The sequence below is a fragment of the Emys orbicularis genome, chromosome 12, assembly GCF_028017835.1.
Source record: "Emys orbicularis isolate rEmyOrb1 chromosome 12, rEmyOrb1.hap1, whole genome shotgun sequence".
NCBI classification, from domain to species: domain Eukaryota; kingdom Metazoa; phylum Chordata; order Testudines; family Emydidae; genus Emys; species Emys orbicularis.
This window is the reverse complement of record NC_088694.1, coordinates 24,557-96,645: the sequence shown is the minus strand read 5'-3', so window position 1 is coordinate 96,645 and position 72,089 is coordinate 24,557. Positions and strand designations below refer to the sequence as shown.

At 43.5% G+C, this 72,089-nt stretch overlaps 2 protein-coding genes across 2 annotated transcripts; both read right to left on the bottom strand.

The window, feature by feature from the left end:
• Window positions 1-12,471: 12,471 nt before the first annotated feature.
• Window positions 12,472-35,093, bottom strand: LOC135886894 (protein-glutamine gamma-glutamyltransferase E-like). The gene is made up of 13 exons (XM_065414671.1): window positions 35,087-35,093; window positions 33,906-34,079; window positions 33,425-33,664; window positions 24,916-25,034; window positions 22,541-22,669; window positions 22,188-22,368; window positions 21,510-21,645; window positions 19,067-19,170; window positions 18,734-18,976; window positions 16,150-16,467; window positions 15,159-15,322; window positions 13,944-14,068; window positions 12,472-12,625 (listed from the first exon to the last, which is right to left on the bottom strand). The coding sequence occupies exons 1-13, from the start codon at window positions 35,091-35,093 to the stop codon at window positions 12,472-12,474; spliced, it is 2,094 nt and encodes a 697-aa protein (XP_065270743.1).
• A 13,080-nt stretch (window positions 35,094-48,173) lies between these two features.
• On the bottom strand, window positions 48,174-62,715 carry LOC135886530 (protein-glutamine gamma-glutamyltransferase E-like). The gene is made up of 13 exons (XM_065414267.1): window positions 62,641-62,715; window positions 59,387-59,560; window positions 58,795-59,037; window positions 58,004-58,122; window positions 57,231-57,359; window positions 55,813-55,990; window positions 55,466-55,601; window positions 53,261-53,364; window positions 52,854-53,099; window positions 51,504-51,809; window positions 50,321-50,478; window positions 49,912-50,045; window positions 48,174-48,321 (listed from the first exon to the last, which is right to left on the bottom strand). The coding sequence occupies exons 1-13, from the start codon at window positions 62,645-62,647 to the stop codon at window positions 48,174-48,176; spliced, it is 2,082 nt and encodes a 693-aa protein (XP_065270339.1). The 5' UTR covers window positions 62,648-62,715.
• Window positions 62,716-72,089: the final 9,374 nt, after the last annotated feature.

Here is a 72,089-nt window from a genome sequence, read left to right as displayed (position 1 = left end):
GGGGACACGTGCCCCCCTTTGTATCCCTCCAACACGGTGCCTGTAAAATTACTGCACTTCCTATCTCTCTTCCACGTATGGCCTCTGCAGAGCAACATTCTATAGATCGGGGTGGCCAAATTTACTGACCCTCCAAGCCGCATATGACAATTTCCAGAAGTTCAAGAGTGGGGATGCGCCTGTTGGGGCTCAGGGATTCAGACCCATGGGAGGCACCTGCAGGAACGAGAGGCTTCAGCCATGCTCCTGCTGAAGCCCCGAGTCCTGGCAGGTGTGCCTGGGGCTGAAGCCCCAAGATCCCTCTTCCCACTGGGCAGAAGCCAGAGGCGATGCATGGTGGGGAATGTGGGGTCACACACACACACACACACACGATTTTTGCCAGGGTTTTTTGGTCCCACTCAGGCACATGGTGCCGCCTGGCCCCCTTCCTGCATGGCAGCTGCGGGAGCTGGCAAGCTGGGAGCTGCAGCCACGGGGAGAGGCAGCAGCAAACAGGAGCAGCAGGGAGAGCTGCTACCTCTCCCCATAGAGCTGAAGAAGCAGCCCCTCCCTGCAGCTCCTAGCTGTTTGCTGCTGCCCTGGGAGCTGCAGGGAGGGGCTGCTGAGGGTAAGAAGGGGTCGGACATGACTCAATCTGTGGGGTGGGGCCCGAACCGTTAAATTGTGCTCCCCCATTCTCAGCAGGCACCACTCATCCCTGGCAGAAGTCCCTACCCTTACCACCCCGCTGCAGGGCAGAAGCCATGAGCTCTCCTCCCCCCAGTCTGGTAGGCAACCACCTTTGAAACCATATTTGGGCACTGCATTATGATATGTTTGATGGTTTGGATGTTCTCATTGCAGTCTCATAAAAGTCTCTCTGATTTTCCACTTGACTGCACGTCCTATAAAGTGTGGCCAGTAGAAAGATTAATTCACCTGCATGAGCTGGAGGAACTGCAGTCTCCTCTGAACAGGGGAAACCAGTTCAATCTGTCTCTCACAAAACTCAACCCACACAACTCCCCAGCAAAGATATTACTGTACATTACGATAGTTACATCAGCAGATTATTGCAATTGGCTGATCCGAGCCCTAGAGGATGGAATGCTGTTACCTAATAATTATTCAAAGCTGGTTTTAAATTAACTCTTTGATGAGTGTCGCAAACACCATGCTTAACCCTGATGTGCTGACTAGATATTGTAAATTGGCATTGGACATTTTGAAAATTCATCATAATTCTGCTCCATCTGAAGCAGAGAATCTAAATCAATGATCACCCAATAAAGTCTTATTCTTTTGGGCCTGTGACTGACCGTGGCAAGAGAACTGGGATAGAGAGTTTACCTTCTAGATACTTGTAATGGTTAGTGACATCCAACTGGGAATTGCTGCCCACAGACTTGGTGCTGATAGTTTTTCAGACCTCCTGGGGTCAGAGTATATTCTTTCCTTTTTTGTTGTTATGGTAAATCCAAGTAATTTAGTAAGCATTCACCTCTGCTAACACAAAGGAGCTGTTGTATTCCAGGTCCATGTCACCTTCTTTGCTGGCTCTGACAGAGGCAAGAGTGCACCAAAATATACCTAGATTACAAGAGAAATTAAGTGACTGCCTAGGGCACCAGGAACCTAGTGAGATGGACCTGATTTAGGAGAAGGAATGTTAGGTGTTACCTTTGCTTCTCTTCTGGGGAGTTGCATCCAGAACCTGTCATCCACTGTAAGATGAGCACAGGTCTTTTCTGATGAATCAGCTTCTATTCTAGACACGGAAATTTGTGTAGGGGAGGGAGAAGAGGGAGCCTGACTAATCATATTTATGTTGTGCTGGAAGATTATTTGTTATGTACATGGTGCAATACCCTGTGTGATCCTTGCGAAGTGACTGATCCCTTCTCTGTGGAGCTTGGAGCCCAAGGGCACAAGTGGGTGTGATACTGTATAGTTCTCAGAGTGGCAGATGCTCCTAGCCAGAATGCTTCATGAAACAGGTCCATATGGGAGGATCCCCTCTGTGTGGGAAATACATGTGAGTGTACAGGAAGGCAGTTGATTCTCCTGAACTACATTTATGCCTGTGCATGCATTCCTCTGATATTGGCAGCAGGAGAGACCACAGCATAGAAACTCCAGAGATTGAATTTACAATGATTACCCGTAATTTAGTGCCAATGAAATCTAGACATCCCATAAAATAGCTAGATCCACATTGTTCTTCAAACCTCAGATCAGTGAAATGCAGCTTTGCATTTGAGATACTATATGACTGTAGTACATTTTGCACTGCCTGCATCTACACTGACATCAGGAGAGGAGAAGAAGACAAGACTGTCCCTAGCATATATGATTTTTAAAAAAAAAGGCGAGACACACCCACCCACTATCAATGCAACACGAAGGGAGAACAGTAGCTGGGGCCAAGAGAAGATGCAATGAAATCCTCCTGTACCCACAACTGATATCTGAAAAGCATCATTCACTCTGCAGATCAAAGAAAGAAAGAGCAGCCAGTATTCAGACAGATAGGATCCTTATGACCTATATAGGAGAAGTGCACTTTCTAAGTAAACTGTAACAGTTTCCCAACAGAGTTTTCTTATGGACTTATTTATTAAGCAAAAATTAAGATTAGGAGTCTGATTTAAATTATGTAAATTTTCAGTTTTAGTTAATTGTGGAACTATTGCAGCTACTTTTATTTTACTCCTGCCTTCATAAAAAGCTACAGAGTTATAACAGATAATTAAAAAGACTAAAGTACATGCTTTAATATAATTGGGACCGGGCCACCCAAGATGAAAACTACACCATGGAAGAGTCCTACAACCAAGTATTTGAGGCCAATCCCTTTATCAATGGAATCCTCAACCAAAATGTGAGGAAGGAGAAGAGTACACCCTCTAACTTTTGACAATAATTCAAGGTCAGCCAGCCACCAAGACGACCAGCACCATTCATATTCTGGTTTTGGATAAAACACCTGATCTTGCCTACATCATAGAAACCTTCCTCCCTCCAAGCCTACACCTCACTACACCCTTTAACAATAAAGTAACCATTAAACAAGTTCTGAATCAGTAGTCTTTCTTCCCAATTTAGTTTTAACAAAAAAAGCTAAAACATAAGTAGCTATGGGAGATAACAGTGCAACTACTAGGTATCGGTGGGGGAAAAGTGTGCTAGTAATGTCCTGGATATACTGGTCTGTTAAGTTTTATTGCTTTTAATATGCGAATGCAAACACTGTAATAGAGTATTAATGTCCCAATGTACAGTAGCTTGTTTTAACTTACCGTAATACTAGAAGTGGTACATGTGAAGCTCTCTTAAAAGCTGACACTACAGCAGTGATATTCGCAAGCCAGCAAGCATAGGGCTGGGGGTCGGGAAGGGGAGTGCATCTAGATATAAGTAACATCTCTCACACCAAACAGGAACTTTTCCACAGTTCATTGCAATTTGGAAGTGTGATTATTATACCTTGTCTTACAAACACCAAACACCATTACATATGCACAAGGTCAATAATTCCCCCCCCCCCCCGCCGCCATATACAGAGTTGTGCTTCTGCATATAGGGTGCTTCTCGGCGAGTTGAGGGGTGAAAACATTATCTACTATCTATCTGAGATGAATATTGAGCTCCCAGCTCTTCAGGAAGCAGTAAAGAGTCAGCAGCCAAGCCACATGTTGAATCCTATTGCAAACAGTATGGGTGATGCATGAGGCATTCTGAAGCAAGAGGAGATTCCTGGAAAACTTTAAATAAGACACAGAAAGAATAAAGTTTTCCTAGGTTTTGTTTCTGTTGGATTTATTGTATTATGTATAGTAAGTGTTTAATATAAAAATCAGGTAGTAGGGTTTACAATGTTATAACAAGAGATTATGCTATTACCATTATCCAGTCAATTTGCACACTACTATTTTGAATTAGTGATAATTCACAGAGAGAGAAAGAAGAAAGCTGAATTTAGAGAACAATTATTAACCAGATTCCTGGTTATTCACCAGCCACTTTGCTCCAGTCCATAGCACAAAGCACCATAAACCCAGTAGAATCTGGCCAAGAGACTATTCACCTCAAATTGGCATCTGCTACACTTCTCCCCCCCCATTCCCAGTCACCACTATTCAGGATATAGCTAAGTGAAAAGGTGGCATGGCTGAAGCATTTAGCAGGCAATTGAAAACTAGTATAGAGTCTGTACAGTCCCTGAGAACACTGCTTAATTCTGAGCACTGGGTCTGCAGCTAGTCAGCAGTGAGACTGAGGAGACATAACTGGCACCTTAAAGCACATTTACCCCTCCTTCCTTCACAAGCTGCACTAAGCACAGTTTTCACAGCCCCGGGCACAGCACTGGGGGGGTAAGTACGGGACGGGGGGCAATAACCCAAAAGCGCTCCTTTGCCTCCTGGTTTTATTGCTCCCTCAGCCCCCTCCGCTGAAGAGAGACCACGAGAAAGAAACATCCCCCCCCCACTTTTCCTTCCTTCTCCACCTCCTCCGCCAGCACCAGCTGGGCTTCAAGTTCAGAGCCACCTTCCCCGCCGCGCGGCCGCCTCGCTGTGCATGGGGCTGCCGGGGGCCAACAGGGCTGCTGCTCCTCAGCCCCCTCTGCCACACTGGGGGGGCTGCGCTGCCGCCCCTTCCCCTCCCGGCAGAGCCCACCCCAGCTTAGGGAGCTGGGCAGCTGCGGGCGGGCGGGAGCCTCCTCCTCCTCATCCCCAGGGAGCCCGGCAACCAGCCGACGCTGCTTGCAGCCCCGGAGCGAGCGAGCAGGGCTGGGGATGCGGGAGGGCGGTGCGGAGCTGAGAGCCAGCCTGCGGCCGCACACAAAACCCAGCTCCGGACTTCGAGTCTGGAGCCCAGTGCTGGCTGCGTGGAAAGGCGCCACTTTTGGAAAATGTGCTCAGAGGGGAGCGGCCGCTCCCCCTGCTCCCCCATAGCTACACTACCGCTCCTCGTTCTTTTTTCATAATATACCAGTAACTCACAAATATTCTTGAATGTATTTTCACAGCTCCTGTGAGACACGTAAACAGTATTGTTCCCCTATGGGGAGCCAAGGAACAATAGTGTAAGCTAATTTTGGATATCTATCTCATGACAGGTAGGCCTGATTTTTTTTCAGAGCACTTTTAATAGTGCTTTATATGCTCTAACACTTAGTTGTCACAACACCTCTAAGGGAGCAAAGAGTTGTTAGACTCATCTTACTGTGGGGGACATGGAGATAAAAAGGTGAAATGACTTCCTAAATGCCATGTAGTGTGGCAAAGAAGAGGGGAGCGGGGAAGGAACCCACATCTGCCCCCTTACTCCAGGTCCCAGCCCCTTCAGCTTCATGGGCTTCTTACCCTCTTTTCCCTTGGGTAAGGTTTCCCTCAGTCCTTTGTGCCAGGGAGTGCCTCTGCTTGGGCAGGGTTTCCCTTCCCCTGGTACTCTGGTTAACAAACTCTAATCAGCTCTCCTTCCCTCTCTCTGTCTGACTGAAGCAGGTTTTTTTGGGGCGGGCCATAATTGACTACAATTACCCTGTAGTAACCTTTCCCTAGTCCACAGGGAATAAGGCCTTGATCATCCTAGGGCTCATATACCTCCCATCTACCACTCTCCTGCTTAGCCAGCTACAACACCAGGGAGAGGAGGTTGGCAGACAGGATTTCCTGCGACTGTGGGGCCTATTTCCGCTCCTCCGTCCGTTCACGCATCCGGGCAGTTCCTCTGGACGGCGTCCGCTGGCTCCCTTGACGCCTTTGAGGAGCAGTGGGCGCTGTCCGGGGTTCTCTGCTCGGTGTCCCCATCAGGTTCCCTTTGTTTAGCCCTATGACCTCACTCCCGTTCCTGTTTTTTTCATTAGTTGTCCCCGGTATTTATTTGGTATCACGGACCTGTGGATCCTCCCCTTAGGCTGGGGGGAGGTCCTTTCACAGTGGGAGGGTTTCGCCCGCCCACTTCCTGGATACCAACAGGACCACTCTCCTGCTGATCTCTGGCTCTCCTGTATCATGTAACGTGGGGATAAGCTGTGAAAGGGCCTTGAAAGTGAAGATTAGTTTGATTGATATCAGAGAAAAGAGGGCACCAGAGGAGGGATGGTATGGTGAAAGTAATGGGCTAGGAAGATATTGTGGTTTGAGCATTGGCCTGCTAAAGCCAGGGTTGTGAGTTCAATCCTTGAGGGGGCCATTTAGGGATCTGGGGCAAAAAAAAAAACAACTGTTAGAGATAGTACTTGGTCCTACTAGTGAAGGCAGGGGACTGAACTCAATGACCTTTCAAGGTCCCTTCCAGTTCTATGAGATAGGTATATCTCCAGATATTATTTTATGTTATTTATTAGCATTCTGAATGGAGATGATCAGGGCAGGAGTGCATTTGTCAAGGCCAGTAAGAAGAATGTTGCAGTCATTGAGATACAGATTATGAGAGCCTGATGTCGATGGATAGGAAAAGCTGGATCTGAGCGATGTCGTATACAAAGAATCTGCAAGACTTAAACATAGGACCTAGAGAGAGGTTATAGCTGAAGATAGTATCCAGGTTAAGGGCCTCAGTGACAGGTGTAGTCATTTGCAGAGTTGTTGTAGCCATGTTGGTCCAAGAATATAAAAGAAACAAGGTGGGTGAGGTGATACCTTTTATTGGACTAACTTCCGTCAGTGGAAGGTACAAGCTTTGGAGCTAAACAGAGCTCTTCTTCAAGTCTGGGAACAGAAGCAGAGTGTCTGAGCTTAAATTGGGACAGATTTGAAATGAGCACTTCAAATTCTTTGTGCATAACAGTCTAATCCCCAATTGCCCGCTTCATTTCAAGTCACTGCCTCCTTCTGCTTAACACTCTGTCTCGACTTGTATTTAGCTTTATTTTAAACCTGATCCTGACCAACAAGGAGGAATTGGTTGTGAATGGGAAGGTGGAAGGTAATTTGGGGCAAGTGATCATGAAATGATTGACTTCATGATTCTAAGAAAAGAAAGCAGTGAGAGTAGCAGAATAAAGACCGTGGACTTCAAAAAAGCAGACTTTAACAAACTCAGAGAATTGGTAGGTAGGGAGTTATGGGGAGAAAATCCAAGTGATGAGTTCAAGAGAGATGGCAGTTTCTTAGGGAGACAATGTTAAATACACAACTACCAACTATTCCGATGTGAAGGAAAGATAAGAAGAATAGTAAGAGGCCAATATGGCTCCATCAGGAACCCTTTAATGATTTGGAAATCAAAAAGAAATCCTATAAAAAGTAGAAACATGGACAAATTGGTAAAGAGGAGTGAAAAGAATAGCACAAGTATTAGGGACAAAATCAGAAAGGCTAAGGCACAAAAGGAATAAGAAGAGCTTCTTTAAATACATCAGAAGCAAGATAAAGACAAAAGAAAGTATAGGTCTTCTGTTTATCAGGGAAAGAAAGCTAATAAGTGATGACATCAAGACAGCTGAGGTGTTCAATGCCTATTTTGCTTCAGTCTTCACTAAAAAGATTTATGGTGGTCAGATACTCAACACAATTAGTATTAACAACAAGGAAAAAGTAACACAAGCCAAAATAGGGAAATAACAAGTTAAAGAATAACAAGTTGGGAGAGAGGGTTAAGCAGAATGAGAATAAGTGGTCAGTTTTAACTGTGGAGAGAGGTAAATGGTGCCCCCACTCCCACAGATCTGTATGGGAACCAGTGTTCATCATGTTCATAAATGATCTGGAAAAAGGGTGAACAGTGAGGTGGCAAAATTTGCAGATGATACAAAATTACTCAAGATAGTTAAATCCAAAGCTGCTTACCAAGAGTTGCAAAGGGATCTCACAAAACTGGGTGACTGGGCAACAAAATGGCAGATGAAATTCAGTGTTGATAAATGCACAGTAATGCATATTGGGAAATATAATCCCAACTGTAGATGCAAAATGATGGGGTCTAAATTAGGTGTTACCACTCAAGAAAGAGATCTTGGAGTCATCATGCATAGCTCTCTGAAAACATCTGTTCAAGATACAGCGGCAGTCAAAAAGGTAAATGCTAGGAACCATTAGGAAAGGGATAGATAATACAGTAAATATCATAATCCTACTATATAAATCCCTGCTACACTCCAGACTCTATACAGTTCTGGCTGCCCCATCTCAAAAAAGGTATATTAGAATTGGGAAAGGTACAGAGAAGGGCAACAAAAATGATTAGGGGAGTGGAACAGTTTCCATGTGAGGAGAGATTAAAAAGATTGAGACTGTTCATTTTAGAAAAGAGATGACTAAGGTAGGATATGATCAAGGTCTATAAAACCATGAATGGTATGGAGAATGGGACTAAGGAAGTGTTATTTACCCCTTCACATAACACAAGAACCAGGGGTCACCGAATGAAATTAATATGCAGTAAGTTTAAAACAAACATAAGGAAGTACTTTATCCCACAATGCACAGTCAATCTCTTGTTGCCAGGAGATGTTGTGAAGGCCAAAACTATAACTGGATACTAAAAACAATTAGATAAATTCATGGAGGATAGGTCCATCAATGGCTGTTAGCCAAGATGGTAAGGGATGCAACCCCAGGCTCTGGTTGTCCCTAAACAGCTGACTGCCAGAAGCTGTGACTGGATGACAAGGGATGGATCACTTGATAATTGCCCCATTCTGTTCATTTCTTCTGAAATATCTGGCACCAGCCACAGTCGGAAGACAGGATACTGGGCTACGTGGACAACTGGTCTGACCCAGTGTGGCCGTTTTTATGTTCCAAACCCATAAATTAGTGCTCTAAACTACCTACTTAATGAATTGACAATACAATCTATTCAATCTCTTCAGGCAAATGTCATTTAAAGAAACCATATACGAAAGCTTATGCTCAAATAAATTTGTTAGTCTCTAAGGTGCCACAAGTACTCCTGTTCTTTTTGCGGATAGAGACTAACACGGCTGCTACTCTGAAACCTGTCATATAAGAGGAGTGATGCACTGAGTAATCAAATTAGGCATTTAACTCATCTGCCATGAGATTTCTTCCTTCTCTTCCGTATTTCTGAATAGCTCATTGTATGGATGTAAGACTGTCAAAGTGTATCCTGTCCTATCAACATTAATAATAAAGGGCTTAGAGTTCTCTTGCTACACTCAAGACAGCTAAAATTTAAACAAGGTGGGTGTGAAATGGTGTTTCTTCGTCCCTCATATACTCTGCCTGTGTCATATAATAGTCTAGTCTCCTGAGGGGTGCAATACTTTAGTCTAATTTTGATTATTGGGTTTAGTATGCATGTGCTTGGTGCTATTGGTAGCCTGTGATATGCAGGAGGTCAGACTAGCTGATCTGGTGGTCCTGTCTGGCCTTAAACTCTATGTCTGTGTGTGACCTGTGGTTCTTAATTAGGATTAGTTGTAAACATCCTTGTAAGCGTCCTACTTAAAACATGTTTTGTTACACAATCTGAAGCTTAATTACACTTACCTAAGACTGGCACATGCCCAAGGAAAGATAAAGTGCTTCCCCAAGCTTTTATTAACATTTAACACTGAGAGTGATTATCCATTGGAACAATTTACCAAGGGTCATGGTGGATTCTCCATAATGGGCAATTTTTAAACCAAGACTGGATGTTTTTCTGACGGATCTGCTCTAGTTCAAAAGGAATTATTTTGAGTAAGTTCTATGAGCCTGTGTTATACAGGAGGTCAGACAAGATGATCACAATTGTCCCTTCTGACTTTGGAATCTCTGAATACTCATGGACCAAGATTTCCTAGGTGGGATGTAATGGGGGAAACATGGTCCATAAGAAGGAAAAAGCAACTTCATGTTTGGCCAGTTTAACTTTGGGTTTTGGACACTAGAGGCAGGAGTTGTGGAAGGAAATGGCAAATATCATGCATCTGGTCTACAACTTGGTTTTATGGAAAAGAAGAGGGTAGGCCCTGTTAGCAGACTTGTAACCCATATTATTATGTTTTTATTTCTATAGTATCATAATTCTGTAGGTCACAGGCCAAATAAACATAGAAGACGTGTCCCTGCCCAACCAACTTACAAGGCCTTCTCCCCTGGAAACATTGCTGAAATGTGGAATTCTGATTTTATGTAAATTACATGACCGCCTGCCTTTAACAGGTAATTCTCGGGTAAATGCCACAATACCGTAGTCTGAGCTACATGCAGGCATTGTTGACAGTGTGCTCTGGTGTTGACTTGTGCCTGTGCACATACTGGACATCCAGGTTTCCCTTTAAAAAGTTCATAGGTTTGTTTAGTTTCTGTCTCCACTGTACTCGTTAATTGTTTGTTAATAGTTTGGGCGTTAATGATATGTAGACATTTAGTTCCAGTTTGCTTGGCCCTTTGCCCTGGAGAAAGCTTTTGAAAGCAGAGCTGTTTTTCCTGAGTGAGTAAGACCTGCCTACACTAATGACCCTTGTCTTTCTCTCCTCTGCTTTTTTCATCTTCCCGTTTCAAGAGTTAACTAGAAACAAAAGCTGGCAACTCATCCTGGAATGAGGCTGTTATGAGATTTCAGTACAATGTGATCAAATTCAAAGGGAATGAACTAGGGGAGCTTCCTATCCCCCTGTTCTAGGTATCGTGTATCTTTGTATTGGGTTTTTCTTGTCTTCAATATTAATTTCAGGGGTGCTTATAAATGAAAAAAAAATGTCTGTGTCCTTTTGCTGCTTTGATGTCTTATTTTTCACACACAGAAATGTAGCTCTTGTCTATGCTAACCCAGTTTTTTCCTGAAAACGCTGACCAACTGAAGAAACAGTGGGATTATATCACATCAGATAACAAGCAACTGAAACTTGATTAATCTACTCAAACTTGTTACAACTCTTTGGTTCAGCTTTTTGGCCCTGTTAAGGCTTCTTTGCAATGCCCCAGTGACAACACAGCTCTAAATGGATGGTTACTTGAACTGGTTGGGTTGGCATAGCAGTTCCTATTGCACCTTCTTTCACACCCTGATGTAGGGAGAGCAATCAGACAGCAGCTATGTCCATCTCATGATACCCCAGTTGCCAAATGGGCCCATAAGGAGCCACTGTCCCTTGTGCAATTTAGAGAACCCCTGAGGCTGCCCTTAAATTGTGCCTCAGGACTTGACTCTGTGTTTGGCAGTGCCAGGATCAGGGTGCTGTAAAGGTGGCTTTAAACTGAGGTTTGTGAACGCAAACACCCTCATTGAAGTGTGCAGTGGTGATTACATATGCAAGTCAGGTATGAGCAAAAGTATGCATTTGAAGTTTTGGCCTGGCTGTACAGTGTGCTGCTTATGTAACTGTGATCACCTTATTGGGGGAGAGGGGGAAATAACAATGGATTTTGCATGTAAATACAAGACTTTAATTTTTAAACTCCAAGACACTTCTTGGTCACAGCATGCTGCCCTAAACTTAGATAGTGTCAAATGCGTATGGGTCATACCCCCAACTCTGTTCTATGAGTGGGACAATACTGACATGCACAGGAATCCTCAGTTTGTGGTGGTGATGTCTTTGGTTTCTTTCCCCAAATGCTTCTGAGGCTGACTGGGAACATGTGATAGGTGTATTGCATGGATTATGGAAATGCTTAGTGTCCTGAATTTGCTTTTCCAGGTCCCCAGAATTGGTTTTCCAGCCTCAAGGTGATTGCAATGTTTGTCTTTCTCATTAGAGGTCGGACAGGAAGCTTGAAGAAAATACTAATTTACATTTTGTTTTGCTTGACAAAGTTTAGCATGGTACAGTAACTTATTATGCAGATATAGAGGTAGTAACATAGCACAAAAGTACAGAAATGAAGTGGGTACTGGCAAAAATATTCCATTACTGATTGATTTGTACAATCTGGAAAAAGCATCCTCAACACCTTGAATTTCCCATGCTATTTCTGTGGGATACATAATTCACAATATCACTGGCATTATAAGGAAAGTATACTTAATTGAAACCATTCTTTGAAAGTTTTATTAATTGCTAACAAACTGGGATTAGATCACAACCAGACCATAACTGTAATTAAACACCTATGAGAAAAACCAATGTTCTGACCAATCTAAACGCCAAGAGTCAATATATAAAGTCAATAAAACACTGAAGCAAATACAACCCCCATCCCCTTAGGAATATTGTAATAGTATCGTTGTTTAACTCTGTCACTCTCAATTCACTTGAGGCAGGAGAATATCCTACAGGCTGTACTTTATGTTGTTGCATTTGTTCTAGGAGAAGAGTTGCAGAGTAGAGAGGTGAAAAAGAAACAGAAATACAGATATTTGAGATTAGACAAGGAAATATTGTGGAAGCAAGAGAAGTCATCCTGTTGTTGTAATGCAGAGAGATGAGCTATTTTCCTGCATTGCACTTCACAAGGACATTCAGAATGAAAATGTACTAATTTACAGTCATCACTATCATTGTGCAGGGAAAAATGCTTTTTAATGCTAGTGTAGAAATAGGGGATTGGCTCCGTGATCAGAGCCATTACAACTATTGCAACTGAATCACTGACCAAGGGCCACATCGATGGTCTCAAAGCCCTTAACATAGGCAAACTTGTCACAAGAGAAGTCCACCTGCAGCTGCATCGCACCGCTTCTGTGGGGTGTGAATTCAAAGTAAATCTTTGATCGCTCCCTGGGTGCCAGTGCTGCCACACTAAAACAAAGAAAACATCAGTGAGTTCAGGCTCAGATAGGAAACTCTCCTATTATGTATCCCAGAGAGGCCCAAGGAACAAGCTAAATTGGAAAGGAAAAGCAAAGCCACCTATAACTGTCACACCAAAGAGACAATTTGAAGTATCTGAGGGCCAGCCCTGTTTCCTGGGAATTAGTTGGGACTCAAGGCACTTGTGTGAATCAGGAAGCAATAAGAAATGCTAGATTTATAAAGGGAAAGAGATGAGAGGGCGGACAGTGCTACTGCACATCTCCATATTTAGATGCAATACAGAGCTGTCAACTGTCCAATTTTGAGATTGTTGATTTGGGTCCTCAAAATGGGCAAAAACTCATATTGTCAAGAGCCCCTTCCTCCTCCCCCCCAGTTTCCAGGCACCTGTGTTCCTGACACCCCATCATCATCGCCTAGGGGCAGACGTGTGGAGGAGTTTGTTTTCTTTCCCCTGAACTGGGCTGGTAATTCAGAGGCAAGAGCTTCCAGGGACCCTCTGTGGAATTTCATTTTACAGACCCCTGTGGATTACTAAGGGGACTTTTATAGTTCCCACAGGAAGCATAAGCCAGAACAGCTCATGGTAAAACATGCTGTTAGTCCCAGTATGGAATATTGAACATTGTGGATTCCTCACTGAAAAGCTCAAAAAGTCAATGCCCAGCAAAACAATAATTAATGGGGCATTCTGCTCACATGCTTTGCAAAGGCACAATTTTCCCCCAGGGTCCCATTCACCAATATTTATTTATTTTAAGGGAAGTCAAAGCAACCCTGCTTGCTTATGCTGGGAGGAAGAAAGCTATGGCAGGCTTTTATCTATCTACTGTATCTTGGACTCATCACTGTACTATCTGAGTAGCTCCCACACATTTAAAAGCAGAAATACAAAACCCTGCTCTAGGTGCCGCACTGAAGACTCGCCCACCTGCTCCACCACACTTCCTCTTCAATTTTTTTAAACGAAAAGTCAAGAATAACAAATTAATTTCACCTGAAAATGGGAAATCTCCAAAAGTTTTACTTCTATTTCATGTCTTGCACTAAAGATTCCTGATGGACTGAAAACCGCAAAGTCACATGTTCAAGACCTGATGGCACACTGAGAAGAACACACCCAGCAGATCTGGGCATTGTTCTTCATATGTATTTCCTAAGACTTGCAGTTTCATCCTTAGTTTAAAATGCACGTTGAAGATGGAATGTAAGTGTTCTAAGTCTTGCTCACCAAGAAACCAAGGTCAGGACTCTGTCAGTCTTTTATCAAAAGTGATGGACAGATGACGCCCCTTTTACTTACTCTATCTTGACCTCTTGATTCATCAGTTTCACCAGCACCACACAGTCCTTCACTGGCTCCGGGAGAGGATTGGCATATGAGATCTCTACGGTAACAGGATTGTTCACCACAACCTGTGCAGGAATCTAAATGGGGGGACAAACATTTCTGATGATTCACAGTTCTTATGCTCTCTCCTCCCCCCTTTGCAGGACATTTACTTGTGAACAGCCAAAGGTGTTAACCTTTTCAGGAGGTGTCAGACACTCTCCCAGGAAAGGAGTGGCAGACATAATGCTGATGTGGGCAGAGCATATTTCTCCTTCAGGGGATGGATGGGCTATAGGTAGAACTATGGAATTTAGCTTCTGGTTGATGTGCATCTCCCCTTTCCTGCCTTTCCTTGGTGCTGAAGCTGGGCTGTATTAGCTGTGCAGTTGAGCGGAGGCAGGGAAATGTATATATTTTAAAAGATTCGAGTCTCAGATTTACTCAGACATGTCTTTTTAAATCGGTTTGTCCTTTAGTTTGCTGCCTGATTTTCTGAAGTACAATGAGCACTGAACACGCTCTTGATAGTGATTAAAGATGCAAAGCAGTATAAATCAGCCTTCATGTTAGTGTGAATTCAGGCCCCAAGTCTATTTCAGGACAGGGCAATGTCATTTGAGAGCAGCCAGAAAACTACAATAATTAAAGTAAGAATGGAAAATTTATAACTAATCCAAAACAAATGATCTGATGGCACTTGACTTGGAAGGTGACTTGGCAGGGAAAGTGCCTGGCTACATTTGTACTACAGAAGAGAAAACACAAGTGGTAAATAAACACGGAGAGTCAGGGCAAAGTTTCAAAAGTGGCCTCTGATTTTTTCATTCCCAGCTTGACATCATAAGGGTTCTCAAACTGGGCAACATGAACTCAGTAGCCACTTTTGGAAAACTTGGTCTGGATTTTCACACTTGATCCTAGAATTCCCAATAGAACATAAGAATGGCCATACTGGGTCAGACCAAAGGTCCATCTAGCCCAGTATCCTGTCTTCTGACCATGGCCAATGCCAGGTGCCCCAGGGGGAATGAACAGAACAGGTAATTATCAAGTGATCCATCCCCCGTCACCTGTTCCCAGCTTCTGGCAAACAGCCCATCTTCTGAGCTGAGCTCCAGTCACAGGACTCTGTGAGAACTCTTCCATTTGCTTTCCATTATGGTCAGCAGGGAGACAGCTCTTTACCTTGATGAAGATGGTTGGAGTCTCTAAAGTGATGGTCTTCTCCACCAACATCTTTGCCTCCTGTGTGTGCATGACTTCACACAAGGCAGTCACTAAGATCTTTTTATCATCAGTCAGGGACTTTTCATACTGGGCATAAGAGATCTTTAACTGAATCTGTTTCTCTGAAATGCAAACATATTTGGAAAGTATCAGACTCCAGTAATTTCACAGATGCCCCGGGTGACTTTGTTTTTAGTCTTCTCTGTAGTATGTGTTTACAGGCTGGCACAGACAGAGGATGTTTGGTTCCATATGAATCTCTTGCCTGCAAGCCCCTGCTCTGCATCACTCCTTGCTGGCTGCTGCAGATAGTTCTGCTATCTGGTACAAATTCTATTTTGCTTCCTCAATCTAACCCTACTCTCTTCAATAGAGAGTACACTGGTGAAACTGAAAGCAGAATTTGGCCCTCTACATTTAATTGTATACCTGTCCTTATATTACTGACATCTGGCTGGGTAAGACATTTGGTTTATCCCTCCATGCATCCTTTTCTAGATTTTACCTCTGCTGACTGGGTGAAACATTGGTCCAATTATCACAAGGTCCCTTGTAGAGTAGCCCAATCCCCTTCCTCATTGTCTCATTCCTTACAGTTTTTCTGCTATGTATGGAAAAAGAATAGCTTCTCCCTCTGCAGCCCTCTGGGGTGAAGAAGTTCTGTATATCTTGCACTTGTTTTATTAACCCTAACCTTGTTAAGGAGACATGGAGCTTTGCTGAAAATTTTACTGTATCCTAATTTGTTTTTACTGCATGTACACCCTCTTCCGTTAAATTCTCTTCAGTGATCCCGGTTGACTGAGAAAGAGAGAGAACATAGCCTAGTCTTACAACACTCTTACCCATTAGCCCACCACAGAGAGAAATTCTTTTATGGATATCATCTTTTTTTTTTTAACACTATAATCATCATGCTAGTAAAGGATGGACAAGCAGATTTTGTTACCTTCTTTAGAACCAAGATCAATAGATGTGGCTGCCTGCAAGATCTCTGCCACTGCTCTCCTTGTGTACAGGATGGTTGATGCACTCAGGTTCACCTTTACAGGTTTATATTCAGAGGACAGGTTGGTGAGAATTAAGATTAGGTTGATATCTTTGCCAAACACAGGGGGTTCAACTAGCTTGAATACCCCAGAGACCTCAGGTTTTCTAACTGTTTCTGATGATCCCTCATTAGGAGCTTCTGAGAGTCTTTCTGTGAGGTTTGATCCGCGTGCCTTAGCACAGGCCTTTTTATACACCTCTCTTTCCTCGTGAGAGCCTGGGTGAAAGGGAAACATCAGTAAATTTCATAGCCATGTCTCCATTACACAGTCCCTAGGTTAAGGTTATAAAGAGAGTCCAGTATATCAGCTCTGCACTACCCACCAACCTGAGGTACCTGCAGATCCACTTGTATAGTAGCTCCCTGGATCTGGGATTTGCACATCTACGTATTTGTGATACAGTGAAATAACAGTCACTAAAATGAAGCACATTGTCTTCCTGCTAATTGCTGGTTCATAGGGCTCCTATTGTCTCCTGTCTTTCACCACAGTATGCAATAGGATTTTTCTCTGTAACTCTGCAGGCCCTTCTGATAACTAACTTCTACACTATTTATAGTAGCATTAAAAACATCCTGAGCAAATTTCCAGAAGTGGCCACTGATTTTAGGTGCTCAACTCAGGACGCTTTCATCTGAGCATCTCCAGCTCCCATTAACTTCAGTTCATGCTTTAAGTGCTCAGCACTTGTGAAAAATCAGATTCCAGGTGTTTGAAGTCAGGTATCCAAACACTAAAGCACCCAATATCAGTGGCCACTTCAGAAAATGTGTCTGTAAATCACTGATGTCATAGCATTAGCATGATTTAAAGCCACAAAAGCCAGGAAGCTAGCCAGTTAGCAGAAAAAAGTTGCCCCCACTTAGCTCAGCACAGCATTTCTTGACAGTCTGAATGTTCATCCTATGAGCATTTCATGCCATGAATAAACTGAACTGTATTTTGTGACAAATAAACTTCTAATTGCAGTATACCAGAGCTATCATGCAGACAAATGACAACATTTATGATACAAGCTATGTGGGGGATGATACACGTGCTCAGCTTTTAAACCTGTTTCCATTTAGTTTAATACAGTTTTAATCCTTAAAAATCATTCCTCAGATGAAAATCCTTGACTGTTTTCTGTGGGTTTGTTACTCAGAGGGGTTGTTGCTGCTGGAAGTCAAGGAGGTTCACAGCAGCATGGAGCACAGAAAGGCTCAGACTCTTGTCGGGCGTAGGTTTGACTCCATCTCTCCACTGGGGGAAACCATGCTGGTGTCCTGCCTGTGCTCTATTATTGTTTGTTATGTGTATTGTAGTAGTCCCCAGAGGCCTCTGTCAGGATCAGGGCCCCACTGTGCCGTAGAAACATATTGTTAAGACAGTCCCTGACCTGAATCACTTAACAATTGTATTTAAGACAAGATGAAACAAGTGGGTGTAACAAACATTTGGAGGGAGGATCAGGGTATAAGTGATGTGAACGTGTGGCTACACAGGCCACAATTAGAAGACAGTGTTTTGTGGGGGACTGGGGATGTTAAAATATAAATAAATGCAACTTGACGCCCATTACTACTTCTCCATCCATCTATAAGGCCAGAACCACAAGGTGGAGACAGGGCAGCCAAGAGTGAATGTGCACAGGAGTGTCTGGGAGTCAGAGGGGGAAATGAGCCCGTGGCTACAGTAGGCAGGCAAGGAGAAAGAGGGATGATTCACTTCGAGGAAGGGTGAGGTGTCGGGGAGTGGTGGTGACATCTTTCTGATGAGGAAAGGGAGAAAAGGGGCTAGTGGGGCGGATCTGGTGAAGTCATAGGGTAGAAGGGTGACTGAGGAACTGAAACGAGTATTTACCCATCTGAATCTCCTCATATCACAGTTGTTAACGTGTTAAACTTTGCTCATTCAAAGTGAAACCATGGAATTGTCCCAGTTGTAAAGCAGAATTAATGACTGATGGAAACAAGCAGAATGATGTTCCTGTGGAACCCTCAGAATTTCAGGATGTAGCTAGTGCATGAGGCTGCCTGCGAGGATCCAGTTCCTGTCATAGCTAATAGCATGGGTGGAACCTGGACATAGCCAGTGCCTTGGTGGCACAGAGAGGTCTAGAGATTTCGTATGTAGCTGGTGGTGTAGATGGGACTCAGTTTCAATTATATTAGTGGTGTCTTCTACAATCATTTTTTTGACTTCAGTTTTCAGGAAATTTTAATTGCTGGTTTGCTTTGGATGGCAAAATGTATCTGTCAACTCTGTGAAACAATTTATTGCAGAATATTGGCCAGTGCATTTCCTGCTAAAGATTCTATCCAGCGCACAACACCATGAACGTGTTACCCATTGTTTTATGAAGCAAGACTGAAAACAGTATTGCCAGGAATATTGTTCCAAATGAAGTAGAGAAGTGATTAAAGCAAAATATGCAACCAGTCCTAACCCTCCAGTGCCAAGAACCCCAAGGGGAAATTAATTGTGATAGTTTTCCTTTACCTTCTGGATATTTATAATTGTTAGTGACATCCACACGGGAATTGCTGCCCACAGCTTTGGTGCTGATGGCCTTGCCAATTCTCTCAGTGTCACAATACACTTTTTTCCTGGTTCCATCTTTGTAGACAATCCATTGGTTGCAGTCAGCATTCACCTCCGTAAACACAAATAGGGTGTCATAGTCCAAGTCTACATCACCTTCTTTGATGGCTCTGACAGAAGCAGGACCGCACTGAAATATCCCTAGGGCATGAAGAAAAATCAGCAACCTTATTAGGCACTTTGAGTCTCAGCAAAGGGACATAATTTCATAAGAGGAACTTTATCTGTTACCTTTGCTTTGCTCTTGCGGAGTTGAATCTAGAACCTGCCATCCACTGTATGGTGTTCCCAAGTCTCTTCGAATGAACCAAACTTCGTTCCAGACATGATAATCCCTGAAGGTGAGAATGAACAGAGGTGCAGTTCAAAAGAAAGGCAAAATCCAGCCAATCAGTCTAATGATGGGACTATGAAGAGATCCTTCGGAGGACCTAAATATTACCATTCTGGGCACAAGAATGGAGTACGATGCTTTTAAGGTGTTGCTGAGATGTAACATTGAGTCTCTTGGGATTGTAACAGAACATGATGGCTTCCCTAAGGGAAAATGATACTATCTGGGTATTCCTGGGGTTCAGCCTTTAAGAAAGAGCATCCTGGGAGGGACAGTGACCCAGAGTAGTCGTGTGACTACTAGGACTATATAAGAAAGCATTTGTAACTCAGTTAGGGAGTCTCCAGGTGGAAACATGACCTGGAGGGTGGCTCTCAATTAAGGAAGCTGGGTAAACGTTGGCCGAGGAGGGGCTGTAAGGGAAACCTGCAGGGAGGAGGAGGCACCCGCAGAACTAGAAGGTGAAACCTGGGGAAGGGGTTCTCTGTTGAGAGAGTGAGAGAAATGGGGCTGTAGTCTGTGAGAGACAGGTCACAAAAAGGACCCTGAAAGATGTGAGAGCAAAAAAGAAAGCCCAAAGGCAATATAGCACTGGTAGGGGCTTGACAAGCTCAGTTAAGAACATAGAATATAAGAATGGCCATATTGGGTCATCTAGCTCACTGTCATGTCTTCTGGCAGTGGCCAGTGCCAGGTACTTCAGATGGAATGAATAGAACAGGCAATTATAGAGTGATCCATCCCCCTGTTAGAGGCTTAGGACACCCAGAGCATGGGGTTGTGTCCCTGACCATCTTGGCTAATAGCCATTGTTGGATCTATCCTCCATGAACTTATCTAATTATTTTTTGAACCAAGTTATAGTTTTGGCCCTCGCAACATCACTTGGCAACGAGTCCCCAGGTTGACTGTGCATTGTGTGAAAAAGTACTTTTTTTGTTTGTTTTTATACCTGGTGTCTATTAATTTCATTGGGTGACCCATGGTTCTTGTGTTATGTGAAGGGATAAATATCACTTTCTTCACATCATTCATGATTTTATAGACTTTTATCATATCCCCTCTTAGTTGTCTCTCTTCCAAGCTGAACAGTCTCAATCTTTTTAATCTCTCTTCATATGGAAACTGTTCAATACTCCTAATAATTTTTGTTGCCTTTCTCTGTACCTTTTCCAATTCTGATTTTATTCAGGGGCCTCAGGATGTGGAATTTCAGAAGGGAAGGAAAGAGGAAGACCCAATCCCCTTCAATCCTGTATTATCAGGGTAAGGAACCAATTAGTCCTGGTGAGAACAAAAGGACCACTGATTGAATCCAGGGAGGGCAAAAGACTACTGTGTTATGCCCTCCATCAATAAATGGACTACTGGTGCAAGGAATAAGCCAAGAAATGTTGCCAACTCTTAAAATTTTATGGTGAGTCTTGTGATATCTGTGTTTTTCTTAACGCCCTATATGATGGAGTCAAGTGGTTGTGTGAGAATCTTGAGAATCTCCTCTTTCATTAAAAAAAAACAAACTAGCCCAACTAGTTGTAGAGAAAAGCTGGAAAACATGAAGTGAGTAGTCTAAAGGCTCAGAAACCAGAAGGCAGTTGAAAATGAATCCAAAATGTATTTTTTTAAAACCAACAACACAACATGATTTTTAAACTAGTGTCATGACTTTTTGGGCCCGGACTCATGATTTTTGAACACTTAGCTATTGGTAATTCTGGGCACGAGCTGGTATTTTAGCAACAAGACAGAACTACTGAACGTGGGGAGGGTTGGAAGATAGTTGCTTGTTTTTTGGACTGGTTTTTGTGTTGTTTATTCCCGTACGGGGAAGGCCTAATTTTAAGGTTGGGCAACAAACTTTGGTCACCTACTCACCGGAGGAGACCCAAGAGTCCAGTGAAGGAGACTGAAGCATAAATGTGTGATGACAAGAGGTCATTACAGCAGTAAACTGGTTAAGAGCATGAGAGAAACAGAAACGTGACTGCATGGGCAGGAATAAGATTTTTTTTTTTTTAGAGATTGGTGGGTGAGAGATTTGGTGCATGAAATCTTAAACTTCTTAAATTACTGCTAATTTTCAAGTCATATGGGTGTTTCGCCAAAGGAAAACCAGATACTGTTAAATCAAGAACAAAGTAGCTCAGTGTACAGTTTCCTTCCAATCTGGAAGCTGTTTTATCAGGTTATTTTTTTTATATGAAGATTCTCTGATTTCCTTCAGCTCTGTGCTGCTGTTGTGCTGTGTTTACTAGGGCAGAGGCCAGAGCAGCATTGCTTTTATGGTAACTGATGCCCTATCCCTAAGTGTTGCTGAGATACAGAAGCTTTTATATTTACCATGAGGAGTCTCTGCCGATGTTAAGGCTCTTTCCAGCACTGTCATAGTATTTATCAATACTCAGGTTTCCATCCGCATCATGGGCAGAATTAAAGTTTGAAATCAAACGAGTTGGAATCCCCAAACATCTCATGACTGAAACACACAAATATACAGAAATGCTCCAACTGTTTTATTGCAAATGTTTAAATGCTAAACACGCTGTTTCTCAGCCACTCCAGACTGACTAGATTCACTGGCTGTGACTAATCAGCATTTTCAGTGTTTGAAGCGCTGTTTCCGAGTGTTGAGTGAGTCATTTTGTGTTTTGTAGGGTATGTCTACACTGGAGCTAGAAGGTGCAAATTGCAGCTCAAGGAGGCATACCCATGCTAGCTCTGATCAAGCTAGCATGCCAAAGGAAGTGTAGATGCAGTGGTGTGAGGGGCTACCCACCCTAAGTACGTATCTAGGGTATCAGATGGGATTGTACTTAGGGTGGCTAGCCCCTTCCTGATGCTTGCACTGCCAGGGCTCAACTTCTATTTTTAACGCACTAGCTTGGTCAGAGCTGGCGTGGGTATGTCTCCCCAAGCTGAAATTTACCCCTTCCAGCTCTAGTGTACGCATATGCTCATGAAGTGATGGAGGTTACAGGACACCTCCATTTCAGTAGCATTATTTGTTCTAAGATGTACCTGTGCACATCACGCCTGCAAAAACCCAGCACTGGCCGAACTGGACAGGCTTGTAATTCTCTTGACGCCACTTCCTGAGGATCACCACACTACCATTCCATCTGGATGGGTTTTCATGCTCAGCGAAATTGTCATTCCAGCTTCCCTCCAGCACCCCGTTATCATCATCATTCCCATTGATCTAAAATATGAGAGACACAGAATTAATAAAAGGAGGAGTCCTGTGTCAAGTTCTTCAGTCACATTATTCAGACACAGATGGTTCTGTTGGACTTTGCTGAGTTCCACTATGCAGCTACTGCTTTTTGCTGGTAGACATGTTTGAAACCAAGAGCAAATAACCCATTCCTTACCATTGAACTGATCACCCGCCCCACATATTTAGGATCTCCTCTGCGGAACACATCGGTGACTGGGTCCTGACGACAGTACAGGCTCAGATCCAGCATAGTAAGGCAGATATTTAGAATGTCATCTTGGAACTGTAACCAGAAGAGACAAAGCCTTGTAAAGAGAGAGTTAATTTTTCAAACAGAATTCGAAGATAAACTCCCCAGCAGCTTCCTCTTTCTGAGAAATCCAAACACAAAGATGGTACTGGGACTGTAGGTACACAAAGCCCTCTGGCTGGAGTGCAGCGCACACAGCTGCTGTGCTGGCTAAGTGAAGGGACATAACGGAGGCCTTGCACATGGACACCAGACTGGAGAAGTATGGTATAATCAAAATAAGCCAAATTCATCCTGGTAACTGTTTGTTTCAATGGAGTTACACCAGGGATGAACTGGTACAGTAGAACTGTATTGCTCCAAAGGTAATTCAAGCAAGGCAAATTATTGTATTGATTAAATTTGTATTTGTATCCTACGGGCTCTAATCTGGATCAGGGCACCTTGGTGCTTGGCACTACATAAACATATAACACAGAGAAAGTCCTTGCCTCAAAGACTTTACAAACTAAGTCAAGCAAACTGATAAAGCCCAAGGAAATAGAATATTCCTGTCCCTTCCTGCAAGTTCTTGTGTGGTGCACTGCAGGGAGGGCAACATTATTGTCCTCCAGTGAAAGCGTGAGCTGAGGCTACTCAGAGTTTTAAACTCAGGATGTAATCCTCTGCAATGAATGCAAGGTTTAATTCCCCACCACACCAGCTTCCTTTACTCCTGCTGACTTACACTCCATCCCTTTTTCACCCTGCTCTCTTGAGTGAGTGAGTGAAGAATGGGTGTCTGATAAGATACATGTATAAGTATTATCCTCAGTTTGCTAATGAGGTGCTTAGCTATGTACCTTCCTCTCAGGCAAAACTTCTGCCTGTGCTTGATGCTAAGCGCACTCATTAATATTGGATTGGGTTCCTTTGTCCTCCTTATAGCTGCACTGAACAGCAGAATTGTCATACATAAAATCATGGTCAGAAGCATAAGATATTCTTGGAAATAAAGCAAATATCCTGACTCCCCTCATACTGCCCTAAATAAACAGGTACAGATACTAACGAGACAAATGTGCATAAGAGAACATGAAATCAAAGGTGGGATAAGGACCTGAGTTCCCAAGTTCATCTCCTACAGTTGATACAATTGCAGAACTAGTAACTGTGGTATGTAACCTATCACTTAAATCAGCTTCTGTACCAGATGACTGAAGGATAGCTAATGTGACGCCAATTTTTAAAAAAGGCTCCAGAGGGAATCCTGCAGATGATAAAAAATTACTCAAAATAGTTAAATCCAAAGAAGACTGTGAAGAGTTATAAAGGGATCTCTCAAAACTAGGTGACTGGGCAACAAAATGGCAGATGAAATTCAATGTTGATAAGGGCAAAGTAATGCATATTGGAAAACATAATCCCAACTATAATACAAAATGATGGGGTCTAAATTAGGTGTTACCATTCAAGAAAGAGATATTGGAGTCATTGTGGATAGTTCTCTGAAAACATCCACTCAATGTGTAGTGGCCATCAAAAAAATCTAACAATGTTAGGAACCATTAGGAAAAGAATAAATAATAAAATAGTAAATATCATAATGCCACTGTATAAATCTATGTTATGCCCACACCTTGAATATTGCGTGCAGTTCTTGTTGTCCCATCTCAAAAAAGATATATTAGAATTGGAAAAGGTACAGAGAAGGGCAAAAAAATGATTAAGGGTATGGAACAGGTGCCATGTGAGGAGAGATTAAAAAGCCTGGGACTGTTCAACTTGGAAAAGAGAGGATGGGTGGGAGGGAATATGATAGAGGTCTATAAAATCATGAATGATGTGGAGACCATGAATAAGGAAGTCTTGTTTACCCCTTAACATAAGACAGCAACTAGCGGTCGCCTGATTAAATTAATAGGCAGGAGACCTAAAACAAACAAAAGGAAGTACTTCATTACCCAGCACACAGTCAGCTTGTGGAACTCATTGCCAGGGGATGTTGTGAAGGCCAAACGTAAAACAGGGTTCAAAAAAGAATTAGATACTTTCATGGAAGATAGGTCCATCAATGGCTATTAGCCACAATGGTCAGGGATGCAACCCCATGCTGTTGCCGTCCATAAGCCTTGGACTGCCAGATGCTGGGACTGGACAAAAGGGATTGGATTGCTTGAAGATTGCTCTGTTCTGTTCATTCCCTGTGAACCATCTGACATCATCCGCTGTCAGATGAGTGGATGCTGGGCTAGATGGACCATTGTTCTGTCCCAGTATGGACATTCTTATGTTCTTACCTGTCCATAGTACCATCCTCTAGCTTCAATATAGTTGGCATTTCCGATAAAGATGATTCCATTTTCATCCAGAACATATTCCTGTCTTGCATCTTCGTTAGCTATGTGGACATCATCACCTGAAAGCACAAAGTTAGATGTGCTGTTGCACCTATAACTGAGGACATTGTAAGAGGGTTCAGTGTAGCTTATTGATTGAGAGGTCACATAACCAAGCTCAATCAATGTATTAATCAATGAGTATACATCAAAGATTAATCAGCACTCTCTACAAAAAGGGTTAATACTTGACCAAGTCCAGGGAGAGAGGTTGCAGCTCACTTATGTTCCAACTTTCTCTCTCTTGATCCTGGATTTTTATATCTTGCTTGTTTACAGTATTTTACTTGCCCATTACATTTTGCAGTTCGTTACATATTTACATTATCCAGTCATATGTTAATGTCATTTCTGTGGTTAACATTTCCTGTACACCTGCAAGATTCATGTTTCTCCTCCCTCTCCCCCATACATTTCCAATCTATGGGCAGTATAAAGCTCATCTGTGAGTCATTTTCCATTATTTCTCTTTGCATAACTATGCAAAGCTTCACTCCATCATGTCTACCTATTTCTTTCAGTCAGAAGTGGGATGCTCTGGAACTACTCCATACGAAGCCAGTCAGGACTCTGGGGGAGCATACCTCCTCCCTGTGAGTATACTGTCTCCAGGGCAATAAGCTTACACTGCTTCAACCTTCCTGGGTCTGACCTCGGAGCATTCAGCATGCCCTTCTCACACCGTGCGCTTCCCACAGTGAGTCCGCACAGGTGGGGTTCCTGGGGAAGCCAAAGGGCCCTGCACCCCACCTCCGCAGTCAGACGTGACTCTCAGCCAGCCAGTAAAACAGAAAGTTTATTAGACGACAAGAACACAGTCCAAAACAGAGCTTGTAGATGCAGAAACCGGACCTCTAAGTCAGGTCCATCTTGGGGCCAGGGAAGCCAGACCCCGGGTCTGGGCCTCCCTCTCTTTCCCCAGCCAGCTCCAAACTGAAACCCCCTCCAGCCCCTCCTCTGGCTTTTGTCTCTTTCCTGGGCCAGGAGGCCACCTGATCTCTTTGTTCTCCAACACCTTCAATTGGCACCTTTGCAGGGGAGGGGCCCAGGCCATCAGTTGCCAGGAGACAGGGTGTCGGCCATTCTCTGTGCAGACAGCATCACACTGGCCCTCTAAGGCTCTGCAACAATCACACACCCTTATCCCACCACCTAGATACTTAAGAAAGGCATAGGGGAAACTGAAGCACCCACACAGTATTCAGAGAAAACATTAAGAACATTCCCACTTCGTCACACCATCATGTCTACTTCTTTCTTTCTTTCTTTCTTTCTTTCTTTCTTTCTGTTTTGGGTACAGTTTCATAACTTGCTATTCAAATAGCAGAGTCAATCACATTTTATCTAACAAGCACATTTCTTATTTGCTATATCGGCTAGCAAGTATGTGGTTAAAAACTACTTTAGGCAATGATAAAAACTGGTTATGAAAATAGGTCATACCTAGAGAGATTTCCATTCATTTCAAGAGGGCACATTCTAAATTAGTTCAATAAGCTCAAAGCCAGGTAAACCTTTTTCATTCCTTTGATGTAACCTGTGTGGCATTCTGTGAGCTCTAGGCCTCTTTGGCAACAACACTGATGATAAACTTCAGCCAAAGCCATGGTTGTTTTTTGGCCTTTCTGAGTAAGTGGATCTATTAGCAGGAAGAGCACATCTCATTGTTATGTATCCCTGAATCTGGACAGTTCAGTGTGAGTATGTTGTCCAGTATATGGCGGGAGAAAATTAATAAAAATAACTCAAGTTGATTGGGACTATCCCAGATTTTCATGTTGCACCTTAGAGTTCACTGTACATTGCAGCAGTGAAGATGCAGAAAAAGAGCCCAAGTTGCTTCTTTGGATTCGTCTGCCTTGTTGTAGAAATTAGGGAGGGAAAAGACCTGATAAATAATTCACCCTGTATTATTTTCAGGGCAGGATTGTTCCCTATTGTACATTTCCTAGTGATTTGTCCAGTCGAATTTTAAAAATCCCAGCACTGGGACTCCCCCTGCCTGAGACACGTCAGTGTCAGAATTGTTTTACTCTGATATCCAGTTTGAGAGTAAGGCTACACTACCAGTGCTACAGTGCCACAGCTGCAGCTACACAACTATAGTATGGACACTGACTACGGTGACAGGGGTTTCCTGTCACTATGGTAAATCCACTCCCTTGAGAGGTGGTAGTTAGACTGACAGAGGAATTCTTCTGTCTGCCTGGTGTGTCTACAGTGGGGAGTTAGATCAACTTAACTACATTGCACAGGGCATGAAATTTTTCATAGCGATGTAGCTAGGACAACCTAAATTTTAGGTGTAGACCCAGCCTCAATGTTTCCTCTGTTAATTTCACTTCAATCAATGGCTCCTTGATTATATCCTTGCATACAACATTAGGGTTGCCAGGCATCCAGTTTTCGACCGGAATGCCCGGTCAACAAGGGACCCTGGCTGCTCCGGTCAGCAGTACTGACCGGGCTGCTAAAAGTACAGTCAGCAGTGCAGTGGGGCTAAAGCAGGTTCCCTGCAGCTCCTGGAAGCAGCTGGCATGTCCAGCTCCTAGACACATGAGTGGCCACAGGGGCTCTGAATGCTGCCCCTGCCCTGAGCGCCAGCTCCGCAGCTCCCATTGGCCGAGAATCACAGCCAATGGGAGCTGCGGCAGTGGCGTACAGAGCCCCCGGCCTCCCTGCCTACGAGCTGGACCTGCCGGCCGCTTCTGGGAGCCGCCTGAGGTAAGTACCACCACCCAGAGCCTGCACCTCAAACCCCCTCCCGCACCCCAACCCCCTGCCCCAACCCTGAGCCTCCTCCTGCACTGCAAACCCCTGCCCGAGGTCGGAACCCCCTCCAGCACCCAAACTCCCTCCCAGAGCCTGCACCCCAACCCCCGTCCCAGCCCTGAGCTCCCACCCACACCCAAACTCCTTCCCAGAGCCTGCACCCCCTCCTGCACCCCAATCCCCTGTCCCAGCCCTCTCCCGCATTCCAGCTATAATTACACTAGACTTGGTCAAGTATTAACCCTTTTTGTAGAGAGTGCTGATGTATAATCATGCAGAGTGGTGCTAACAATCTACATGCAGAGTGATGACGACCTTTCTGTGATGTGATATCTCTGCACGTGGGGAGAGGATGGGGAAAGGGTGTGTGTGTGCATGCACATGTTTAGGGTTGTGTTTTTATTTTGCAGCCAAAGTGCAACAATTCATATCTCATTTGATGTCTACTATCAACCTGAGGTCTTTTTTCATCATTACTGCTTCCCAACTTTTTCCTCCCTGTTGAGCATATGCACAGTGTAAACCAAATCTCCCTGTCTTTTTGCAGTCACCCAGATAATTAGTGAACATTTTGTGTCTAATATTTTGCTGCCATATATGACTGTTATAAAGCCAGCCCTCCACATATTGATTTATTTAAATTTATGCAAATATAAAGACCATCTTTCCATTCATTAGAAGTATCCTTAACATAACTTCAGGTTTCAGAGTAGCAGCCGTGTTAGTCTGTATCCGCAAAAAGAACAGGAGAACTTGTGGCACCTTAGAGACTAACAAATTTATTAGAGCATAAGCTTTCGAAGTGGGTTGTAGCCCACGAAAGCTTATGCTCTAATAAATTTGTTAGTCTCTAAGGTGCCACAAGTACTCCTGTTCTTAACATAACTTAAAACCCATATAAAAAGTTCCCTTCCCTTCATTATGACTAAGCAGGAATCCCTTCTCCCTTGACCCTCAGCAAACCAGTTAAAATAGACTACAAGAATCCTCACCTTTTCCAATTCTTTCCCACCCTCATGATTCTCCCCACCTTTATCAAATAGGTGTGAGCTTTGAAGCATGTCCTGAAAGTCTGGGGCTGTTTTAGGACCAGGAGGGGGAACAATTTGAAAAGTTGAGGGGGCTTCACAAAGAACACCTTGCCAGAAGCTCTTTTCATTTATACCAAGGGGCTCCAACTTGTGAGTCTCTGTTGATTGCAACTGCAGCAGTATAGCCTGGGAGAGGCATCTCTAAGGTAGTGTTTAAGCTATTTGTGGATGTATAGATTGATTCCAACACGTTTACTTCCACCACAAAAACAGTAGACAACCAGAACAGATCACAGAGCACTGGAGTACTGTGCTTCACTGCATGATACTCTGCTTTAATGACTGAGCTGCTGAATTCTACAATGGCCTCAGTTTCCAAGTGGGTTTAAGGTATAACCCATATAGGCTATGTCTATACTAGCACTTTTGTCAGTAAAACTTTTGTTGGTCAGGGTGTGAAAAACACACACCCCTGCCTGACATAAGTTACACCGACAGATGCGCCAGTATGGACAGCGCTATGTCGGTGGGCAAGCAAGTAACGCCGCTTATTGGGGGTGGGTTAATTGTGCTGACAGGAGAGCTCTCTCCTGTTGGCATAGAGAGGCTACACGGGAAACCTTACAGCAGAGCAGCTGCAACCATACAGCTGTGCCACTGTAAGGTCTGTAGTGTAGACATAGCCATAATGTGTGGTGAGGTAATCTAACCTCAAGGTGACAAAGGCCTGGATGACAGCTGCAAGATCTACATTCAGAGAAATAGTCTCCTGGCCATATGTAAATGTAAAAGTCCTTGTTATTGCCTGATGGCTGTTGCCTTGCTACTACCTGACCTTCTGGTAACACTTAATCTAATCAGACCCCTACATTGCAAATTTGAACTAATGGTGGACACACATTTCATGAAGAAGCAGAAATTATATCCTTCAGTTGCTTCCTCAGACAACCAACAACACCTCAGTCCTGTTTGGACAGAACCTCAGCCATGCCCCAGTCTCAGCCAAAGGGGGTATGCTTGTCTACTCTCATATTACCATGGCTCCTCAGCAGTGGCATGGCACTTGGAGAGTTCTTCCACTGAGGCTTCAAGAGCCACAGGATGGCTAATGTACATTTTTAATAGGCAATATAGGTTAGTGTGTTCACGCTCGCTAAAATAGCACTCAATGATGGGGCAATTAGGGATGGGCAAATGGTATGAACTTTTCTTGTGTGTGAATACTTAGTCAAATTCTGAATTGTTTGCGGCCCTTGTGGCTTGCTTTTCCGTGAGCATTGGTACAATGGTTTTCTGTTTACAAATATTTGAGGAATAGTTTACATAAATGCACATATGTAAACAGGCACGTTTGCCTCATTAGTGTTGGCATTGGTATCATGTTTTTGTTGTCTTTGTAGGGGAGTGAGGGTGGTAGAAGGTGAAGAGAGACTAATGTGAAAAAGCAAGTGATGTAAAAAATAAAACTGATCTGTAGGAGCAGCTATGCTCCCACCCCCTGATTTCAGCCTGTGCTGTACACTGCGCTGTGGCTGCTGCTGGTTGCCAATATGGAGTTCTAAAGTTAGCACCATAGGAATCTCCAGCCCTTCTACAGCTCCCTGTGGCCTTCTGCACTAGTGCCCTCTCCTTCCACCTCCAACCTGTCACCAACCAATCCCGTAAAAAACAGTACCATTTGACCTGGCAGACCAGTCGCCCACACTGACTATCAAATACACCCAGAGGCCAAAGTTTGCTGGAAAAAGTTTGATATTCAGAATTGTTTTGTAAAGGGGTTTGTAGCTGCTGGAGCAAAGTTAATTGCACATACTAGAGACTCCTTGCACCCCTCCATTCTACTGCCACAAACTCCCTGTGAGCCACCATCCTACACCCATCTATTTCAGGGACTCCCTGCAACTAACCAAATAGCCCCTCTGGTGGGGTTGTGTGTACCCCTCAATTCCTTCCTGTCAGTGGCTCTATGCCACCCATTTCCACTCCATTCTCCCTACCCCCTAAGCCAGGGGCTCTCTGTGCACCACTTTCTCCATACCATGGTCCCCCACTCCCATTTGCTAGGGTTTCAGTGTGCCCTCTTCTACAGCAGGATCCCCCTTCTCCCTTGCATGTGTCCACCTCTGTTCCCCATTCTCCCATATTCCCACTTTTGCCCAGGGAGTATGTCCCCCGTTCCCTCTCCCCCCACATAGCCTTTATGCTAGGGGCTCTATATGTCCACCTTTTCCCATTCTTCTCATCACCCCACCATTCAGGATTTTCACATATTCACCACTATTGGGAGGCTGGGTAGAGCAGAGTTAGGGTAGAGCAGAGTTAGTTAGTATTGTTCTGCTGGCAGATGTTAATGGGCGCCATCAACCAGCTCTTCCATGAACAGACAGTTACAGAGGTGCTTGAGTCCGTGTCTGTGATAAACAGATTGCAGGGATGGCATGTCTCCCATTTTCCCCCTTTCAGTTTTTCCAATCTCCCCCCTTTCCCCAACCCCGAATCAATAGGGTTCTGCCCACTGATACCTAAAACATTCCCAGAAATTTTGAAATTGATCAGATATGAGGTCCAACAGTTCTCACGTTGTAGATCAGGGATAGGCAACCTATGGCCCGCGTGCCGAAGGTGGCATGCAAGCTGATTTTCAGTGGCACTCACACTGCCTGAGTCCCGGCCACCAGTCCGGGGGGCTCTGCATTTTAATTTAATTTTAAATGAAGCTTCTTAAACATTTTAAAAACCTTATTTACTTTACATACAACAATAGTTTAGTTATATATTATAGACTTCTAGAATGAGACCTTCTAAAAACGTTAACATGTATTACTGGCACGCGAAACCTTAAATTAGAGTGAATAAATGAAGACTCGGCACACCACTTCTGAAAGGTTGCCGACCCCTGTTGTAGATAAACACAAATGCCATCAAGGTGGGTGTAAGGTCTTGCAAGCTGTGCCAAGGAGTGATCTATGCATCACAAACTGAAATGGGCTGTGTTTGCTGGGGATAAATTGTTCACATAGAGTGGCTCAGACAGCTCTTGTGCTTAGGGCAGGGATTTTGTGAGCACCTGCCTGGAGTGTGACTGTTAGTTACTCATTTCCATTGTGCCTCTCTTCCTGGCATCTCAGCACTTCAGTTACAGAGACTAAAACAAGAACAAACAAAATCTGTTTTGAATTTTGAGGCTCTTCCTTTTCCACTTCCTCTCAGTAGTGGTACTTGCTTCAGTGGTATCGCCCAGCCACAGGCAGAAGCCCTTCTCTGTGTTGGCATCAGGGAGTTGTTGTTACACAGGGTAGAATATTAGGTAGCCAGATAATAGTCATGCTGCCTGATGTTAGGGCTCTCTCCCTTATCTGGCCATTGCCTCGGAATCCTCTGATACCCTGATTTGGGGAGCTGATCTTCCAAACCCCAGAGTTTAAACTGGGACAACAGAAATGGGAGAGCCACATTTTTTTCCTCACCATATTTCCATTTTCAACCAGCAAAAATGAGACTCGACCTGCCACCACCAGTGCTGTCCCAGTGCCCCACTTTGAGCAGTGGCTCGCCACAGTGTCTGCACTGCAGGCAAACGGGTTGTTCTGTATCTGCAGATTTATTTCCACCAGTCCAGATGCTTACCTAGCAGGTAGTGTTTCAGGTAGCTGCGCAGAAGCCATTTCCCTGGGAAATTCTGCATAGACACAGCCTCTGTGTCCTAAGTATTATTCATTAATTATTATTATGGTGCCTTGCAAGGCATTCTTAGCTAATTAGTAGGGTTTTTGATCTTGACTCATTCATTGGGGTGGCCTCTGACTCAGATCCCTAATTACTGATATGATGGCTGCTGCTCTGTAATTAGAGGAGGAAGCGGTTGCTAATTCTGCAGTCATGTCTCTTGTTCCTCTCCCTTTACACTGGGGGTTAGTGGCTTGGGTGGTTAGGGATAATTCCATTAAAATTAGGAGCCTAACTCAAGCCTTAAATTTTACAGTTCCATCATCACTTATTTGCCAAGACCTGATCTCAGGGCTCTTCATTTCTACAGAGGTGCAAAATGGGAGAAGCAGAGCTGTACCCTTCCCAATCCACTGTGAAAGAAGTGGGGAAGCACAGGACCCTGGCCTCCTTCATGTCACACACCTTCCAGGGATATGGGAATTCTGACTGGCCCAGCCTTCACCTGGCCAGCACCGTCTGTGAAGGATGTAGGAGGAAGTGCTGGGCTCTTCACTTAGATTTAGGAGTATGTGAGAGTATTAACTTCTACAAGAAATCACAGTGCCTCTAACTCAGGCCTTGGCATGTACAAGCATTTTTTCAGTAGATTTTAACCATTCTCTTGGCTGTGGAAATCAGGTGTTCTGGATCCCCTAGAAACATCCTACAGGGCCACCTGGCACAGCTGGATATTTCACTGGTACAGTTAGAACTTGCCACCCATGCAGAGGTTGGATATTTTTTGTAGTCAAAACAAATATTTAAAATTTTAAAAATAGCTGAATTTGCTACCTGCGATAACTCTAAATGAGCAGGGCTGAGCCATGAGCTCATTGTGCATGCTGTGAAAGCAATAAAATTTAATTAATACCTTGAAGAGCAAATATCTCAGTTCCTACCTGAACACCAAGGGTTAAAGAGCAGTACAAAATGCCCCAGGAACTTGGAGGAGACCTTGTTGCCAGAGGTGATCTGGAGGCTCAGTTTGTAACGTCCAATGACTGCATTAGCTGGGCTGGATATTGAGAAATTCATGTAGCCGGACTCACTGGGTCCTTGAACTGCAGTCCAGCCACTAGCCCCCGCCTCAGAGAGGTTAAAGATGGCCTTGGTGTGATGTGCCTGTGAAGGGGCTGGCCCTGGCAGAGAGAACAACAGACAGCAGTGTTTACTAAGAATGGGTATTTGTTTGTGGGTCATAGACAGAGGTCCGCACTGATACAGATCTCACACTTACAATGAGCATATTAGAGACACACTGTTACATAAGTGAAATGAGTGAGGGGAAATAACTTTTCTGAGTGGGATGAGAGGGGAGCTGAAATGGGGAAAGATTAATCCTCTGTGAGGGGGGATTAGTGGGGTATCTGTAGGAGTTACCTATTTCTGTGACGAATGCTAAGTTGTCCCCCGTCTGCCATGGCCTGTTGAACCACAGGGTGATAGTGAAGACCTGCCCTCTCCTCACAGTCAGCTCTGCGCGGGCATATCTGTCAGTATGGTGTGCACTAGTGTTGGCTTTAGGATGCCAGCTGATTTGTGTTGGTGTGAGATCTGTAAAATAAGAGAGAAGAGCTGAAGAAATAGCCAGTATATTTAATTCCCAGAGGCAGAAGTCAGTCACGCAGCAGGGACCTCCCTGAGGCTGGAGAAGTCACAGGTGCAGGGATTTTGCTGCTGGAGGATTGTTGGACTGAAGAGAAGACTGTTTAGTACCTTACCTAAGCCCAATGGTTAATGAGGGCTTGAAGAGCTTGTTGTGTTGTGTTCTGTTACATTCATCTCACATGATATAATGAACTTCCACATTTCATATAATGAAGTCATTAAAAGAAAAGTATTGCTATGTCATTATCACACTTTACAAGGATGGGCAGGTGGCATTTCAGACAAGGCAGCAGAAATTAGAGTGGACACTAGTCTCTGAAGAGCTAGGAATCTGTCTAACTGGGGTAAAAAGGGGGACAGGATGATGGACCGTCAATATTAAAAATGAAGGAAGGGTTAGTGGGGTATAACAAGGAGTAATCGGATTACATAAAGAGGTTGAATTTAGAACATAATTTAGGCTGAATAGCTGGGAAAACTCGACAGACTGCAGAATAGTCTCCTGAGGGAAACCTAGGATTTTTTAAAACTGGGTTGGACAGATTTCTTTCATCTCGCTAATTAGAAGATGAAGTCTTCTTCTTAGGACCCAATTCACTATTGCCCTCCACCTTGAATAGTCATTTACACTAGTGCAAAGTAGGTATAAAATGCTACTATTCAGATTTGTAGTATTTTACACACACTTTGCACTTGTATAAATGATTACACAAGGTGGATGGCAGCAGTAAGTTGAAACCCTAGTTTCTACATACAATCTACAGGATCACAAATACAGCTGACAGTAATAACAAAACAACATTAAAATGCAGTGCAATTGTAAATTACAATGCAAAACTGCCCTCTGAAATAAGCAATCTATGCAGACACTTCCAATAAATGCCTCTTAAGAAAACACTTTTAAGGACATGATTAATATGCTGATGAGCACTCAGATTACACATTGAACTCACCTGCCATTCTGTGTGTGTGTATGAACTGTATATATCTTCTACTTAATTCCTCAGGGAAATCTCATCCACATTAATAATAAAGATCAAAGTCTGCTTCTGTCATCTGAAATTCAAGAGAGATGGGTGAGGTACTTGGCAGTTGTAATTGATCCCTGTAGACTTGTCAAATACAATTAGCCAGTTCCTATAATTTATGTCAGTTTAATGCCAATTTTCCTGCTTAACATGGGGTGTAACTGTGGGAAGAGATGCTGAACTTGTTTACTCAGACGAAGTACATTTGCTTAGATACCCATGACAAGTAGGACTTCTTACCGGGAATCCTAGGTATGCCATGAATAAATCACATTTAGGGATGAGGAAATAGTGAGTGGGAGTATATGAGCCATATGGAACTCAGGGTCACTTCTTGCTTGAAGAGTGACTTCTTTTTTTTGTTTGTTTAGCAGCAGCAGCAATATATATATTGTTTGCAAAAAGCTACTTTCTCTGTACAATGCTGAATTTTCACCTAGAGCAAGTTTATAGCTATTTGCTACTCTGTCTGTGTTTGTATCTGCTCTGGGAATAATTAGAAATTGTCACTCCAATTTTCTGTCTCGTATTTGGATAGCACCCATCATTGCAATATGCAACCCCTTCTAGAGACAAGGAATAAAGTATTTTTTGTGGGGAAATGGCTCCTGTCAGTTCCAACAGCCTTTTCTCAGCTCTCATTAAAGACTTAACAAGAAAGCTGTCTGGTTTTTAGTTTCAAAAAGTAAAACCTAGGAAAAAACAGAACAAACCCCAGTAGTTATTTTCCTGGCAAAGGTCATAACTAAATGACTAGGTTAGACCTTATTAAAATGATTTCCCAAAACTGTTTTTAGAAATCTCCTTGTTTAAATATCTCCATGGTTGAGAATCTCCCTTAGTGGAAGGTGCTAACTTCATATTTCCCAGTGGGAGCCCCAACCTGATGATGTAGATTAGAACTCAGAAAATGCAGAACCATTTGAATATGGAGGAAACCAGGAGGCTTCAAAAGTTGAGGGCAGTTTTCTTTATTTATCAGTACTGTAACCCTTAGATCAATAAAAATTAATATTCCTATAGTTTCAACTACTGTTTGAAACTTTAAAAAGCAACAGAGGGTCCTGTGGCACCTTTAAGACTAACAGAAGTATTGGGAGCATAAGCTTTCGTGGGTAAGAACCTCACTTACCCACGAAAGCTTATGCTCCCAATACTTCTGTTAGTCTTAAAGGTGCCACAGGACCCTCTGTTGCTTTTTACAGATTCAGACTAACACGGCTACCCCTCTGATGTTTGAAACTTTCTACTTCATCCTCCAAAAAGGAACCAAGTTTCAGCATTCAGGGTAGCCCTCTGGATTTGATTCAGAAAGAGGAACATTGCCCACTTTCCTCATCAGGAAGCATGGCTCTGTTGTGACTATTCTGTATCTCCACTGACATTTTGATTTCAAAGATTGCTCCCTTTTTTGTAAGTGGTCAGAGCCAGGCTGTTCAGACTCAGAACTCCCGCTGGGAACTCCCTTGAGCTCATTTGATTGCTGCTCATGGAGTTCAGTCATTTCCCCCCCTCCTCACCTTAGATTCACCCTTCTTTGTATCCACCAGGGCCACAGACTCTGACGTTTACCTGGACCCAACACCTAGCCCTAATGACAAACAGCCATCAACCAGTTCTGACTTTGAGGCACTCATTACTTGAAGTGTAGTGCCTTCACCAGTTTCCATACTGTTTCTGGAATATGATTCTTATTTTTCAATCTTTCTGTTTGTTATTCACATTGTTCATTAAGTCACATAACATTTTTCTGCCTCAGCTCCATCCACCTCATTGACAACTGTAGAACACCAACTGTGGTGTTCACGAAGACACTAAAAAAATTTTAAACAAAAAAAACAACAACCCAGCCCCAATCAGAAACAGACAACAGCCATCCCGTGCCTTCAGTCACTCACCACTCTAAAGCATCGGTAGTTGCTTTCTGTAATCCCTCTGGAACACGACTGTCTTCCTACTCAGAGTGTTCATTAAGTTACAGTCATTTTTCTTACCTCAGCTCCACCCTCTCATTATCAACAATGGTTCAGAGTGTTTTGTTCCTGCTTTCCTCCAGTTGTGGGGCTCTGAAGATGCTGTTCTATGTACCTCTTTCCTTGTTTCATAACTCAGAGAATTTCACCACAACGCTTTACTGCTGCCATTGTAAATTCCATCCAGTCCATCTCCTCTCCCTTTCTGTCCCTCTCCTCTCTCTATCCCTAGATGTTCCAGTAATGAGAATCATGATGTTTCAATCTTTCTCCTTATTTATTTCCCATACTGTTTGCATTTGTGTAAAGACATTCAAGTATGTTAACACTTGTGAAACAGAAGATTAAAAATAAAACAACCCAACTTCTGCCTTACTTTGTGTCTTGGAAGTACATAAGACACAAAGACAAAAGCTCTCCCTTTCCCCCCATCTTGCCTAGTTTAAAGCTCTTTAAACAAATCTTGCCAGCTGTGAATCCAAGAGGTAATTTTTCTGCTTAAGTGGAGACAAATGCTATGTCTACACTAGAGACCTTACAGCAGCACAGAGAGCTCTCCTGTTGGCACAATTAAACCACCCGCAATGAGCGGTGATAGCTGTGTCGATGGGAGAGTGTCTTCTGCCGACATAGCGCTGTCCACACCAGCACTTCTGTCAGTGTAACTTACGTCACTCAGGGGTTCGTTTTTCACACCCCTGAGTGATGTAAGTTATACCAACAAAAGTGTTAGTGTAAACATAGCCAAACTGATCTGTAGAGTCATTTCTATATCACAGGAGTCTCCACTACTTCATGAATCTCCAACTCTCCTCCACAAATGAGTACACGCTGTCTCCAGTATCAACTCCCCCTTCCCAGTTGCTATTTAAAGTCTCTCTGAATATTCCCTTCATCTTCCCAGGTTCTGTCCAGACTGTCTAATCAATCTAGGTATTTATATCACTCCTCGTGGTGGTGCCTCTGTGCCTGATCTTAATCTTATCCAGTCCTCCTTTATTTTAGTCACTTGTTCCTATAAAGTACAGTGGGCATTCTGAAGGATATATCCCACCATTTTTCTCCCCCTGCCTGGTCTGCAGAAAGCAGCATGCTATACTGTGCTGTTCTGTTTATCTGGGTCACAGATATCTTGGGTCAGGATCTTGACTATGGAGTGCACAGCCAGAAGTGCTTGAGCAGCTCTTCTTCTCAAGGGCATAAAATCTATTGTGGTCAATGCTTCTGCTATTATTTTGCACTGCTTTAACCTCTTCCATCCAAGGTTCTGAAACCAATTCAGAATAATTAATTAGTCCTCACAATTGTCTAGTGAGATAAGGAAGCATTATAATATTTACAGAATAGGGAAACTGAGACACGGGGAGGCTAAATGACTTGCCCAGGGTTACACGGTGAATCTGTGGCAGAGCTGGGAATAGAGTAGAGGCCTCCTGGCTTCCAGACTTGTGCTTTTAAGCATAAAATAATCTATCCCTGATAAGGTTGGAAGTCGGTATTAATGGCTTTTGCATTTACTGTTCTTCCTGGTTGCCATTATGTCTTTCTCCTCCTCCGTAACTGAGTCACGTGAACTCATCCTGAAGGGTCCTGGTTGTGTCTTCTTTCAAATTCTGTCTGGTTTGACTTTGATTTTTTTTCCCCACAGTGATTTCATCTATCGTTCAAGTTCCTCCACCCTCTCTTTCATTAAGATACCCAGGTTGCACCTCTTTTTAGTGTAGCCTTGTTATTCATCATTACAAAGAGGAAAGTCATGTGATTTCCACTGCAGATGCCACTCAATCCTTTGGGGCCATTCAGTATCCCAAATTGAATTTTTAATTTAAAAACTAATCTCTTAATTTGTTGGCAGTGGTAAGTGTCCAGCTCTTTGGCTTCTCAAACTCCCTTGGAACTTCCATTACAGCTCATAAAGGACACGATTCTCCTCTCACTTATGTAAGTGCAACTTAATTGATTTCTGGGTTACACTGGTGTAAGGTGAGTCAGAGCCTTGACAGCTGCCTCTGATTCATCCACTCATTACTGCTCATGGCTATGGCAACACAGCGATAAAAACCCCCCACAGATGGCCAAGTCAGCTAACTTGGGCTCATGCTCTGCGACTGAAAAATCATGGTATAGACATTTGGGCTCGGGCTGGAGCCCAAACTCTGGGACCCTGCAAGGGCAGAGGGTCTCAGAGCTTGGGTTCCAGCCTCAGCCCAAATATCTACACAGCAATTTTTTGGTCCTGGAGCCCAAACCTTGTGAGCCCAAGTCAGCTGATGCGGGCCAGCCATGGGTTTTTTATTTCTGTATAGACAGACCCTAACTCTGCTGTTCACCTAGTATACACAGAAGGAGTCCTAGAAATGTACAGTCAGCCAGCCCTTCTTTTCTTAAATCACCAGGCTAGATAGAGTATCAGAAGCTGTTCTGGCTTTTACATTTGTTTCCACACACTACTTTGTTAGCTAACAGTTAAGGTTGCTAAATGCTAATTCAAAGAACATCTGCCATTATACACGCTATTTAGAAACAAATATTAAAGACATGGAAATCAAGAGCTAAGATTAATTATGCCATTTTTTTGACCTCAAGCTTAACACACCCTTCATTAAAAACACGCCTCAGATTGGAATTTTCTGTCTGAAGAACACCTGAACAAGCTTAACGCCACCCTCTGTTCTTCCCTCCCTAGTTTCTTTTGTACCCAGCTGACAGAGGTCTCCCAAAAAGGGATTTAAGTAGTCTGATTTCTGCCTCAGAGCTCTGTACTGCTCTGGAAGTTGATGGGTTTCCATATTTAATACGTTGCTGATAATCTTTCAATATTGGTGTCCCTAGCACTGATCCAGTCCGTAATGATGAAGATTCCAAAATCATTCTCACCTAGAAAATGCTCTGTGATTTACAGTGATCCCTTACATGATTCCTAAAGAGCTGTGTAAATGTTCTGAGAGTGATCAGATAGGCTGAAAAATCATGACACATCAGAAAACAATTAAAATGTCATTTTTGAATAAATAGCATAGCTACATCTTCAGCTGGACACCTGCCAAATTCTCTGAAAAATATTATTTTCATGCCCTAGTTCAGGCATCCCAATTTGCCCATCAGTCACCCCAGTCTAAAGTTAGGATAAAAACAGGACTTAGAATGAGTTTAAACTCCACTGTGGTGTGGTGACTAATATCCCTTCTATTTCTTTTCCACCCGTATGCAGAATCCAAGCACCAGTCTAAATTCTATGCATGCGAGCAGGAAGAGTGGGAGAATTGGGGGCAGAAAGGGAAGCCGTGGAGGAGGGAGGCAGAAGCAATAGCTTCAGGAAGAACAGCCTCCCGCTGGGCAAGAAGCAGTCTTTTGATGAAAACCTGTGGCAACTGAGCCCATTCTGCCACCTTCTCTGAGTGTGTTGCCCTTTTAGGCTGAGAGTCACCCTACTAGGTTAAAGATGCACATGCTTGATCATCTTCTCAGTTATTTCCCACACTGCTGTCAGGGAACAGGATGTGGGTGGCGGGGGCTACATTTCAGATTTGGGATGGGGGTGGAAACTGTAACTGTGATTCCAGGGGCTACTTAAACACCTGAAAACTCTAAGTTTTTGTTTGTTTGTAGATAACTTAGAAATTAGCTGACAGGAATACTGTATCTAATTCCTATATAAAAAAAGAGAATTAAATATTAGACCCACTCAGCTCTAAGAGTAACATGTTCTCACATCCTGTGTCAAGTCCCTTAAGGGTTTAAAATTTTAATGTATATTCACCCACGAAAGCTTATGCTCCAATACATCTGTTAATCTTAAAGGTGCCATAGGACTCTCTGTTCTCAATGTATATTCTGACTTTTTTACTATCTCTTGAATACAACAATTGAAAGTGTAGAAAAATCTAGACTACTTTCTATCACTTTTTTGCAATTCACCAAGCTTGGAATAGATCATTTAACTTTTGGAAACATCCTACTAGGGCAAGGCCCCTGTAAGTTTACACTGCACCTGCCTGGGGCCCTTGGGGTGTTACCCCACTACAAATAATAGAAGTGAAACCAACACTTTCAAGTCAATGTCACAGTATTGGCAACCCCAAATGTTCAAAAATTATGAATCAGGCTCACCAAAAATAATGAGATTGGCTTTAAAATAATGAGATTATGTAAAAATAATAGATTTGGTGATCTTTTTGTTTGCCTTCTGCTTTTTGAGCCTTTAGGGTGTACTGGGGTCTCATTGTGAAGCTTTCTCCACAACCATGAGGGCTAGTAACATCATTTTTCTTTAAGAATGAAGGCTGAAATCATCACATATCCACTTGACGCCAGGAGCTGGGGCTTTAAGGAAAACAATAATTATAATCAGACTCATGACAAAATTGTGAGAGTTGACAACACTGCTTTCACTTCTGTTTAGAGGCTAGATACTTTCAAGAAGGCTCTTAAACACAACACTACAGTGATTGAGTTGCAGTTCTCACAGGAGAATATTTAAAACCAAAGAAAATTCTAGATTTTGAAGTTGAGAAAAGAAATAGAGACTTCTGAGGTCTATCAGGCCCACTGCAGACAGGAAAGGAAAATAAACAGGAATGGTAGCTCTGGGCAGCTCTTCCTCTTGAAAGAAAGTTGGAGGGTTAAATCTTCTAGTCTTTAATCAAGTAAAACTTCTATTGCCATCAGTGCCTCCACTCACAGATATTAACAAGTGCTCAGTAACTATACACTTCATACTTATATATCTGAACCATCTTATCCCGGGCTACATATTTTATACACATTGGCTCAGGGACTACATTTTCTGGCATATTCTGAACAGTGCTGAGCACATAGGTGGTGCCCAGTGAATAATACAAATCATGACAATCGTTGACTTTTTGGACTCTGTGGATGCAATTTCTGTTCTTTGTTCTGGAATTGGCCTGAATATAGCTGAAACCCTAAGAATTTGAGGCACAAACACATCAGATACTCATATGATACTTTCTCATTCCTTCCTTTTCTCAAACTCACAACAAAAAATGACTGAAGAAAATGTTTTTTGGTTAAAATGTAAAATTGCACATCGGCCATTGCTCTACAGCCCAGCAGGGGCAGAACCTGCCACACTTGGGAGTTAAGTGATCTCCTCTCATCTGTCTCTCTTTCTTTCTTCATGCTTCCTGACCTCTGTACTGCTTTTTATGCTGTTAACCTTGACATCCTTCCCAGCTGCCTGGGATTGTTTGCTGGCATCTCAGAGAACTGGCCTTCTTGGTTTTGCTCCCATCTATCAGGGTCCTCTTTTTTCCCCCAGCATGCAGCAGAGAGGCTGGTCCAGTGGATAGGAGCCCCTAGGGTTACCATATTCAAACATTTTAAAAAGAGGACACTCCACGGGGCCCCGGTCCTGCCCCCGGCCCTGCCCCAACTCCGCCCCTTCCCCGCTCCAACCCCACCCCCATTCTAACCCTTTCCCCAAAGTCCCTGCCCCAACTCTGCCCCCTCCTCTGAGCACCCCACATTCCCCCTCCTCCCTCCGGCTCTGATCTTGGTTGGGGGTTGCTAAGTGCTTCCCTGCTCCCCACTCACCCTGCAGCCCCTGCACCCCACCCCGCTCCTGCAGCCTCTGCGCCCCCCACCTGCCCTGCCCCTGCGCCCACCTGCCCTGCCCCTGCGCCCCCCCTGCCCCTGCAGCCTCTATGCCCCTGCCTGCCCTGCTCCTCCTCGCCCTGCAGCCCCTGCACCCCCCCGCCCCTGCAGCCTCTGTGCCCCCTGTTCCCCACTCACCCTGCAGCCCCTGCACCCCCCGCCCCACAGCCTCTGCGCCCCCGTCTGCCTTGCCCCTGCGCCCCCCTGCTCCTGCAGCCTCTATGCCCCTGCCTGCCCTGCTCCTCCTCGCCCTGCAGCCTCTGCACCCCCCCGCCTGCCCTGCTCCCCCGCTCCCCCGGCAGCCTCTGCCTGGCGCGGGCTTCGGATGCTCAGCGGCGACCGGGGCAGCGCGGGTCCCTGCAGCCCCGGCACATGCCGCACTCCCTGCCCCGCGCCGCAGCCTCCTTCCTGCCGCGCGGGGTGATGGGGCCGCAGGAAGGGTCCCCCAGTGGCAGGGGAGTCCCCGCCCGTGAGGGAAGCCCGAGCCGTTGGCTGGGCCCGGCCTCCCCGTGGTCCTGCGGGCTCGGCTGGGGCGCGCGGTCCGTCCGGCCTCCGGGGGCAGCAGCGGCCCCTTTGCCGCCTTCTGCGGCTGCGCCCCCTCTTCCCCTGCCCGAGCTCGCTACAATGTAGCTGGGCGGCTGGGCTGCGCTGCGGACCCGGCGGGTCGTGCTGGGGCCGGGCAGACCCTGGCTTATGCTGCCTCCCTATTTCCCCGGACATGTCCGGCTTTTTGGCAATTCCCCCCGGACGGGGATTTGAGTACCAAAAAGCCAGACATGTCCGGGGAAATCCGGACATATGGTAACCCTAGGAGCCCCCATAGACTGCCTGTGTAACCTCAGGCTAGTGCCTTAGGGACAGAGTTTCAAAAGTTTTTAGGCACCTAAAGATGCAGCTAGGCATCTAGTGGGATTTACAAAGCACCTAACCTTCTAGGCAGGGCCGGCTCTGGCTTTTTTGCCGCCCCTGGGGGCGGGGGGGGGGGGGCGGCGAGCCCCGGCGGGGGCTCCGCTCTCCCGCCGGGGGGAGGGTGGCCGGAGCCCCGGGGCGAGGGTGGCGAGCCCCGGCGGGGGCTCCGCTCTCCCCCCGCACCAGAGGGCTTCTGCCCGGGCCGCTGCACACTGGGGCCGGGAGCGCAGCCCAGAGGCTGCTCCAGCCCTGCAGCCCGTGGGGCAGCGTGGTGGGTCCAGGCGGAGCGGGCAGGGGCCCAGTGGGCAGCACGGGGGCGTGGGCCGAATCCCTGCTGCTGCCGGGGAGCCCCGCGCCTCTCCCTCCCGCTTGCGGCTGCGGCTCCTTCCCGGCGGGACGCGCCCCCCGGCCTGCCGCCGGAGGGGAGGGCGGCCGGAGCCCTGGGAGGAGGGCGGCGAGCCCCGGCGGGGGCAGGGCGGCGAGCCCCGGCGGGGGCTCGGCTCTCCCCCCGGCGGCCAGAGCGCTGGGGGCAGGGCGGCGAGAGGGCGGCGAGCCCCGGCGGGGGCTCGGCTCTCTCCCCGGCGGCCCGAGCGCCGCGCCGCCCCCCTCCAGGTGCCGCCCCAAGCACCAGCTTGGTTGCCTGGTGCCTGGAGCCGGCCCTGCTTCTAGGTACTTTTGAAAATCCCACTAGGTGCTTTAAATACCATTGAAAATCTGGCCCTTAGTCTCTCTATGCCTCAGTGCCCCATCTGTACAAAATACTGACTCTCTGCCCCAGGGGCACCTCTTCTCTGCAGAACTCACATTCCACACTAAGGCTTTGTCTACACTATGCACCTTCTAGGACACAGGTGTGTTACTACAGCCATGTCATTAAAGTAGCTGTTGTTTGTCCACAGGATAGAGCTCTCCTGCTAACACAAAACTCCCCCCCCCCCCCCCGCATGAGTGGCAGCAGCTCACACTGGTGCTTTTCATCAGTAAAACTTTTGTTGTTGGGGGGGGGGGTATTTAAAAAAAAAAAACACCCCTGAACGACAAAAGTTTTGCCAACAAAGTTCCAGCATAGACAAAGCCTAAGGCTGTGCTGTATTTAAGAGCTCTGCCTGGGAGCACACCTCCTGTATGAAACTTGGGCAGGGAAGGCACACCCCCAATGACACCCCTGTGGTCTGGCCTCAGGAGAGCCAGGAACAAGGAGTTAGAGCCAGATTCAGGAACCAGGCAAGTGAGCAGGGCTGGAGCGGGACAAGAAGGAGGTAGGAGCAGGTCTGAAGCAAGGCAGGCACAGGAGCAATCACTGCTTCAGGTGTGAGCATTGCTGCTGAGCTTAAATGCAGACCTGTTGGTTCCTTGCAGCCAATTGTCTAGGCTGGCCAATCAGGTGATTCTGCTGCAGCCCAGCTGGGTACGTTGACTGGCCTGAGGGATGAGCCCCAGACTCAGCTGAGGGAACTCAAGCCCATAATTCTTGACAGCATCTGTGCATTATTGTCGTCGCATGTAGATACTAAGGTGGGGCAGTAGATGGATGCGAGACTGAGGGGGAGCAGGTTTTTTTCAGCCAAGGGAAGTTGCACTATGTTTTTGAGTAGAAACTAGATGGCAGAAAGATAAAATTACTGCAGCTGAATCTGGGGATTGGTGGGTGCGAACATGGGAACTGTGTGGTGGAGGGAGAGGAATTTCATTAAAAAACAAACAAAACCCAACCTGTGGTGTCTCATCCCCTTGATCATTCTGGGTATGGCTATACTACCATGCTGTACAAGCCCATCTGGAATCCTGGTGTACAGGGCCGGCTCTGGCTTTTTGGCCGCCCCAAGCAAAAAAGAAAAAAAAAAAAAACGGGGCGGCCAGAATGGCAAAACAAAAAAAAAACCTGCGGCGCGGCCGGAGCCAGGGTGCAGGGGGACTCCCTGTGCTGCAGATGTGCCCCGGCTAGCGGGGGGAGGGGGAGGGAGCGGGGGTGGCCCCGTGGCCCTGCCGCCTGCCGGGAGGGCTCTGCACTGCTCCGGTCGGCTGGGAGGGAAGGACGCGGGCTGCCCTGCCGGGCTTGCTGCAGGGTGCTCCCGTCCTCTGCGCCGCCGCCCCCTACAGGGCAGCCGGAGCGGAACACCACCACCACCAAAAAAAAAAGCGGTTGTTCCGCCCTAGGATTGGGCAGAATGCCGCCTCCTACAAGCTGCCGCCCCAAGCAACAGCTTGCTCGACTGGTGCCTGGAGCTGGCCCTGCTGGTGTAACCCCGTTGGGGTTTAGAGAGCATAGCCCCTTTAAATCTTTTTCCTAAGGGGGGAGGGGGAGCAGTGAGAGAAAGGAGGGAAACTCCAGGGGGTGGCTTTGGAGCTCCAGAGAGAGAAGGACTGTAGCCCGCAGACCCTCACAAAGTGAAGCAGCAGACAACCTGCCTGAAGCCTGGGAAGGACAGGGCGGCTGATCGGGGACACCCCAGGACAGGAACCAGGAGGAGCACTGTGCCAGGAAGGAATCACCCAAGCAGGACAGGCTGGAGCTGGACCTAGTATCACTGCTACCTAGAGCTGCATTGGACTGTGAGTACTGGGGCTTGTGACTCTGCATTGGGAATAAGGAGGGAGGCTGCTAGCTAGTTAAGTGGGGAGGTAGTCGCTTTGTGTGGCTTTGCAAAGAACGGCAGAAGAGGGCACCGGAGGGGTTTGTTGGGGAAAGTTTACTGGTGCCGAAGACGACTAGGAGCACCCAAGACTCACCACTGCACTGGAACTTTGCTCAGGACTCCTGAACTCTGTGTGTAGACACATTGCTCGGTGCCTGCCCTTTCAGACTGTGCTACCACTGGGCCTGTGGGGTTTTGGTTTGAATGCAACCCTGTTTTACCGCTTCCCCCTATATTTCCCCTTGTTGTTTTTCTCCTCTCATCCCTCTGTAAATAAATATTTCCCTTTCTTATATCCATTGTACTTTTCCTGTGGGTGTGTGTGTTCACTCTGGGGGGTTTGGAACAGGTGCCCCTGGGATGGAAGGGATTATTCCTGCATGTGCTTTCTCTTGGCCAGAGCTGCCTGCAGAGCAGACTCCATCTCGGCTACGAGGGCGCTAAAGTTACACTGGTTATGTACTCGTGTTGATAGCCTATGCTGGGGTCTATGCCACTGCATCTTCAGTGCTACTTTTAGCCATGCTAGGTAGATGAAAGCTAGTGCAGGTATGTCTACCCAAGCTACAATCACACCAGTATTTGCAGTGTAGATATACTGTCCGCCTAGAGGTCATATCCCTCTCTGCCACACTTCATCTGTCTTTATCTTTTTTAATTGTTCACTCTTTAGCGTAAGGACTGTGACCTCCTCTGTTTGGAAAGCACCCGGCACAGCGTAGGTCCCACCAACTATCTCAATAGTGAAAAAGTTTTGGGGGAAGGGACAATAATGCTAGAGAAGCTGAGGATCCAAAACGGGATAGGTAAAACAATGTAGGACTGTAGCTCTTCAATAGTGAATATCTTTTAGAAAAACTTACAGAATTTAATAGAAAATTATATGCCTGTGATAGAATTCTGTAGGCTGGTTTAAAAGCCATAAAAAGGATCTTACTATTCTATATATATTTTTGAGTCATTTCTATAGAACCCTGTTGGTTTCCATCCTTATTAAATTCTATAGAACCTTTTCATAAGGGTGGCTTAAATTGTTGTAATATCCTGTCTTTTCTGCACAGTATAAGTCCTGTTCAATGTTAAAATAATATAAAGTTTTAGTGTTGCAGTACCTGGGGCCACAGGGAATAGTGTCCAAATTAAAAAAAGGCATAAGAAAACCAGACACACAATTGGGAGAGAAGTGCAGATAGTATATTTAAAATTTGAAAATGTACATCAGTACATGAAGAATCCCTGCCTCTCATTGCATATTGAAATGTATAACTAGGGCCCTACCAATTTCACGGTCATAGGATTTTAAAAATCTTAAATTTCATGATTTAGGATATTTAAATCTGAAATTTCATGGTATTGTAACTGTAGGGTTCCTGACCCAACTCTGAAGGCAGCAGCACAGAAGTAAGGGTGGCATGGTATGGTATTGCAACCCTTACTTCTGTGCTGCTGCTGGTGATACACTGCCTTCAGAGCTGGGCATCTGGCCAACAGCCACTGCTCTCCAGCCACCCAGCTCTGAAGGCAGCGTAGAAGTAAAGGTGGCAATACCGCAACCCCCCCAACAGTAATCTTGCGACTACCCCCACAACCCTCTTTTGGGTTGGGACTCCCAGTTTGAGAAACACTGGTCTCCCCTGTGAAATCTGTATAGTATAGGGTAAAAATACACAAGACCAGATTTCACGATCCATAACACGTTTTTCACAGCCATGAATTTGGTAAAACTATGTAACATGATAATTCCTGTCAGACAGGGTGTGGATTTTGTTTCTGTAGCAGAAATAGATTGATTTACTAATTGTTCACAGAAGACAGGAGCTTTCTTGCACTATTTCACTCAAGGTTATACAGACAGACTGACAACTGCACATCTTATAATCACTTGGCCACATTTATGGTCTCAAAGGCTTTGACATCTGGAAACTTGTCACAGGAGAAATTAACGAGCAGTTGCTTGGTTCCACTCTTGGTGGGAATGATTTCAAGCGGTACTTTGGAACTCTGCCTGGGCTGTAGTGAGGGCATTCTAAAAAACAGAAACAAAAGGAGAAATATCAGTTGAAAACATCCTTGTATTTTATATTTGAGTTTCCCTGCCAGCCATCCTCCCTATGCATTGCTGTCAGTAGGGAGGAGGAGCTATACAATGGGCTTCCAAAAGGGCCTAAAGGAGTTAAATCTCCAATGCTGACTTGGGTACCTAGCTCCTTTCGGCCACTTTGGAGATCCCTACTGTGAGTATGCGATAGATGATTCACAGTTTTGTTATCATTTTCACTTCCATTTAAGAATATGCAGGTGTTAGACTAAAGGGCATAGACAAATAGAATTTTTGGCAGGCATTTGTACCTGCCAAGTGCATCTAGAAGTTTGTGTGTGCAGTTCTGTGAAGGCAGATGGAGGTCTGGCTGCAAATTTACCCTTCCTGGTTCTAATGTAAGATACCAGCATTACAGACATTAATGATCCAAACATACAAGAAAAATCAACTGGATAGCATCTATTGTATTCCAGTTCCTTATAGCTGTCCCATTCCTCATCTATCAGTAGCAATACACTAGTGCCCCCTAATAAGTAAGGGTTTCAATTTATTGATCTAACCCCTACTGTATTTCTACATTTCCCAAAACAATGACATTTCTTGAATTTCAAAGCCAAGGTTGAAAAATCATATATGCCATTGGTTACTATTTAGGAGAAATAGTCTCTTGTTTTAAAAAAGTATTTATCACAATATTCACCACTCCTTCCATTCTGTCCCTCCATAATTAATATATTTGATCTCTAAATACACAAATTTTATAGCTTTCAAACTCTTAGCATGGCTGGCTTTCTAAACATTATGATTTAGGTCTGGATTATTAAAACCCAGCCTCTTTGTATCAGTAGTTTTCCCATATACTAGTTGCAGGAGGAATTTTGCACCAGCAGTAGTTGTACGTGGAGAGAGAGATGGGGGTACATTTTCAGAAGGATGGCCTTCTTTTGAGGGTACAATTTCGGTCTGAAAAATTTGAACTTATTGAAATGTTCACATTTTGAAATGCAGGGACAAATCTGCATACTTGCACCTCTACCTACCTGATATTGGTGAAAATCAGAGAGAGAGACAAATACTCAGATTTGCACACACACACAGTTCATTTAAAAAGGTTTTAAGAAGGACCCAAGGTTAACAGGTACAGCTTTTTTGTGTAGAAACCATCACTTACTCTGTATCATGCCTTGTATAGTAGGGTGTGACCTGGTTGGCACTGCCAGAATATTCAAGTTTAATAGATTGCACCTGCAGACTGGCTGAATGTTTACCCCACTTATATCATTTAGACTTTTACCCAACGTGTGAGTGCAATCAGGTAAGTGGGTGAATAAATAGCACCAACTTGTGCCCACAGTTATTGGTACCTACAAACTGCAGTGCCAAAAGAAAGGTCAGGTTCAGGCCTCATTAAAAATCAGGTCTTTTTTTCCTTGAGTCTCATTTCCACAGACAGACCTCCGTGGTCACAGCCAGAAGGAAAAAGGTGTCATGCCAACATTTGCTTCAAAAACACCCAACCCTAAGTCCTGTTGTGCGTATTTTTTGTGTCAAGAAGTTGATGCTTCTTGTACTTACTCTATCTTGAGCTTTCCTTTCAGCAGGTCACTGCCTTCTGCCTGCAGCACGCAGTCTTTCACCTCTTGATCGAGAGGATTGGTAAATACCACTTCCACATTCACTGGTTCATTCACCTTTGCATCACTGAGCACCTGCACAGACCAAACACTTGCATGATCACATTCTGAAGCAGAAAATGATGTTATGATTCATTAAATGTTGGGCACTCTTAAGACACCCCACCATGGCAGGATGAGAACAGAGCATCTCTCTCAATGGTAAAGACAGTCGATGTAGGAAGCAAAAGATACAATCTAAACCACCTTTCACCTTCCCCTTTCCCCAATGCTAAAGCTGGGCTCAGATTAACTGTGTGAGGCAGCTGAAGCACTCTTTCTCTCCATGTGGCAAAGGGACAGATCTTTACCTGCATGACAAGGTCAGGGTTATCCAGAGTGATGTTTCTTCCCACCACCGTATCAATCCCACTTTCAACTTGACACAAAGCTGTTACTTGAATCATGTTGTCTCTTGTTAAATTTTGCTGGTACTCAGCATACGTTATCTTAATGGGAAACTGTTTCTCTGAAAGGAAAAAATAACATAAAATTTAAAAAATAAATAGGATGAGATGCACTTGTAAAAGTCTAACAAATGTCATTCACCTAAAATGAGTATTTTCCTATCACCCAGTATCTGGTGCTAGACAGGACATGAGCTTTCCCTGCTTTTCTCTCACTTCTTGCTGCATTGCCTGTCTGGGGGGTTGGTTTCTCTTCTTCAATTCCTTCTGCGTCATTTTCTGCCCCTTTTTTCCTCCCCATTGTTCTTTCTGGAAGGTGATGAAGCAGATAACTTGCCACTTTGCATTTCATTAACTAGTTAGTGTCTATTTAATTGTCAAGGGAAAGTCCTCTCAGGCCCTATCCAGGACTAATTCCCTAAGATGCACATCACTTGGACGTGCTTGTGTGTGTGTGTACTTGCATTTTCTCAAGCTTTCCTCTATCTGCTCTTTATCCAAAGTTATTTTACAGCATTTTCCTTCTGTACTAATAATTCAGGCTTCTTTTTGTTCAAAATATAGTATAAACAGGGCATTTCAGCCACTTTTGAATCATCAATAATTTCATTCCCCCCCATGAACCAGCTTTCTTCCTTTTACTGTGCTGCTTCTTCCCATTATAAAAATCCATGTAACTTTTCAGAAGCCCTTTGGCTGCCATTAACTCATCTTGCTTTTTTGTTGTCCTTATCTTTTCCATGCTAGCTTCTGTTAACAGAGTATTCTGGTTTACTTGCCACCACCTCTTCATTTCTGGTATGTTTTCCCCGCCCCCCTGTATCTGAGCAGTGTTTGGGAACCATATGGGAAATGTTTTATTTCTTAGATTTTTCTCTTTTAGAGGAACTTTAACCTGCTTTGGATTAAGGATGGTGTCTCTTAGGAATCCTCAGCCTCCTTCCATGCTGGAATTTAAGACCCTCTCCCATTGCACCTTTCTTAGTAGATTTCTTCATTCCCTCAGTTTTGCCACCTTTACATCTAATTCTCTCATACTGTTATGACAAACTTGTTTCTTTGGTTACACAATTATATGAAAAATTACCTTCTTCAGGACCAAGAGTATGTGAAAGGGAGTCTTTCCAGACCTCATGAATTGGCTTCCCAGTGTACACGATGGTCCAAGCAGTCATATTTGCCTTTACAGTCTTAGCATCAGAGGTCAAATTTCTGAGAACCAAGATTAGGCTGACATCTTTCCCAATCTCTAAGGAGCCATCCACCTTGAACTTCCCTGAAATGTCAGGCTTTTGATCAATTTCTGGTCGCTTCTCTGATGTGGAACTGAAACCAAGTACTCGACTCAGCTTTGTACGAGCCTTTTCATACACTTCTCTTTCTTTCTGAGAGCCTATGAGAGAGAGAGAGTGAGCCATGAAAATAATAAAAAAAACAGTAAAATATGTCCATTTTTAAATGTTGTATGCAGGGTAGTTGTAGCAGCATTGGTCCTAGGATATTTAGAGAGACAACCATCTTGTCTCTCCACTTTTAACTGACAAGCCTGATGCTTACCCAGCAGGATGTAGAGCCCTGGCAGATCTGCCTCCAGGGGAGACAGAGCAACTGTTTACTGCAGCCACTATTAACCTGTTTGATGAGTGACAAGCATCCATTCATTTCAGAGTTGCTGTCCTTAAACTTGAGAGCATTAAATCTGTTAATTCCAGAGAGGAACTAAAGCTTAGTTCCCAAACCTTCCCTCATCCAACTTTTCCTAGGGCTGTATAAGTGGTAAATATAAATTTCAACTTGCTTCACTTTATTCTGTAACACGAAGCAGCCCTCTAAACTGATGGGATTGACAGGCCTGCAGTTTACATGAACAGGCCCTACTCTAATGAGGGTTTGAATTATCAGCCCTTCCCCCGTTTAGACATTTTGAATAGCACTCTTTGTGTCTTACTCTTGTTTGCACATGCAAACTTAGCTAACAGATGTTTGTGTTCTGTATTTTGTACTGGCAAAACTGAAGGCACAAATTTAGAGGCCGGTTGAGGTCCTTTTGAAAGGGTTGCCCTTCTTGTGGAGTTTGCTATCTGTCTATCTTAGTTTACAGGTACTGTATAGAAACCTATCTAATAACTGTGTTGTTCAATAGCAAATGCAATTTGAGCAGCCTGTGTTATCATGGACAGGACATGTTTTGCACAATGTAATTAAGAGCAACGTTACCCAGGTCTCATGAGTCAAAACTGACATATCAGAAATGGTATGGCACAATACTATACCTTCTGTCTTCCTCCTTTTCTTAGCGCAGTAGGAGTCAAAAGTGTTACTTTTGCCCTAGCTGTTGTAGTACTTGCTAAAGTACTGGCTCCTATTACAATGTTTCTACCATTTTAAGAACTAAGCTTTTGTGCTACTATCAAGAAACAGAGGATTTTCTCTTTACCTTCTGCATATTTGTAATTATTAGTGACATCTACACGGTCATAACTGCCTACTGCCTTGGTGCTGGTGAACTGGCCAATTGACTTGGTCTCAGAAGAGATCGGCTTTGCCTCTCTAGTCCTAATGTCGTAAGTCCAGGTGATACGGTCTGCATTCACCTCAGCAAATACGAATGGAGAGTCATAGTCCAGGTCTACATCGCCTTCTTTGATGGCTATAAGTGAAGCAGGACCACACTGAAATATTCCTAGAGTATCAAGGAAAAGAAAATCAATTAGGGCTAGACTAGTCAAAACACTCTAATAGAATGTAAGCAATGCACATTAGACATAAACTGTGTGTCAAGGACCCCTGAATTATACAGGGGTCCCCCTGCTTTAACATTTTCCTGAATTAAAATCCCTGTACCTGCACTTTGCTCCTGGGGAGTTGCATCCAGAATTTGCCATCCATTGTAGGAGGGCCCCAGGTCACTTCGGGTAAACCAGCTTTCATTCCAGACATGGAAATTCCTAGAGACAAGAATAAACGTGGTAAACAACTAATGTGTGACAGTTTTGTGTAGCGAGTTTCTGAGGGTCACTGATTGTATCCACTTCTATAAGCCCAGATTCTCTCATCTGACCAAATTGTTCAAGCTGAAGGACCAGCCAAACAAACAAAAACAGAGGCTTCATGTTGCCTGTGAGGTTCCTTGAGCCAGGAACCAGTTTGGCCCAGGACACAACTCACTGCAGCTTTAGGGGAGTTCTAAATTATGTTCAGCTGTTTACAGCCCCAAAAGCATATTGTGGCAGCCAGGGCTTACAGGAGTGCAGCAGTGCTCTGGACACATCCTGTGAACTGGGAGTTGCCAGTAGGGTGATCCCAAAACTTCCCTTCCCCTAGGGGAACCCTCAGGTTGCTGATGAAGATGGCTTTCTGGCTACTCTTTGCTGCTAGCAGAAAGACCATATGGGAGAATGGGGTCCATAAATACATTAAATGGCTGCACAACTTAATACATTTCCTAGCCACACATTATACCCCCTAACAAAGCATTCTCAGTGAGGCATGGTTTCTGTATTGGTCTCTAATAGCTAAGAAAATAACAAAATGGTAAATGAAACAGCATAAATATTAATTACTTTATTGCTGTTATAAGCTATGTGAAATAAGAAATTATCCTGATTCTGGATCAGGCATGTCTCAGCACGTAATGGTCCTCATTAAGTGCCCTCAACACTTCCAGCCTCCCACTAATTTACAGGAAATGCACTCCTTGTCTGTCATTTATAGCTTACTATAGCAAATGTAATTCTGTATATGTTCTCTCCTGAGACTGAATATTTCAGACTTGATCCTGAGAATCTCAACCTGAAGTTCTGGATGGGAGTTTCATTGGGAAATGTAAAATCAACAAGAATTTTATGTCTGAGATAACTGAAAACAGTCCCAGACATTTTATAAAAAGCGACAGAGTCCTGTGGCACCTTATAGACTAACAGACGAAGTGGGTATTCACCCATGAAAGCTTATGCTCCAATACATCTGTTAGTCTATAAGGTGCCACAGGACTCTTTGTCACTTTTTACAGATCCAGACTAACACAGCTACCCCTCTGATACTAGACATTTTATAGTTGTACAGGAAGCCTTGGACCTGATTTTGAAAGGTTCTGAGCACTCTGAGCTTTCACTGGGTTCAACAGTGTTCCCTGGAGCACGAGGACTGAAATTATGCCTGGTCCTTGCACCCAGGATGCTCTCCCTTCCTGAGCACCTCTACAGTTGTACAGCATAATCTCACGCTAAATTTGTATCTTAATTTATGCATCTACCATTTAATTGTGGGCATAATTCTGTGGATTTTCACCCCAGTGACCTGATATGGGGACAAGTTATACCTGTATAAAGGAAGCCTGTGTCCTGGTCATGCTGAAAGTTCACATCTTAATGTACACCCATAGGTGCTGGAACTAAGGATGCTGGGGTGCTGCCACACCCCCTGGCTTGAAGTGGTTTCCATTATATCCAAGTTTACAGTTTGGTTCAATGGCTCTCAGCACCCCCCCCCTATAAAAATTGTTCCAGCACCACTGTGTGCACCCTTTTAAAAATCTAGACCCAAACTAATCAAGTCCCATTGTGTGATATTTTCAGGTTGACACCTTAGATTTTTGTATCCACTTTGGCCCTGTAGCTGTAATACTGTTATAACTCTTTCTAACTTAGCTTCAAGTGACTGTCGTAACTCTTTGTTAAATTACACTCTGTATTAAATGAGGTACATGTAGATTAAATAGTGTTGATCATTGAGAATTGTTCTGCTCTTTGGAGAGAGAAAGAGAGAGATACACCATAATTTGGGTGTGAAGATTGGGGTAATCCTAGCTGGTGGTTTCCATACTTTTTATCGTTTTGTTATTTATTTAATGATGTGTGTTTTGTTTTGAGTTGCAGCTTTAACTATACGTTAACAATGTGTTTAGTGTGGGAATCTATGCACTTTGGTTGAGGAGTCTGTATCTATCCCATCAATGCACAGGACCAAATCATGCCTTTGACTTGCATCTATAAGTCGCGATGATGTCAATGCTTAATACTGCAGATATTTAGAAGAGTAGTTGGTTACCAGATGCTATCCTCCCCTATTTTCAGAGGATTTCCAGAATCATCATAATATTCATCCACACTCAGGTTTCTATCTGAATCATGGGCAGAGTTGAAATTTGAAATCATACGAGTAGGAATCCCCAGACACCTGAGCACTAAAGAAACCAAAACAAACAATTAAAAACCTGCATTTCTGAGATACAAAGTTTCTATGCTACTATCCTCAGCTAACATTTCTGGATAGTGATCCTGGCCAAACCAGGCTCTGACATCGTCAGTGCTTTGAAACAGGCCTCAGTATATAGTGTTTAGCATTTCCCATAATGGAGCCTGTGCAACAAACACATCTGTGTTAATGAAACATACCTGTGGTCAGCACTGATGCAAAAACCCAGCATTGTCCAAATTTAACAGGTTTAAATCCTGCATCCTTCCACTTTCGCAGGATTTCAACGCTTCCATTCCAACTGCTTGGACTTGTTCCACCAGAGTAATTTCCACTCCAGTTTCCCCATATCACCCCATCATCATTATTACCATTGACCTGGAAAAAAATATACCCTAGATTAACACATAGCATGGTTTGCAGTAGAAGAAGGAAAGGAGGGAGAAACAGCCCTGTGTGGCATATAGTACTATTTAATACCTCTTATAACTGTTATGTAAGTGCTTTTTCATCAGTAGATCTCAAAGTGCAACACCGTCTTTACTATATTGATCCCCAGAATGCTCTTGTGTCATAGGACACTACTATAACTCCATTTTACAGATGGGGAACTGGGGCACAGAGAGGCTGAGTGACTTGCTCAAGGTCACACAGGGAGACTGTGGCAGAGGAAGGAACTGAACCTGGGTCTCCCAAGTCTTAGGCTAGTGCCCTAGTCATTGGACAAGGGGCAAAGCTACTGCTTCAGGGAACTGGCTTGCCACAAAGAAGGCATCTTATTTTAATGGAAGTAGGAGATGTATTTAATCAAGAAATTAAAATATTTAGCTCCCTCTGCTCCTCCCACCCAAAAATAACAGCAGTAGGTCAAAGCACTTTACAGAACTGTAAGTGCATCATATCCAGATCCATGTGCCAGCTGTAGATGTACTCCCCCAGCTTGAAACACGCTAAGTTTCAGCACCGACAAGCCCTTATGTGGGGAGATGTATATCACAACTTGGAGCAGCTTCATGGTTTTAAACTGAAAGTACTAGAAAAAAATTCTTGGCTGGATGCAAAAATCTTAATGCTATTTTGTCTCCTGCTTTTATTGCTACCTTTTATAAACTTTTAAGTCAATTTAGTGCTCGCGGAAGGAATGTTAGCCCTGGAGAATAAAATCATCTACTGCAGGGGCAGAGCAACTGGAGAGATCAGGAGTAACATCTAGGATGCTGTGGAAGAGCCTTCTCAATTAAAAAAAAAAATCCCTTGCCTATAGAACTCCTTACCAGAAGTGATCAAATAAGCCAAAATGTAAGACTACCAGGAATGACCTCTGTAAATACCACCAGACCCACTCTCACTCTCTGTTTAAGGGGGGGAAATTGAGTTATGAACTCTTTATTTTGTCTGACAACTAGATACCAAAGTGACAGATGTCTCAGAAATACCATAGACTAAGAAGAACTTGCAGGCACAAATCGGGCAGTTATCCATCACTGTGGTTTCTGAGCCACACAAACAGTGGATTTACCCTCACAGGGAAGTATCTTCCATCTGCTTTTAAAGAAACAGTTAGTGGATTTGGCTTTTGCAATGTTTCTAATGCTGAGTAAATCAACCCTTTTCTTACCATGGCACTGAGCACACGGCCCACGTATTTGGGATCATTTCTGCGAGACACATCAGTGGCAGGGTCTTTACGGTAGCTTAGGCTTCTATCCAGTATGGAAAGGCAGATATTCAGAATGTCTCCTTGAAACTGTGTTTTAAAACAAAATTAATATATAGGTGATGCAAATTGTTCTTCCTTATAAATCTTAAGGGTACAATAGTCTAAATCAGTATTTGAAATAATAGTCTACATATTTCTTAACGAGCCATTCTAGCTCCAACATAAATTATGGGCTTGGTGCAGGAGTTACTGGATACAAATCTCTGGCTTGTGTCATTCAGAAGGTCAAACTAGATGATCACAATGGTCCTTTCAGACCTCAACATTTATGACTGTGTAATAAGAGTTGGGATAGTGCTGCCCAGCATCACAGCAGTTATGTCTGTGTACAGTGTTATCCAGCAGAGACTTTAAAACATTTACAGCTGAACTAAGGGAGTCCTGGTTTATGAGAAATGCCCAGTTATTGATACTGACCTTTATGTGAATTGGTATAAAGTGGGGCATGAGATGAGGCCTGATGCCTGTGACCAGGCTCCTGTTGTCCAGATAAGTCACTGGAAGGTGCAGAGGAACATGGCTAGTGGCTGCCAGTGCCCCAGAAGGTGTCTCAAAGATAGTGCAGTATATAATGCAGCACAAAGTATGAACTAGAAAGAGCAGGCAAGGTACTGATCTAGCTTGTGAGAAGAAAGGAGGCCCAAACACCAAGTTCTTCACTTTGCATTTACCTGGCCATAATTCCAGCCCATCTTGCTAATACGGTTTACGTTGCCCACAAAGACAATTCCAAACTCTTCCAGCACGTACTCCTTGCGCTCAATGCTGTCGGGCATAAACACATCATCTCCTGAAAATCCAAAGCAGAGGTGCTGTAAAACCACAATGGGGCAGGGGTTTGAAAGCCTCAGATGAGCTCCTGTAAATACCCATCTGCTCTGCTTTCAATGTTATCAATAGATTTTAGAAATTCAACCCTTTTGCAGTTGTGGGGTGAAGAAAGAGGGATGGGGGATAGCGAAGACACACCCGTGGCTAAGTCTCTGTCCTGCAGGGGAAAGTTAGTGTGGGATAGATTCAGGGCCTTGTCTTTTTTTCCTCAGGGATAGTACAGTGCCTAGTAGTGCCCAGTCTCTGCTCTTCTATGGTGGTGCTGAGCTGTGGGGGAGACAGGGCTCAGTCTATGCCTTTCAGGGTAAGGCCTCTCTGGTAGGACTCCATAATCACACACAAGCTACAGAGTGAACATGATGAGTTTGTAGCTTCCCCGTTGGGAATCTCCCAGGACTCTGACTCTGCACAGAGAGGAGGTGGGGTGCACTCCCTACTGTGCTATATAGTGTAAATCTAAGACATTCAGCTGGTTTTTTTTGTCACTGGAAGGTATTAGGACACTCTTAATTCCCACTCTTGGCGCTCAGTGTTAGGGTACATATTGTTACTGTTCAGTACATCAGATGGGCAAGCTACACATATTAAAGCTGCAGTGAGTTACTTAGAGAGCAACCCAAGGTGTCTGTACCTGAAGACCAAGGGTTAAAGAGCAGAACGAATGTTCCGAGAGTCCTACGGGAGGCACTACCACCTGAGGCAGGCTGCACGCTCAGTTTGTAGCGTCCGATGGCAGCATTAGCTGGGCTGGAAATAGAGATGCTGACGGAGCTGGAGTTGGTGGATTGTTGGACTGCGCTCCAGGTACTATTGCTCGCTGTGCTGGAGATGTCAAATACAGCCTGGGTCTTCGCTTGCAGTGATGGTTTTGGCCCTTTCAAAGAGGATTGAGAACATTGAGATTTCTCCTGCACTCTGAAACCACATACAATTTCTATTCAACCCAGCAGAGGCAACCCGTGATGAGTGAGATTGTACCATATGTCAGCATGTTATAGACAAATTGATGCCAAATACCATTAGCTTAAGTGAGTCATACATTTAACAACCTGCACAATCACCTGGATAGGTACAATTGTGTTAACAATGGCTCTGAGGGGATGAGTTCGTGCGGGCATTATTACCTCCTTCTGACAGGGCGAGTGGGCATCTGCGGGGGAAGGACATCACCAGTCTATGGGGCAGCAACCTGTTTGTGTGAGGGACTGAAGTGGGGGCATTACCTGTTTCTGCAATGAATGTTAAGCTCTCTCCAGTCTGCAGTGCTCTGTTGAAGGTCAGGATGATAGTGAAGGCCTGTCCTCTCCTCACAATCAGCTCTGTGCTGGAGTATTTATCAGTATGGTGTGCATTCGCATTTGCTTCAAGCTGCCAGTTGATATTTGTCAATGTCAGAGCTGTGAGAAGAGGGGAAAAAAGGTGAGGAGAATCCCAAGGCCTTGTGGGGGCAGAGGAGTCTCTAGAGATGGACAGAAAAAAATCTCTGGCATCTTCTTTGGAGTTGTCACCTGTACTTAAAACATGTACTTGGGGCAATGGGAGGCAATTTGATGGAGGAGGTTCTTCCTGTGTTTGTGTCTCCATCACACAGAGGAACCAATTGTTCATTTTGAAAGCATTTTATCTAGCTTCTTGGGAGATGGCATCTCTCAAAACAGAGACTGTTGTAGCTCGTGCTGACTAAAATAGAACAAGAGTTGGTTAATGCAGTACTAGGGGGAGGCTGGGAAAGCATCTGAGAGGAGAGAGATGGTGGAGTTGAGAGTGAGTTGCTTGAATAAAGAATGCAGTTTTAATTCTACTGACTCCTTCTTTCAGTCAAAATACAACATACTGGCTGTGATGTGAGGCTGAAAATTTGAGGTATAAAGCAGGGTCATACAGGGGAATCCTCTTGGGCTCTGGGAAGGAAGCAGGGGATTCCAAAAACCTATAGAGCTGAGCCATGTTGCTGTATTTTAAACAGTGATGTGACTCGCTTCTGCAGCAAACTCAGCCCCTGTGGCTCCAAAGAGCAGGAAGTCAGCTCAGGTCTCTGACACATCAAGACAAGGCACCTGTTTAGACCTTGGGGTCAGATTTAACATGGCCATCCAGGACCCTTCAGAATTAGATCTGATTTTGTTCAGGCATTTGTCTCCATCTCTCTCCCATGCATATCACTTACAATATCAATTGCACAAGTGCAGTGTAGATAATATACAGAAGATGCGACCTCCAGCTAATACTGCATATTCTACTTACAAGTGAGAAGTGTCTCTTGTAATCACCATTCTACATGGCAGTGAATGTTTTCTCTAGGGTTTGGATCCAATATCTGCTTTGCATTTCCTTGAGCCCCCACTTTATGGTTCTAGTGTCCACACAAGATATTCCTGAGTATGACTCATACCTTAATTGTTTGTTATGCTACTAGGGCTGAAGACTGAACAATGTCAGACTATGACTGAGAGGAGATTGTGAAACAAGCAGCTGAATCTTTGACCGTTGGGATGTAGCAGGGGCTCCATGAACCCCTTTCTGGACACTGCTAAATTAGCCCTGCCAGAAATGATTTACCTGGGTTCATTTGGATCTGCTGAAGAGCAAAATATTTCCTTTAAAATAGCCCTGATAGCACCAAGTGGCAGGTCCTGCATTTAAACAGCACCATGGGGAGGATCCCCCACACCTTTTCCCCAGGTCTACACCCCTTCCTCAGATCCCACAAATGTAACACTGGTCTGGGCTGTGAATGTGCTCTGAGTGTTTCACCAAAACGTCTGACCACATCCACCAAGTGCTAGCTTGTTTGTCAGGTGGGGCTGTCTCTTCCTCCAGTTAGGATTATGAGAATGAGTTTTGTTTAAATGGAGAAAATCACAAATGGACAGATTCCCTATTCTCTCCTGCTTCCTTCTCTGAGCATATGCCAATGGTACATCGAGCATACTGGAGGTTTAGTGGAAAATATTTGTGAAGCCACTTGTTAAAATATTGGCTATGATGTTGGTACATCATTGTGCAAGTGTTACACTGAGGAAATTGTGGATTTGTGGTTATTTCCCTGTTGCTGCAATCTGTGGTTGTTTTTACTGTCCAGTTTTAACACATACTCCTCCTGTTAACAAAGAGCTCTCTTAAACCGCCCAGTAGCATTTTTCATGGCTGTTTACTTAAGCAATATTTAATGGTGCAGAGTTTTTGGTACCTGCCCATAATACACATCTGACCCCTTTCCAACCCTCCTGCTTCTCAGTTCATTTCTTAGAGGTGAACATTTAGATGAATGGAATGTCAGAACCCACCTGTACATTTAGAAATTCTTCAAGTGGGCACTGGCAGGCCACACACTGCACTTTCACCAACAAGTTAGGAAGCATTGGCAGAATGAATCCGCGAGGAATATGCCAAGATAGTAAGTGGTTCAAATCACCCCAAGAAATTGTGTGCGTGTGTGTGTGTGTGTGTGTTTTTTTTTTTAACATCTTGTATAGATAAAATGCATGGCTTTTAGAGTCCATGGACCTGATTCTCTTCTCACTCCCCCTGTGTAGCTCCATTGACCTCAGTGGATTTACTCTTCATTTACATCTGAGAGGAAAATCAAGCTCTTTGTTTCTGCTCTTTGGACACTGTTCTCTGTGTCTCTTATCAGTTTCACCAAGTGATGGTTCCGATTCACCTTATGCCTGCAGAGCCCAGGCTCCAAACTCTGGCAAAGAGGGTATGCCAAGAGAGGGGCACAATCTCTCTCCAGGCTAGACTTCACTGCTGGGGCTCATATGAAGCCCCGTCTAGATTTAAAGGTGCTGTCCCCATTAGGTACAGTTGCTCCTGCAAGTACAAGGGGTGCAATGTACACTCCCTGCACCAACAGGATGGTATTTAGCCCTGTATATGTGCTCAACACACAAACACTTACTTCTATAAGCACAGGCTCTGTTAACACACAAACTCCATCCTAAAAGCTAGTTTTCAGTAAGTATTTGTAGACCTGAGACCAAGTCCACAGAAGTATATTATTAATGCTCACAAAATACGTCTACCATAAATGCCTATATTAGTAATAGTTAGCTTTGATTCATATCTTTAGTTTGCCTTCTAAATTCCTAATATTTAACCTGACCAGCATAAAATAGTAACATTCTGTACACTTTGGTAAATTCTTGGGTGATACATCTAATGGTGGTTCTAGTGGTTCTCCTCAACCCATTGTGCTCTGCATCTGTTTTGTAATACTGTACTCTAGTATTACAATGTATGGAATATTTATTTTCTCTGTTTGTTGTATTTCTCTGTTGTTAAAAATTTAGGAAAATAAATGTTTAAAATATGTTACCAGTTATACAACTTATTCCAAACCCCAGAATATAGAGTATGCAATACTTAGAGCCCTTTGCAACAAACCCCCACTAAATAAACCATCCCGATAAGGGAACATAACCTTATTCAGTTGCTTGCAGGTTATTTATTGAGAGACTTGTATTTTACTCACCAGCCATGGTTTCTTGCTATTCTGCGACTCGTGTTCTGTGTTCCTCTGAGCAGTTATGGTGCTGTATGATAAGGCTTCAAGCTGTGTTTGAAACAGCCTTTATAGGAAAAACCTTGGGCCTCTCCTTCTGTGCAAACCAATTACAATTCAGATGAGGTGGGTGAGGCACTCAGACAATGAGTTTAAATTTTCAGATGACAGTATGCTATCTCATAGGCTCTAAAGTCACTATAGTTATGCAAGACAGGAGGAAAAGCCAGGGTAGTGGAAGCTACAAGTTACTTGTTCAGAGGGAACTGACTTAGTAAGAAAGGAGTCCCAGGTTTCAGGTATAGTGATGTATCACTTCTAGGGATGAGGAGGAGTAATTCTTGAGTCAGTAAGAATTAATACCTTTTCCCCATATGTTCCATAGGCAATTATATAATTTATAGGTGTTTTTTTCTTGCTGTATGCTCAAAGCAGAGCTTCCAGCTCCTCAGAACTAGGGACTTGACTTCTCTCATGGATTAATCACTGGAGCCTGTTGAATTATGTTTTTTCCCTCAGTTCAAAGTAGACTGGTTTGCTAGTGGTCACCAATCCCCTTTACTGCCACATATCCCTAGAGAGTAAAGTTCTCATATGGTAATAAACACCTACACAAAAGAGAATCACATTTTTAAAAGGGTGATCTCCTTTTTTCAGGCACAAATTACACACACATTTTCCCCTTGAATTGTGGGTGCACAACTTAGTATTTACCCCTCGCCCAAATTTACCTCTGGGCACAAATCAGATAGCTAGAGGTTCAAATATTCTGACTTGCACCTGTAGTTAATTTTATGAACACACAAATACAGGCAGAAATTTTATGGGCACAAATCACACATGCTGGAGTCTGTTTGTTTAACACACAAACAGAGATTTGTTGTTATGGGGTAATTCATGAATGTTGGGATATACCCTCTGGGCTGTGGTATGGTCTCAGGGGACCATTGATCTGTTTTGCTGAATTGTTTTTTTTTTTTTTTTTTTAGGGGAAAAGGTATCAAATTCATAGATTCAAGGACTGGAAGGGACCTCGAGAGGTCATCGAGTCCAGTCCCCTGCGCTCATGGCAGGACCAAATACTGTCTAGACCATCCCTGATAGACATTTATCTAACCTACTCTTAAATATCTCCAGAGATGGAGATTCCACAACCTCCCTAGGCAATTTATTCCAGTGTTTAACCACCCTGACAGTTAGGAACTTTTTCCTAATGTCCAACCTAAACCTCCCTTGCTGCAGTTTAAGCCCATTGCTTCTTGTTCTATCCTTAGAGGCTAAGGTGAACAAGTTTTCTCCCTCCTCCTTATGACACCCTTTTAGATACCTGAAAACTGCTATCATGTCCCCTCTCAGTCTTCTCTTTTCCAAACTAAACAAACCCAATTCTTTCAGCCTTCCTTCATAGGTCATGTTCTCAAGACCTTTAATCATTCTTGTTGCTCTTCTCTGGACCCTCTCCAATTTCTCCACATCTTTCTTGAAATGCGGTGCCCAGAACTGGACACAATACTCCAGTTGAGGCCTAACCAGCGCAGAGTAGAGCGGAAGAATGACTTCTCATGTCTTGCTCACAACATACCTGTTAATGCATCCCAGAATCATGTTTGCTTTTTTTGCAACAGCATCACACTGTTGACTCATATTTAGCTTGTGGTCCACTATAACCACTAGATCCCTTTCTGCCGTACTCCTTCCTAGACAGTCTCTTCCCATTCTGTATGTGTGAAACTGATTGTTCCTTCCTAAGTGGAGCACTTTGCATTTGTCTTTGTTAAACTTCATCCTGTTTACCTCAGACCATTTCTCCAATTTGTCCAGATCATTTTGAATTATGACCCTATCCTCCAAAGCAGTTGCAATCCTTCCCAGTTTGGTATCATCTGCAAACTTAATAAGCGTACTTTCTATGCCAATATCTAAGTCTTTGATGAAGATATTGAACAGAGCCGGTCCCAAAACAGACCCCTGCGGAACCCCACTTGTTATACCTTTCCAGCAGGATTGGGAACCATTAATAACTACTCTCACTTATGTTGAGAGACTGCTGCAAATGAAGTTCTGCATGGACATTGCAAGCAGAATTAAAACAAGGCAGGTGAAATTTTCAGCTTCACAGTGGCCTCTCCCTGTTTTGTTAGTGCTTGAAATTGAGCTGCGTAACAGAATTTTGGTTTTTAATTTTCTATCTTTAAAACCAGCAAGGCATGAAAGAAAAGTTCAGTATGTGTACATTCTGAATAAACTGACTCAACATTATTCCTTATAGGAAGATTGTTTCCACGCCAAATGTTGATTCAACAATGAGTCTTAGCTGTGACTTATAAACTTACATTATGTCGTAATGCCAGGTCAAATATTTTTAAATTCCTAAGTGCTGTCACACATGCATCTGATGGATTTCCTGCAGCTCTATGTCGAGTTCTAGATCTTTGGAAACCGAGCCTTGTTTTGTAAGAAGCAATTTAATGTTTTGCATAGGAAGACAGGAACAGCAATACTGGATCAGACCAGTAAGCCATCTAGTCAAGAATCCTGTCTCTGACAGTACCAGCTGCTTCAGAGGAAACTGCATGAACCCTTATAGTCACATTTTGAAATAAGCAGTCCGGGGAAGGTTCTTCCTATCCCTGTCATTTAGGAGCTTACCACCTGAAGCAGGAAGTTTAATAATCCTTCTCCTTTATGTAAATGCCTCCGCCTTTTTTAATCCTCTAAATTAATTAGCTTATGCTATTTTGTGACTGAGTTTCACAAGCTGTGCTGTGTTTAAAAAAAAATTGTCTTTTATTTCTGAACTTGTCTTTAATTGAACATCCCTTTGTTCTTGTGTTATGAGTAAAGGTAAATACGTGCCCATAACTTTCCCGTACCAATCAGTATTTTGTTTATCTCTTTAATATCACCTTTTAATTGTTTCCTCCCTAAAGTAAATTAGTAAGTTCTAATCTTTTCTGTCTCTCTTTTCATACCGAAGTCTGTCCTTGGTCATATTTGTCACCTCCATTTCAGAGACTTTTTATTTCTCCTGTATCTTTTTTGAGATTGGAGGGTGGGGAATGGAACAAAAAATGAAGGTACCACACCAGAGATATATATGATGACATTATACTGATTTCAGTATTTTTTCCTCTTCTATTTCTTATGAATACTAGCATTTTGATCAAAGCCGCACACTAAGCAGAAAGTGCTTGTGCCTCTCCTTTCCTTTTATCAACGTTCTTACATGGTAGATTTTGGTTTGTCTTTTTTTGCTCTTCATGATCAGCAAGATGTGTTTATATTGCTTGTTCTCTGAACAACAATGTACAAGTAATTTGAACATAAGTATTTAGGAGGAAGCTGGGGCAGCAGTTGGAGCAACATGGTGACAGAAGACTTTAAGTTAATTGCTTTAGTAATGAAAACAACTTCAGTTGCTGGTGGAAATCCATTCCAACAAAGTATATTAATAACTTGTTTTAAATTCAACATTCTAATAACCTGTGCATGAAGAGGTCCAAAAATCTACTTATGTTTGAACTGTGGACTTCATAGAGTATTGTGTGTAAAGGCAGGGCTGGCTGAACTCATCAGTGTGGGTTGTTTTTTTTTCTTCTTCTTCTTTTGGGGGGAGGGATAGCTCAGTGGCTTGAACATTGGCCTGCTAAACCCAGGGTTGTGAGTTCAATCCTTGAGGGGGCCATTTAGGGAACTGGGGTAAAAATCTGTCTGGGGATTGGTCATGCTTTGAGCAGAGGGTTGGACTAGATGACCTCCTGAGGTCCCTTCTAACCCTGATATTCTATGATTCTTTTCCACCCCCCACCCGAGGCATTTTCAAGGCATCTTCTGGACATTCAAGAAGACTTTTATATTGGCCTTCTGAAACTCTCCAAAGAACAAAGAAACAAAACCCCAACTTGTGTGGATTAATCACAAATATTTTCATTCATGACTCTCAAAAGGCCTTTCAACTATGAAATGGTGACAACCACCTGTATAATAAATTATGCATGTGTATGAATACACTGTTTCAATTTCCTGTGTTGAAATCAGCCAATTGTCTAGCACAGCACTTCTCAAACTGTTGGTCAGGCCCCCAAAGTAGGTTGTGACTCTGTTTTAATGGGGTTACCAGTGCTGGTGTTAAATTGCTGGGGCTCAGGGCCAAAGCCTGAGCCCCACTACCCTGGGCCAAAACCCCAGAGCTTCAGCCCTGGGCGGGAGGACTCTAATTTAGGCTCCCTCGCACGCCCGGAGCGAGCTCAGGTTCCCGCCCCCCCCCCACTTGGGGTCACAGCGTAATTTTTATTGTCAGAAGGGGGTCACGGCACAATGTTGTTTGAGAAAAAGTTCCTAACTGTCAGGGTGGTTAAACACTGGAATAAATTGCCTAGGGAGGTTGTGGAATCTCCATCTCTGGAGATATTTAAGAGTAGGTTAGATAAATGTCTATCAGGGATGGTCTAGACAGTATTTGGTCCTGCCATGCGGGCAGGGGACTGGACTCGATGACCTCTCGAGGTCCCTTCCAGTCCTAGAATCTATAAAACCCCTGGTCTAATGTAAGGATGGCATTTTTAGGGTTGTGGTCACTGTTTTCAGTGTGAAAATTGTCCTAAGAATTTTAATCAGCTCCTTTGGCTGGAATTGAAGCATGTTTGTCCCTCTGTCCATCTAGCTTTGGCACAGAGCAGTAATTTTCTTCTTTCAATATGTGACCATCTAAACTTGAACACTAAAATTGGGAGTTATTTAATAAACATTTATTAGATGTCTAAAAGAGCCATGATTCCATGATGGAAAAAAGAGAACAACTGGGCTAAAAGCTCAGCCCGGTTCAGTGGCAACATGAAAGCAACAATTAGAAATATAAAGCAACATATAACAATAGAGAAAAAGGGGAAAGAGGGAGCAATCAGTATAAATGAGAAGCTATGAACTGTAGAAAATTTGGAAAGCTAAAGACATCAGGGAAAAGTCCATTGCTGGCAGGGCTAAGGACAATAGGGACTTTATAAATGTATATTAGGCACAAAAAGAAATCCTAGCAATGGCACAGGCCCTTTAGCAGATGGAGATGGTGAAATTGTTCATTATGATGCAGAAAAGGCAGAAGTGATCAATAAACATTTCTATCCCATAGGTGGAAAGAAGCAGAGTGATGTGTGTTTATCCCTTAAGGATGACAAAGTGCTTTCCCATCCATTTAGTAACCAGTGAGGATGTTCAAGAACATCTGTTGGGGTAAACATTTTCAAATTAGCAGTTCTGAATAACTTGCACCGAGCTGTACTACAAAAACTGGGTAAGGTGATCTCTAGCCCACTGATGTTCATTTTTAAAAAACTTGGAATATCAGGGAAATTCTCGGATACTGGAGGAATCCTAATGTTGTGGTAATATTAAAAAAGGGCAAGCAGAGTGACCAGGGTAACTATAGGTTGATAAGCCTGACATCAGTCCCGGACAAAAGAATTAAAAAGTTGCTATGGGAGTCAATTAATACAGAATTAAAGGACAGGAATATAACTAATGCCAGTCTGTATAGTTTTTATGGAAAATAGGTCTTGTCAAAAAAAACAAACACCTGATTTCATTCTTTGAAAAGATTACAAGTTTGGATGATAAAGGTAACTGTTCAGATGTAATGGACTTCTTTAAAAAGTTTGACTTAGTACTGCATGACATTCTGATTTTAAAAATTAGCATTATACAGTATGGCTAAAAGCACACATTAAATGGATTAAAAATTGGCTGTCAGACCTTGTTGTCAGTAGCTACCGGTGTGGTGCTCTGCTCTTGTTTGATGATGATAACAGTCGGCTGCGTGCGTGTTCCCTCTGTGTGCTGCCCCGGCTCTGCGAACATAGCTGACACAGCAAACCCCGAGAGAACCCCCAATGACCACAGACTCTAGTAAAGTACGAAGGAACCCGAGCCAGGTTTATTGTCAAACGAAGCACAGTAATAGTTTCCTATAGACTCTACAGGACATACTACGAATATGTGCCCCCTGGCAATGGACACAGCTCAGTCAGTGGCGGGACACTCCACTGCCCCCTAGGCTGGACAAAGATGCGCACTCCGGGACCTACTTTTATACAGTTACAGGACAGATTACTCATCCCTACTGACGCATTGAAGTACAGCCCCTTGATTCATTGGGGGCTGTCTCCTCCTTTGATCATGTTGTTTCAAACAGATCTATTCATCATGCTGTCCTTTTGACCCTGTCTTTAAGATGCACCTGCTTCTAGCAGCCCTCTTCTTGCCAACTTCTGTGAGTGGGGCCTGCCTCTGGCTCTCAGCCCAGCTTTTGCTTAGCAATGCCTGGAAGTACTTTGGTTCAGGCTTCAGGCCTCAGACTGGGCCTCTGACACAAGAAGTTATGTTTCAGGGCCTCATCTTACTACATTCCCCCACTTTTTGTCTTTTTAAGGGGAGGATGTTTACCCATCATCCCAGAAAAGCATAATGCATGGACTAAAGATAACACAGTGGGCTAAACACTGTTATGTGGTTATCTTATTTTACCATCCATACACTCATGCCCCATCCGTCTTTTTAGTCTGCACATTCCCACGTACAACTGATAGACAGATTTTATTACCCAATTAATTTTAGTCCCTTATCGTGGGCCAGGGAATGTTAGGCCCGGGACCTCATCTGAGGAATGTAGTTTTATAATTGAGTCTTAGAGGCACTCCCAAATCCTTAATATATATTAGTAATATGGATATGGTATATATATTTGTAGTGTATATGGGCATACATGTATAGTATGTATGTATACATATAACAACACATTATATGCAAGCATACCAATTCTTTTCCAATTAGTTGTTGTAGTTTGGCCCTTGTGGTACTGCAAATGGCAACCCACTTTTATTAGGGCAATTACAGTTACCATCTGTATTATTATTAGTAGTAGGCTGAGCGTTTTGAAATACTGGGATAGGGATTGTGATAATGTGTCCCACAGTGCTATGTATGTGAGAAGTAAAACAGAAATTTGGAGTAGTGGCACTACCACTGAGGCCTTTCATATATAACTATATTGTGATTAGTTACAACACAGTACTGTCCATCCATGTTATAAATTACCCCTACTGCTGGTTGTCACCCTCTAGTAAGCTTCACTGGGCAGGAAACAGAAGTGGCTAGCTTCTCTGTTCCATTGGTTGAACTGCTCTGTGATACACCAGTAGTTGATGTAGATCCAGTTGTTTCTTATGGATGCTATCTTCCAGATAACCTACTGAATGGACAGTAACCAATTTATCAAATATTGCTGTGTCAGGATTGGTATCCAGACACTGAATAAGATTGTTTTGAATAACATGTGCCTCAGTTAGGATGCAGTGTCAAGAAGTGAGGTTTTTACCCATGAAAGCTTATGCCCAAATAAATCTGTTAGTCTTTAAAGTGCCACCAGACTCCTTGTTGTTTTTGTAGATACAGACTAACACGGCTACCCCCTGATACTTGACCCAAATTGTGACTGGTACTAACAGGCAATTTGTTTACCCAATTTGTAGTTACTGTGTAACTTTGTTTGTTTACCACTTTGTTTTTTCCTTGCCTTCACGTTGTTTGCTGCCATTTGTTAGTTAATTTTTACCTATGTGTTGGTTAAACAGTTTAGCAAGGTTATGCACATTGTAAATGTTGTACAGCAATAAGACAACAGTACAACAATAATACAGTAGTACAGCAATAATACAGTTGTTTTTACACAGTAACCAAGTTGAAATTAAATGACGGCTTATCCTGGTCCAGCTAGTGGTTTTTAGCTGATTGTTAACTTAATTGTCCATATATGGTAGATAAAAGTATATTTGACCAGTCTCTTATAAAGCACTTCACTTTTCTTTTCTTTTCTTGATGCTTGGGGGTTTCTTCACTGTATACAGATATCTTCTGGTGTCTTTGTGGTGGGATATCTTCTGGTGTCTTTGTTCTTAAGTTAGTTAATATAATAAAGTTTTTGTTTTTTCCTTTTTGTTTTTGTTTTCAGTAACCCAAACTTAACACAAAGTTTAACTTAGTTTGTTGACAATGTAATAGGGACAATGTAATATGGACCGAGTCTTTTATAACACAAGCTATACTTTTTGCAGTTGTATAGACATTCATTTTCATTTGAGGTGCATTACTAATATTTCATAGTAAACATAATGCTTAACGGCTAAAATAGATGCTCACAATCTCCCATGAGAAGGTGTATTGCTTTCCCTTGCTGAACACTTTGTTTCAGCAAAAGGGTTAGTAACATAATTTTAACAAGCTTTTTAGAGTTAATTTGCTTGTGATATCAACTTCACTTTTGTTAACTGTTTAGAAGCACAAACTTTAACAACCATTGCTTCCCATTAACATAACATAACAACAAAATAAAAGCATATAAGATTAAACAAATTATAAAATTAACCCAAAATAAATTTTAAATACAGGTTCTTGCAAATACTTTGAGGGTATTAAACTTTGATGATGCTTTGTTGTGTTTGGGAGCCAAAAGTGGAAACTTGTTGAAAACATGGAGACCTGTTGACGTTGTTTGGTTAGCTTTATGAATAAATTTTTTGCTATCACATTCTTATAGCTATATTTAAAAGTACAAACAAGTTTATAAAAAGCCCAAACAAGAAATTGACATTTTGTTAATATTATCTTTACCTTAATGTTGAGGTTTCCCCATACCTTTTTTCTTTGAATAACAATAAAAAATATTTAAAAAACAAAACTGTTTTCAAAAAGAGAATTCTTTTTGTTTGCAATTGCATTATTTGTTGAGGCATAAATATATGTACATATATTTGTAACTGAAACCTTTTTGAACGTTGCACAAAAAATTGGTGCTAATAATACTATGATTATACCCCAACCATGATCTTTTACCCCAATTGACTTTTGTTGCAACAAAATAAAAATAATAAAAAATAGTCACGTGACACACACAACATACAACACAAGACACACACATGACATACAGGACAAACTAACAATTAAAAACAAATGGCACCAGAATTCTATTCATAACTATACAAAATAAGGCAAACAAAAATAAATAAATAAAAAGGGTTAAACATTTGAATAAACAAATTATTACCTTTTTTAAAACTTGTAACATAAATTGATAAAAATATATTAATATTTGCCAAATGTATTGTATTAATTTGGTAACAAGGAATTTTGCATTACTTTATATTTAACATTATTTTAAAACTCTGCTATATGAAATTAGAAAAGCCCATGTTTCAACTATTAGTGCGTGGTTAGGATTAGAAGCAGAGTCTGCATTTCTGTTGTTTGGCAACCATATCTTCAAGAAAGTTAGGAATAATTCCAGCTGTTGCATTCCTGAAGGGTTAAAATAATTAATTCACTGGACTTATTCAGGGCCGCCCGGGGGGGCAAGTGGGGCAATTTGCCCC

Coding starts and splice junctions, on each gene's coding strand:
- LOC135886530 (XM_065414267.1), bottom strand. Junction 53,365..55,465: donor ATAGGGGAGGATAGCATCTG/GTAACCAACTAC, acceptor TCTTGTCTCTAG/GAATTTCCATGTCTGGAATG. Junction 53,100..53,260: donor TCCCCAGGAGCAAAGTGCAG/GTACAGGGATTT, acceptor TTGATACTCTAG/GAATATTTCAGTGTGGTCCT.
- LOC135886894 (XM_065414671.1), bottom strand. Junction 33,665..33,905: donor AGCATTCGTCACAGAAATAG/GTAACTCCTACA, acceptor TCTCTCTGCCAG/GGCCAGCCCCTTCACAGGCA. Junction 12,626..13,943: donor AATCAAGAGGTCAAGATAGA/GTAAGTAAAAGG, acceptor TCTTTGTTTTAG/TGTGGCAGCACTGGCACCCA.